Source organism: Pseudopipra pipra, chromosome 4 (assembly GCF_036250125.1).
Source record: "Pseudopipra pipra isolate bDixPip1 chromosome 4, bDixPip1.hap1, whole genome shotgun sequence".
NCBI classification, from domain to species: Eukaryota; Metazoa; Chordata; class Aves; order Passeriformes; family Pipridae; genus Pseudopipra; species Pseudopipra pipra.
This window is the reverse complement of record NC_087552.1, coordinates 9,401,724-9,473,812: the sequence shown is the minus strand read 5'-3', so window position 1 is coordinate 9,473,812 and position 72,089 is coordinate 9,401,724. Positions and strand designations below refer to the sequence as shown.

The following is a 72,089-nucleotide window of genomic DNA, read 5'->3' as shown; positions in this document are numbered from 1 at the left end:
ACCTAGTTCAAAATGATTAGATGAGATAAGCACTATTTGTTCAGGGGTTTATACTACTCAGAATTAATACTTTACACAAATATGGGGATGATCCCTCATCTCTCAGTAGCAAACCAAGAAGGGAATCTTGGGACACTTGTTCCATTGATTTCTCATTTACTTTTTGAGAGAGGCAGGGAAAAACCAACACTTTTGTCAGCAAGTAGTTTTCTTGGAAAAAAGTTGAGGTAGGTGAAAAATCAGATCTACAAAGCACTTAGGTAAGTTTTATGTCTAAAACAACGAATCTGGGCACCTAATGCTGACAGCCCTTGGTAGAAACCCTGATAATTTCTAGACTCTTTGTGTCTACCAGTAAGCTAATAGAGACCATAGAACTCAGTGTACAGAAATGACTTCAACACCTAAAGAGTTAAGATTGGGCAAGATAGTCAAGAACATGTTAAAAAAAAAAAAAAACAACATTTCTCTGAAGATGAGGAGATATTTCTAATTTTTTTTTTTTTTGTATAAGTCAAGAGGAAAAAAAATCAGTTTAAGCCATCCTAACCTTGTGTTCTATTTCCCCAAATGCAGAAAGATACCATTCCTACTGGTGAGCCTAGGATAAAGCCAGTCTTTATCCATCTGGAGGAAGCCATACTGCTATGCAAGAGAGGAACACACCACTTGTAGGGCTAGATATCAAGAGTGGGAGATATATCAGCCTCCAAGTTTAGATCCCTCCCTTAAAAATAAGGATGAAACCTCAAGTTTCCTCAGGCAGACATTGTCCAGACTTCTTTCTGAAATAAATTTCTAACTAGGAATCACATTTTACAAAAAAAAAAAGGGGCCAAATCACTTCCAAAGGGCATGAAATTCGTGCTATTTGCTCAGAAAAAGCACTTAAAATTCTGTAAAACATTCTCGTTTTTTTTCAAAACATGGGAAACCTTATTTTCCTTTTAATTCCAGCCCAAGTAAATTGACAGACTTATGAAAGTCTCAGTTTTTGTTCCAAGTAGCAAGCAGAGCAGGGCAGCTTCTGAACTTGTGTATTAGGTGTACCCTTGTACATACCCATTATCACAATAACATAAAATATCCTCCAAAGAACAAGAAGAGGGTTAATTGGCATACACATAATTGCATCTTCACACTTCAAATGTACATACACAACCCAGTAACATGTTGCAGTGGTGTGAAAATCAGTTTTGTCCTTTTCTGCTAGAATTCATACAATTTACTCTGATCTCTGTGAACTTTCAAAATACATAATGGATGTATTAGCTCTGCTTTTTTAACTATTTCTGCCTTGCATTGAATTTTTAATTTTGTTATACATATAAACACTTTTTTTTTTATTTTATCATCTTTATAATATAGTCCCGTTTATGTTTTCTCACTGAAAGGGTTAAACTTGTTGCTCTTACCTAAGACCACAGTGTACAGTGTTTACGAGAGCTACTTTCTACTTTGAAACTAAGGCTGAGAAAATTACTTCTATCCAATGCTTCCGCTTTAAAATGGATAATGATTTCATCTGGTTAGAGCTGTCTGTACCTACTTAGTTTATTGCAGGGAAGAAACTGCCTGTTCGCTCATGATAAGATAATTTGTCGCCTTGGAAATTAAATTATCCATTCCAGTTTACCTTGAGGAGGAATACTATATAATACCTATTTGTTCCATTATAGCCTTTAAATCTGAAATACGCTTTACTCTACAAATATGTTCCATGTAATCAGAGACACAAGACAAGCTAAAATAGCCCCTGACTGCAACTTAATTAGCCTCCAAAGTTGTCAATTGTGTAGGACTTGAATCCAGTGGAACTAAAAGGATATTGAATAAATAATTTCTTTTAAAGAATAAAACTAAGCCTGCAATACATTTTTAAGATGGCTTTTTATATTTTTTTTCATTTTTAATACTCACAGGGAAATTAACCACAGAAAGCCATATCGGGTACACATCTTCACTCTACCAAACCAGAACAGCATTTCTTGGCATCATTACAAGATGCAACAACAGGCAGGATCAAACCTCATTTTTCACCTAATACTTTAAATTAGATAAAGAATTAGGGATTGTAGGTATGTGGCTAATTTGTTTTTTCCTGTTTCTGTCAGACTGTACTTAAATACATAAATATGGCCGGTTTTTCAGAGGTATTGGTTTGTAAAATTCCCATTTCTCAACCAGTTTTTAAAGTCCAAGCTGAGTGAAGGGGTTTTAATATTTAAAACCTGCTATCACAAACCCATAGTAATTAGGAATGGCCATAGTTCTAGGCCAAGGAGAACACATCAGAAATGCTGGGTAGGGCATGGTAGGACACAGCTCTCAAGGCACTTGTTTGACAATAGGAACCGAAAACAGCTCTGAATCCTCTATAAAGCTCATCTATGGAACTGCATAATCCAAGCGATTCATTAACTTCTTACATACAGAAATTAAAAAAAAAAAAAAAAAAAAGAGTAAGAAAATTAGATTTTTCCATAGCATATTTTTTCAAGCCTTTGAGTGGTGAAGAAGAGAAGCTGGTCTTGTGATGATGATAATGGATTACGAAACAAAGCTTTGCGCTGTTGGCTCTGACACAGGCTCTGAGCGTGACCTTGAATGAATCGTATAATCCCCCTGCTCCTGTTTCTCCTCTTGTGAAACAAGGAAGATAATTTTTACCTACAGTGAGAAACTGTTCGGGGGATTAACTAGATATGTATTGGATGCTTTAGATGTGAAATACGTGAAACCATCCACTTTATTGAGGCTAAGATATATTTATTTTTAATTGAGTTCTAGAGATAGGAGCTTTCCAATGAAATAGTTTTTCTTTCCCCAAAATACTGGTTTGACACAGATGATGCTTTTCATGGAACCAGAATGGCTGAAAACATTTTAATGAGGGAGACTGCTCAGGTTTCTGAGGAGATTTCTTCACCCACGCTAAAAAAAATGGGAAATGTAACTCAATTTTCCCACTGACATGGACGCTTACTAAGCCCATATTACAGCTAGGAAAAAGTATATAATGGCCTTTACCATGGCACTGACACTGAAATATCATGACCTTCCCCACCTTATTTGCAGTCTTGCTATCTCAGTCGCACTCACACATTAACAACTGCTATATCAAGTATATTTTACAATAGTATTTTTCCTTTTGTCTCATCTTGCTAGTGCACACTGCATTATGGAAAAGTTAGAAAGATTTTACATAGTTCAATGGTGGGAAATTATGAACATAGGTGGAATGGGGGCTGGAAAGGTGATTTGATGTAGCAAGAAGATTCTCCTCTATTTCTAGATCCAATTATTCATAGATAATTATATATTAAGTAGAGAAGCATTTACTGGGAGAAAATTCTGCATGTGAATAAAACTTGCTTAGATATTAGTAATTAAAATGGCAAAGCATCTCCATTAAGCTTGAAAAGAGCACTTAAGCAAGCAGGACCAAGCAACAAAATTACAAGAAATCTGAATGATTCCAGCATCAAATGAACTGAACTCATTTCCTTCTGGATGCCATAGTGTGTGCTCTCAGTAAACAAGAAGAATAAATTATTTGATTGAAAAGCAACAATAAAATGAGTAAAATCATCTTTTGACGTAGAAACTCTTGGCCTGATATATTTTGTACTTACCATCTGCTGCATACCAGTGAGCAATAACAGTTGCTCCAGGAGTTGCTCCCAATTTTCACTGGTTCACTAGGAAAGATGAATATTAAAGTCTTACAAAAAAAGCTATGAAACATTTTTGTTTGCCTTTTTTTTTAATGTACATTAGCACAATTGTTTTTAGGGTCATTCTCTTAAATAATGTAGTCTCTAAAGGCAATATTATGAACTCATAGTTGCATTTTTCTTCTTTAAACTGGGAAATGATGCTTTCCCTTGTCTTTTCTGCTAATCCTCCAAAACTAGTGGCATAGCCACTCCAAAACCATCATCCATGGACTTGGACTTATTTAAAAAAAAAAGACAAAAAAAGAAAAAATTACAAAAAAACCACCAGAAACTACAAAAACTAGGACTTAGTTTTATAATTTTAATTCCAGAAAAAGATGCACAGACATAATACAGTAGAATTTCAATCCTGAGTTGTGGTTTTAGCTGTCTGTACTGCTAAGATGCAATGGTTTAAAGTTCATTATTTTTTGTTCTGAAGCCATCCTGCTGTTCTTACGAAAGGAAAAGCAGGACAGAACCAAGCTATGTAATTAGTTGTAAAGGTAGGTAATGCTTAAGCATGCTACTAACAATCGCTTTCTAACTATTTGTAATTTTCCATCAGGGATAGATTGAGAATAAAATTTCAAAACATGTAGAAAATGATAATTCATTAAAAATGGCTGTAAGGAGCAGTAGTATAGTTAATTTTAGTAAAGGAAAAGGCTAATAAAGAATAGATTATAAAATATTAAAATAAGAATACATCTTTGTTATGCCTGAACAGTACTTAAATCCGTATCTGAATTAATGGAATAGAAACAAAGCAAACCAGTAGACTTGGTTGTTAAAAAAGGCCACTGATGAGATCTGAAATGATAGAATCATAGAATCATAGAATGAGGTGGGTTGGAAAGGACCTCCGAGATCATAAAGTCCAACTCTTCATCCACTACTGCTGTGGTTACTAGACCATGGCACTGAGTGCCACCTCCAGTCTCATCTTAAAAACCTCCAGGGATGAAGAATCCACCACTTCCCTGGGCAGACCATTCCAATGCCTGATTACCCTCTCTGGAAAGAATTTCTTCCTAATATCTAACCTAAACCTCCCCTGGCAGAGCTTAAGACCATGCCCTCTTGTCTTACTGAGAGCTGCTTGGGAGAAGAGACCAACTCCCACCTGGCTACAACCTCCTGTCAGGGAGTTGTAGAGAGTGATGAGGTCTCCCCTGAGCCTCCTCTTCTCCAGGCTGAACAACCCCAGCTCCCTCATAGGACTTGTGCTCCAGTCCCTTCACCAGCCTTGTTGCTCTTCTCTGGACCTGCTCCAGCACCTCCACATCCTTCCTGAACTGAGGGGCCCAGAACTGGACACAGCACTCCAGGTGAGGCCTCACCAGTGCTGAGTCCAGGGGAAGAATCCCTTCCCTGGACCTGTTGGCCACACTGTTCCTGATCCAGGCCAGGATGCCATTGGCCCTCTTGGCCACCTGGGCACACTGCTGGCTCATGTTCAGCTTCCCGTTGATCCAAACTCCCAGATCCCTTTCTGCCTGGCTGCTCTCCAGCCACTCTGTGCCCAGCCTGTAGCGCTGCAGGGGGATGTTGTGGCCAAAGTGCAGGACCCGGCACTTGGCCTTGTTGAACCTCATCCCACTGGAATCAGCCCAGCTCTCCAGCCTGTCCAGGTCCCTCTGCAGAGCTCTCCTGCCTTCCAGCTGATTGTCACTCTCCCCCAACTTGGTGTCATCTGCAAATTTGCTGATGGTGGACTCAATCCCCTCACCTAAATTGTCAATAAAGATATTAAACAGAACTGGTCCAACACTGATCCCTGGGGACACCATTATTGACCGGCTGTAGTTTCCCAGGTCCTCCTTCCAGCCCTTTTTGTGGATGGGCGTGACATTCGCCAACTTCCAGTCATCTGGGACCTCCCCAGTGAGCCAGGACTGTTGGTAGATGATGGAGAGTGGCTTGATGGAAGCATACAAAGCAGCTCACCAGCACATGCAATTTCTATTTTCCTGGGTGGTTCAGAGCTTGAACCAGGAGTTTGTATTTCTGAGTCCATCAAAATTCCACATGTGTACAAATTGTAGGCCACTAAATTTTGCATGATTGCTAGCAGAATGAAAGTTGTACTGTTCACATTACTTTTAACTTTCAATAATAGCATAAAATATTAATAGCTCTCTCTCCTGCAACGTCCCTCTTTCAGTATTTCACACAGGCTGTTATACTCAGCAATGTTACTTTTATTTTAGCTGCTGCTCTTAGGTTAAAGTATTTCTAACCTTAAAAACTTTCAGTGGCCCATCTGGAGCAAAGTGGGATGAGAATATGACATCTTTTGGGGAATTGTAAGAGGAAATACTATAACTAGGGGCTCTGCTCATCAGAAAACAGGCTCTTTAGGTGCAGCAACTTCACAAATTTCAACAGTTTGGCTCCCAGAGAAACAAAAGCTTGTGGTTTGAAATATGTTCATTACCAAACCCACCTAAAAAGTTGAGAGCAGCTGCCTCATGTCAAAGTAAGCACCAGTGACTGCCAGGTTTCATCTAACACAAAAGGAAAACCAGCCTTTACAGTGAAGAAGGGAGCTCCCCAATGACTTAAAGAATTTCCCAGTAAACAGAGCTGTGTTTTAATTAAGACAAAAAAATAGTATCAGTGATGCACTATCTGGAATGGTAAAACAGACTTTTTCCTGTTGTTAATGAAAATCAGTTAGCTAGCTGCTGTGCTAAGGAAATTTTCACCGTTTATCTGCTGGGTTAAGAGACTTCCTAATAGGTGGCTCAGTAACCAGTGCTATTAAAGGAAGTACGCAGAACCTTAATTTGAAGCACTAATTAGTCCTAAAACAGTGAAGATTACATTGTAGGAATAGGGATTCAGTGCATAATGGCCTTGTCCATAAGAATCAAGAAGGGACATATCTGCTTGCCAGCAGAACCAAGATCAAAGCCAGATTATGCTCAGTTAGCAAGGTGTTTGCTTCCACTTTTATTATAATACCCCCAAAATAAAGCAGGGAATCTGAGAAAAGATATTTTGACTTAAAAGCCAGTGCTCTGGGATGGAGCCTTCACGAAGATTAAGGGGTAAATCAGACAATGCTTCTAATCTTGTAAGTGAGTAATCAGGAGAATACTAAGGGAACATCTGGGTTATCAAATTCAGCAATTTTGATATTCTGATTATGTATTTAATCTATTGAACTACACAGTTTTGATTTCTTCATGGAATCCCTTTTTGAGTGAAGATACATTGTTCTGTAGAACCCTGCATAAGATTATATTCTGCAACAGGAGAAATAAAATAGCTGTGAAAAACACAGACATTCCAGTCCTAAGTTGTCAGAACATTATAAATTCACTCATAATACATATACCTTTAGAGTATGTCTTCAGCAAGATACCGTTCCTAGGAAGTTAAAGTATAAATGCTACTGTATTTTTATAAACCTGTTTCATGTTACCCTTTGCCTTCGAATCACTTCATTTTATTAATCAACAAGTTATCTCAAATAATAAAAATAACTGAGTTTGTAGATTTAGAAGAAAATTTTGTGTAACTTAGAATAAAATCTGTTTTGTTAAAGTAAGGAGTATTTGTTGGGGAGGTTTTCTTGTTATTATTGTTGGGTTTAAATAACAATTGTGGGTGGCACATGTATCACTTCCTTCTCTGATAAAGGTATGGAACCTTTTAAGCTTTTAAACATGACCAGAATTATCAAAACGGCTTCTCTTTGTCAGGACATTTTGACAAGCATCAAAACATCATGACAGTAGGAGATGATAAGGAACAATGCACCTTTTAATTAGGAACCCATGAGACACAGAATAGTAAACCCAAAAACAATTCTAGAGTGTTACTTTCCAATTTTTACCAACTGACCTTACAGTTTCCTCATTTCTCATTTGATACCCACCCAAACCATTTCTTTGGGGTATGCATTCTTGCTATATTCATGTCTATTTTTGCTTCAACTAGATTATAAATAGGTATATATATAAATATATACATATCTATGCATGTTGGCTCTGGGCATATAAAATAATAAAATACATTTTTGAACATTCCAGACCAGCAGTTCAGACAGCACAAGAATTTTCCAACATCCCCTTTTGAAACTAAACATTAAAAGTGTTCTTAGGAAACATTAGACACCCTTCTGACCACCTGCCTCCCCACAGCTGGCCTCTGATGCTCCAGAGTAAAATTCAAGAACCCTCACAGTGCCCAGTTAAAAGCTCTACTGCCTATAAAAAATAATATTCCTAGCTCCTATCATTGCCTTTTGCCCTGAAGCATGAGAAGTTATATCATTTCTAGATCCCTGATTACTCTTAAAACCCTAGTAACTCAAACTGTTGTTATAATCTATACAAACATCCATTTCCTTTTCTAATCCGACTGAGCTCTTGATTCCAATAATATATTGTGGCAATGACTTTTGTTAGCTTATTGTTGACTGAAAAAATAATTCCTTCTGTCGATTTCAGATTTGCTGTCTCTTGATTCTCTGAATACTGCTTTGCTCCAATATTATGTCAGAAGTTAAGTAGAAAGCCTGCACTAGCTTCTCTGTAAATTCATTTTTACGCACCATCTTTTTCACTTGGTTATTTTTCATGTCCCATCTTGTTCATCTCTCTTCTGAAGTAAACTGCTGCTGTCTTTTCAATCTTACTTCAATGGTAGTTTTTCCACTTCTATAAGCATTCTTATTGTCAATCTCTGAACCCCTTTTATTTTCCTCATATTCTTTTCGGAAATAAAATAAACAGATCTGAAAGCTGTGTTTCAGAGGCAGCCTAGGTTACAAATAGCATTATAATACCATAAATATCAATTCATTAAAAATCCTAACCCTCGATTTCTTTTCTTTGTTAACCATTATTGTTGACTGATGAGAAGAGTTTGCAATTGTTTGAGCTTCTGATTTGGAAGCCACAGGTACAGTACATTTGACTCCAGATTTGTGTAATAGCATCCACAGAACACGTTTTCTAATACCTCCTGAACTCACAGAATACGGTGGATATATTTTTTTTTCCCCCTTCATACGTTATAGCCTGAGAGCAACTGCACACACTGTACATGGAACAACTGTTTTTCCTATTCTCTCTTGGAAGTCTGTGATGCCTCAGGCACTTTTCAAGCAATATCCTTTTATTCGAAATAAAGAGAGCCAATTGATCTCCTGGAGTAAAATCAGGTCTCCAGAGAGCATCCAAGCCCCTCTTTTGACAGTGGGCAGTAAAATGTACTGGTATTGACCACTTTCACGTGACAACTCACAACCTTTGTCGTCTTCTTTTTGTACGGCAGCAGCTGAAGCTGAATGTTGCAAATGTCATGGAAATTGTGCCTGAAGCACAACCTCTCACCAGAGTACTGTACATTGTCATTAGATCTTAGAGAAGATCTTCCACTCGTTTCTGTGTTCATGAGTTCAGTTTTTCCTTCATAAACCAACCATGCTACATTGCCTTCCAGATTAGGGAAGACAAATTTTCATTAAGATCCTTTGCCTGAACACCTAAAGGAGATTTCTGCACCTTCCTGGGTACAATTTGTTATTAAGGGCAAACATCTTGCTTGAAGGATCAAGTAGAATATTTACCCAAGCCTCAGAACTAAAAATATTCGAGACCTGTTACATGTCAATGGCAGACTGCTTTAAAACAGGCTTAATCATTTAATCAAAGGGATTTAGAAAATAAAGCAGGGTCTATTAGAGTTTATTTTATTACAACAATTCAATAGTCACCTTGAGATCATTAATTCTGAAAAAACCCACACGTAGATTACCAGTCCAATACTTTTTCCTCTTTAAACTTCTTGCTATTGTATTACACCATTTTATACATTTCTTTACAATGAATTGCAGATTCCTTCAGAGCAATTCTGTGCAGAACTTGGTGCCTGCCTGCTGCATGTCAGAATCCTTCACAGGGATAGGGGGATGCAGGGGACTAAAAGAGATTGCTTCGTGGAAGTCCATTATTCATTCTCAGAATTTTTGCCTCTGATGTAAGAAGGAAAAACCAACCCCGTCTTGTCTGACTTGTTAGAGCTGAAGCAGGAGTAAAAAGAGTCTGTGACCAAGTAGGAAAGACTATGGTGAGTAATAGATTTGTCATTGGGGGAGAAGAAAAAAGTTCCTGTAAAGTTGAAATTATTGTACTGTTAGACAAGTGGAAAATTCTGTATTCCTCTGTTATAAAAGAGAGAAAGAGGAGCAACAATTATTTTTCTCCAACATTCTCTGGAAACTTTTTAATCTGCAGACATAAAACTGTACATTGAAATCAACTTTGAAGCCCCTCTGGTTTCTCTCGCACGTGAAGGTTCAAAGGTCCAAGTCCCTCCAAGGTCAGCCTCAAGAGAGGAGAGCAGGAGGAGACATATTTGACTTGCATCAGCTCCCCATATAATCCGAATAATGTAGGGGGAAAGTAAATGTCCTGAGATTGCCATTCTCCTTTGATCCAGCTGAGGGGCAGCATAATCCAGGCATGGGAGTGGTAGTTAGTTTCCTAATAATTTTTTTCCTCTAACAGGCTTGTCTATACACAGCTCCAACGGAGATGATTCCTATTCTATTATCCTAAATACAACATAACTTAAAAGGAAAGAACATAATTGCAGCCTATCATTTTTTTGAATGGAAATCAAAAATCTAAATTATAATCTACATGTCAGCTTTGCATTAGGAAGTTAGCATTACCCAAGCACTTCACACTGGATTCTGCCAACAGGCTAGAGCAATGTTAGAGGTATTTTGTGGCACTCCAGTATTTCAAACCAGTTTTGAAAAAAAAATAATTAATCTCCAGTTCTGTTTCATCTACAGCCAACAGTAAAACTCTTTGTTAGGAAAAAATATTTGCTTCAATGTAAAAATTATATAGAACTGTTGCCATGCAGGGATTTTTTGGATTTGGTAAAATTGTAAATGCCACAAGAATCCTATTTCATTCCACTACAGACTATGGAAACTCTTTGACTTTATAACTGGAAAAAGCTTAAATTTGGCTGTGCTTTACATCTATAACTGCTTTCTATTTTTTCTTTTTCCTTCCAGAAGCAGAAAGCCTGTAATATTATAATTGCTATTTTTCATGATAGACAGTTTTTACATAAAAGCCCTCAAGAAAGCACAAAATTCTTTATCTCCTTTTCCTATTGAAAATTACTGAGCAATTTTCACCCAAGTATGCCTGACATTCTGAATATTTATAGCCCTGCAGCTTGTCTGTCAGAGGTTTGAGCCACCTACCATAGACCAGAATGGAAGTCCAGCCTACCACAGTGAATATTAATTCTTTCACAAAGTTTTGTGATGTTCATCACATGATATTAGAGATATTAGAGAAAAGCATCAAGCTCTGTCTTCCTAGTCAGTAACACATACATTAAAGTCACTTTTCAGCCCAGGGCTTCTGGCAGAAAATTTGCCCCTCTCCTTTCTGGCTATTTCTCTTCAGTTGAGGGTTAGTTTTTTTATTTCCCCCCTTGACTTTCACTTTTTCTTATTTCTGAGGGGATGGCTTATTCTAACCCAATTCTTTCCACTGTAAAGCATTTAACAGGAGATAAACTGCTACTGAGGTGTAGCTGAATAGAAAGTAGAAATTTATAAGTGCTATCATGTGCTCAAACAAAAGCTCTATGTCAAGGTAAATGATAGGAAACCCTATAAAGAAGATGCACTTATGGTACCTCTCCATTCCTTTGTATTTTGTGCATCTGAAATTTTACTTCATTTTTAACAAATCTAGAAAAACTTTTGATGATACCAATTTTCATGTAATTATGTGAAAATACATATTCCAAATATGTACCTACACCTATTTGTTGTAGGTATAAAGTTCACATTCATTCTACTGCATGTTATATATGACTACAGGGATTTTTTTCACTCTGCTTTTTCTTCATATATAGAGGGTCTGCTTTATATAGAGGGTCTGATTCTATTTTGTATTAGAAAATATGAGACTGATTCTTCAATGCCTTGCACCATCTGTAGTCATTGTAGTTGTGCAAACTGAATGCAGATTACAGATCTTGCTTTACAGTTTTAAAGGCTCATAGGATCAGATTTTCCAGAATTGCAGTAATTTTTAAATACTAGTATATTTTTATATATTTATATAAAGAAGGCACCACAGATACAGCAAATCTTTGTATGTTAGTAAGCATAGGAGTATTTAAATCCAGTGACAAAGGTCCTATATCTCTCAAAACGTAACAAGAGATGCAATTCACTATGTGAACACAATTAAACAAAATTGAAATCTCACACAGAAAATTGAAACAAATAAACATACACCTTTGATAACTATTTTGCAAAAATCCCAACTCTTAAAAATGGTTTTGACAGATATAAATGATATATTAATATTGAATTAAATAATCTGCCCTGTTCTTACATCCTTCGTTTTCAGAATTCTTACCAAAGCAAGTGCAAGACTGCACAAGTGAGGATACAGTCTGAATTATATGCCTGGACTTATTTTCACTGGAATCAGACAGATAGGTAGTTCTTCAGAAAAACTTCAAAATATTTGGTATATTGCTGAAGAGATATCTCTTGTGGTAAGAGAGAAGAGGTGAATAATTTAGCGGAGAGATAGGCAGGGGACAGGAACAGTTCCTTCAGTGATTAGTAGTTGTGTCCTGTCTAGGATAGAAAAATAATTCACTGCTGTGGATTGCCAGCCTCAGGCTTGCCATGGTCCACACCACACTGTCTGATTTAAATAGATTGTTCTAAAATAATGTGACAGCATCATAAAACAGAGGAGAGATGACCAAGTTTCTAATATGTGTTATCCTTGTGGGCTGGAATTTTCAAGCCCATCTCTAGAAGACACAAGCCATGTCACAGGGAACATGCTAATGCAAAGAGTTGAGCTAGTACTTAAATATATATTTCTGACTCTGCTATGGACGTGCATAGAGACTATGTCCTTGCTTTTCCAACCTGCAAAATTATCATAAAATTATTAAATTGCCTTACTTGGAAATGTGCTCTAGGACCAGTTTAGTAAAATCTAGGCAGTAATATTATTACCTGCAATGCAGGTAGGCAAATCATACAAGCAATACAAATACACCATAAACATATACCATTGAACTGTCAGATGCCTAAAGTGTAAAAATCTGTTGTCATTTTAAATGTCCTGAAGTATCCTCTATGGTTACAGTTTCATGTTCAAAGATCTGAGGCCCTATTTGATACCAGACCATATAGAAGTCACATATGCTGTGGGGAATTTGAAAAGGCACCACATGCTTATGTTTAACTGCCTCCATCCCATCTTATGCAGCCACAGCTACATTTCTTTAAAGATTTTAATGAGAAGCCCCTGTTCATATTTTTTTTTCTAATAAGTCAAGTATTTTTTGAATGGGAAATATTTATCTAAGTGGAATTGAACAATGAATTAAGACAAAGGCAAACTATTACCTTTTCAGTTCATGTCTGTAACTTTCATGGTGTTAGTGGGACCAATCTCTCTGCAGACAGTGTATGCAGAATAGAGCCCCTTCCCAATAAGGAAGAGTGCAACATTATGCATCAGCCAGCAAAGAGACTCCCTTTTGTGTCTTCCAGTACCTAATGGGGCTACAAGAGAACTGCTGAGGGACTTTTACAAGGGCATATAGTGATAGAACAGGGAGGAATGGCTTTGAACTGAAAGAGGAGAGGTTTAGATTAAATATTAGGAAGAAATTCTTCACTCTGAGAGTGGGAAGGCACTGCAACAGTTTACCCAGAAAAGCTGTAGATGCCCTATCCCTGGAAGTTTTCAAGGCCAGGTTGGATGGGGCTTTGAGCAATTTGGTCTAGTGGGAGGTGTCCCTTCCCATGGCAAGAAAGTTGGAACAAGGTGATCTGTAAGGTCCCTTCCAACCCAAACCATTCTCTGATAAATGTCAATCGCATTATATGTTTTGATTATATGCTCCTCTATCTTTATAAGGAATTAATAGTCCAGAAAATGCAACCTGGTCAGAAAATAACCCCTGATAGAGATGCTGCTGTTGCAGTACCTATCACTGCAGGTATGAGAACTTCATTGTCAGTATTTGGTTCTTTTGGTGTAGTTTAACAGAATTCTAATCCAGGAAAACAAAATAGTCCTGACTGTCCTAAAGCACATGCACTGATGAAGTAGCCTGGAGAGACAAACAAATATCCATAGAGTCAAAAGTGGTACAAGAGCGTGTCTGTGTACACATATTTAGGGATGATAATAGATTTCATAATTTGATCATCTAGAAACTTAGTCAAGGAGATTACCCTTAGATTTTCATTTTGTTTGTAATGTAGTAATCATTCACAGATAGTGAAAGACTCCATATTAATATAACCTTGACTTGATGGTTTTTATAAAGTATCATAAGAAAAAGAACAGTGAAAAAATCCCTACTATCTCCATCTCATTATTTTCTCACAAAGACAATTAAGAGGAAGCTTTTAGGAGTTAATTTTGCTTCTCTGCATTAAAGTGTATTTAAATATTCAGAAACAAAATACTGTATTTCTTCAGTCCTGTTTTTCCTGTGATATTTACCACCAATGGAACTTCTGTATATATAATCTAAGAGATGTAAAATCACATATTTGTTTTATGAGTCAGAGCAGTAAGACAGTGGTAAAACTCCATCTGGCAAGCAAGCAGAAGTTCATTTTTGTGTTTCTGTTATCATTAAATGTTATTCAAGATTCTCATTACACTTGTCATCCTAGTGCAAGGTTAATTAGAATTAATAAATGTTGTACTGATCCAAAAGGAAGAAAGGGCAAAGAGAGAAAAACATACTAATTATTACTCATCCAAAATAAAGCAATTTGACATAGGACATGCTGTGCAGATGGACCCATCTTGAGGTGGAGATGGAAAAAATCTGTTAGAAAACTTAATATTTTCTTTTGGTTTTGTTTTTAAAAGGCATAAGCATGGCTCAATGGCCAATTTTAAGGAAAATATCATGCATAATAGCTTTAGTACAGGACACAGGAGCCTTTAATCCATTATTGACCTGTCAACTTTTAACTAGTAAATTCATTTTTATGCTCCTCAATTTACTTGTCTGTGAAACAAAAATTAAGACTTTTATCTACAATTTAAGACCTCCTAAAGTCTCTGGAAATTCCATGAGAACTAGATGCTATTTCTATTCCTGCCCAGCAAAGCATCACAAGAAAACTAGTAATAATTAAAAAAAAAAAAAGTTAAGAGCAAGCAGCACTACTTTGGGATAATTCCAACAAAATTTACTGCTTTGAGGGTGTTTTTTGCTGTCACACTTTGAGGATGTGTGTGTTTTTTGGTTGGTTGGGGTTTTTTAGTGTTTGGTATCCTATTAGGAAGGAATATTAGTCGTATACCTTATGAGCACTTAGCATGTTCAAAATATTCTAGCCATTTTACTACAAGGTTGTCCAAGAACATTTGAGTATCCAAGTAAATACTCAAGAAGTGTTTTACCTGTAGAAAAAAAGAAAGAACAGATATTAAAGGAGTTTTCTTCAAAACTGTAAAGTACATTACAAAGCTAGAAGAATGGGCTTCCTCCACTGCTCACCTTCTTACCCTTAAGGTAGTGCTTTACTTTCCACTTTTAGACTTTACTTTTTCTATATTCAACTTTTTTTGCCTCCAGAACACAAAGAACTTCATCTTTTGTTGTGCTGTCTCACTGGCACAGTTAAAAATTTCTACCTGCTCTGTGTAGGATCAAAATTTAAATAAATAGATTTTAAAAAAGTCAAATACAAAATGAACTCTCATACTTTTTCTAGATACATACACATGTATAATGATAAGAAGTATGGAAGCTTAATGTTTCCAAAGATAAAACTGCTTTTCCTAACTGGCCTTATATAATTTTCCCTTTCCCTTCGTCATGATATCTCACGCATGACTCTCTTGAAAAGTAAACTGAAAACCCAAGGAGCGAGTGAATTAAACACTTCCTAATCCTGCTCTATTTCAGGAAAAGTAAAAGAGCAAAGAGCCATCATGCTATTTCTTAAATATCACTGAAGACCAGTAGAAACAGTCTTCCTTGCTCTATCAACACATTACACTATTGACCTCCTCATTTTTTGTTTTCAAAATTAACACCTGTAAGAGCTACTGGCAATATAAACTTATTAATCCCCTCTGAATAACACATTACCATAGGTACACAGCCATATTTGATATTACTTACCTATGGGACAGCTCTGCATGCTCTGTTCTTTGCAAGTCCCTGATTTAGAGCTATGACACATCAATAATATTCATCTGCCATCAAACATCTTTTCTGTTTTTTTTTTTCTTTTTTAGAAAAAAATGTACTTGATGCTATCTGCCTTGCCTCATAACAGTCGGTGAATGACAAAGATACACTTACACTTTAAGTAATGGTTTGAGACAGTCAGCAAGATGTGGAATTCTGACAGTTTGTGCCTCTGTGACCCTCTTAGGGGAACGTATTTCAACTTGCATAAGTAACTTGAAGTAGAATGTGTTTTATTTATTAGTGCTTGTGAGCTTGTATTTTAGGATAAACAACAGAAAGAAATAAGAAAAGACTGTCATGGTGAGATGCAATTTATGTTTTAATTTGCAATGCTTGCAGTACTCTAAATCACATGCACAAAGACCTGGCATTTCATGAAGCAACATTTCCCCCCCCCCAAGCAATTGGAAATCCAAACATACAGGAAGATTTCAAAAACCATAGGAGCCTGTAACAGTCTCTAGTCTTAATCAGCTGCTCAGCCTCCTACAGAATGCACACCAGAATGAGATGCCTCAGATTACAAGTCACATAGCATTTTACCTTTGCATAAAATATTACTTAGTAATAATTTCTGTCTATTAGTCATAGCAAAAGAGCATATCTTTGTATAAACCCTCTCCTTGGAGGCACCACATACTTCCCCTTTCTATCACATCATACTTTAGGAACTTAGTCTTCTGAGTCAAGTCTATTTGCAGCCAGTCCTTTCCCACACACAGGATTATCTCACACTCACAGATGAGATCACATTAACTTGCCTCATCTCCACAATGCCAGCCTCCCATATCAACTGCTTAAATTTTCTCACATAAATATAAATGCTGACTTCTGTGTTAAACTAGCATGGACAGAATTTCCCTATAAGCATCTTCAAAAAAATTTCTTAACCCGTTTCTTTTTCTGGGATGTCTGCCATTAACTTTACAGCTTCATTTGCTGACCAGCGGTGCCAGTTCTTGTTTCTTCTTTCCTCTAACTATTATCTTCTGTTTTACAGCAGGACCATCCAGCCTTCAAGATGGAAATTGTCTTTTTGTTCAGTATTTTGTCCAGCAGGTAGGTAGCTATTAGGATCATGAATAAGAAATTATTTCTTAAAGTCTGCTGAGCAAGACAAAGATGAGTAAGATGTCAGATTGGAGAGAAACTTGTACAGAGCTGAAATGTGTATGAATCATGTCTGGAATCATAACGTCACTATTTCTGGTTTTTATTCTCTAACTTCAAAAAATGCAAGTTAGTTTCAAATTGTATTTAATCTTTTATATAGCAAAAAATCTCTTTTTCTTTGCAATAAAACACATTTTCAAGTTTTTGGAGTTTTATTCCTTTCCATATATTGAAATGAACTGTTATCTAAGCACTTGCTATTTGCCACATCATGCAGAGAAGCTACCAGATGCACGGAGTTTAATTAAATATCATACAGCAGCCAAAAACTTGGGCTTTATTGGAATTTTGGTAACAAGTTATGAAGCAATTTACTTCAGGTAATTTGGACATACTTGGCTCCAGACTTCTGTCTAAAAGCCACATGGTTGATGTGAAATGAGCTAATCGGTGACTGGAGCCCACTGGCTCGAGTCCCTGTCGTACCAGCCTCTGTGTCTGCTGCCTCAGGATATAGAATAGACGTGAGCAGGAACCAGGTACATTTTAAGCTCTTTCCAGTTGGGTAGAAAAGAGCCAAACAAATTGCTGGATCATGATGGATCCAGCTCAGACCAAGGTCTCCTTCCAAATTTGGAAGTCCTTATCTTCTGAGGTCAGAGATCAGAGGCTATCTAATTTCAAAGAAGAGAGAGCAGTAACCATTTTTCCCAGTGTGCTGACCCTATTTCAAGGAACAGACATGGATGAAACATGTGTCAATAGCCTACACATTATTCTACATAAAATTGTACAGACCGCAGTAATGGCAACTGAATTTTGCTGGGCTGCAAGAAGTCGCAACAGTTAAAGACACAGTAAAGATGAAAATTGTTCAAATAATCCCCATTAAACTCATTTTATTTGGGTCTCTGTCATCGAACTTCAATAACAAATGTCTTTTAATAATACATTTAAACATTCACCTTATTCTAGGATTTCAGTCTCTTCTTGCTGGATTATTTTGACATCTCTCCTTCAGTGACAGGTAAACTTTGTCAGCTGCCTGAAGTCAGAGATATGAGAGAATATGGTGTCTGAAATCCTTATAAAGATACTGTGTAGTCAGTCAAGACCAGTTCAAATGAAAACCCCCAAATTGTGTCCCTAGCATGCTGCAAAACACATATAAATTGTATGGATTGGTGGGTCTTGTAAAGCTTCTGTGTTGCAGTACAATTGCTTTCTCTCCAAACCCCAGCATGTCAGATTCCAGAATTTTCCTTAAAACATCTTGCTTAACTTTAAAGATAATTAATGATCAATTTTAATAGTAACTCTCTAGAAGATGCTTACAGGGCAATACACCACTCTTTCCCTCTTAGGGTGGTCTGCTCTGTCACACAGGTGACTGCAGAAGAGCAGTACCACAGTGGTGCATATGTTTAATAGTTCTTTCATACAAAGATTTCCTCACTTGAAAGTTCTGATTTTAAAAGAGGATCTAAGTCAGCCAAATTAAACATAGAAAGAATCTATCTGTTATCATTCCCTAAATGAAAAATATCAAGTTAACATCCATTTCAAACTTAAAGCTATGACCGGACCCAGCCCACAGGGGAGTCTCCCAGGGACTCAGGTAAGTGACATTACTGGAAAACTCTCCAGTATAGTAAGGCCTTCTGATCACTATCTGTTACTGATTGTTCAAGTTGGGAGTGATGAAGTAACAAAGAGAAGTCCATGGGCAATCAAAACAGACTTCAGGGCCCTGGGATGATTGGTTGAAGGATCAGGAGCACAGGTAGCGATTTCCTTGATCTTTCCAGTAACAAGGAATAATATTGACAGGAATAGGCAGATCCGTCAGGTCAACACATGGCTCTGAGGTTGGTTTAATCAGAAAAATTTGGGAGTTTTTTGACCATGGGATGATCTATTCAACACTTGATCTACTGACACCTGACAGCATGTACCTATCTCAGAGGGGAAAAAGAGTTCTAGCACAGGAGCTTGTGGGGCTCATTGATAGAGCTTAAAACTAGCTTGGAAGGGGGACAGGGACAAAACTAGGCTCACTGGCAATGAGTTATGGGATGGTGTGCCAAAACTTGAGGAAATAAGCACTCATAGGATCCCTCAATCTGCCTCAGCAGATGTTGGCTACACAATGTACCACACCTGAAATGTTTCTACACCAATGCCAGAGCATGAGGAACAAAGAGGAGCTTGAAGCTTTGGCCCATTCCCAGAGATTCGACATCATTGGCATAAGTGAAACCCAGTGGGATGAATCCTGTTCCTGGAGTGCCCTGTTGGATAGTTACAGGCTCTTCAGGAGAGATAGACAGGGTAGAAGAGGCAGAGGCATGGCACTGTATGCAACAGAAGGTTGGAATGTATGGAGCTCACAGTTGGCACTGGCACAGCTGGGAGCATCTGGATGAGAATCAAGGGGCAAACAAATAATGTAGATCATCATGGAAGTCTGGTACAGACCTCCCAGCCAGATCGATGACACCAGTGAATTATTCTCTGAGGTACTAAGGGACACTTCCAAGTCAACTGCCCTTGTCCTTATGGGGGACTACAACTTACCAGAAATTAACTGGGAGCATCACACAGCTGGTACAACCTGGGCCAGACAACTCCTAAAAAACCTTGATGACAACTTTATGGAACAGGTCCTAAGGGAGCAGACTCAAAAAGACACTCTCCTTGATCTGCTGTTTGTCAACAGAGCGGCTCTTGTGAGCAAAGCAGAGGTTATGGGCCCTCTTGGCCACAGCGACCACAAGGCAATCAAGTTTAAAATCTCTATTGACAGGAGGAAAAGTGCCAGCAAAACCTCAGCTCTGGACATGAGGAGAGCAGACTCCAGGCTGCTCAGGGAATTAGTGAGTAAAGTCCACTGGGAAAATGTTTTTGCAGGTGCTGGGGCCCATCAGTGCTGGTCACTTTTCAAACCTCACCTCCTCAGGACACAGGAGCAGCAGTTGCCACATGTTGAAAGTCAAGCAGGTGAGCCTGCTTGTCTGAACAGGAATCTTCTCTTGGAAATAAGGCAAAAAAGGAAGGAGGATGCCCAGTGGAAGCCTGGTCAGGTGACAGGGGAAGAATATAGAGATGCTGCTGCCACTGTAAGGAGAAAATTTGTGCAGCCAAAGCCCAATTGAATCGAAGCTGCCAGAAATGTGGGGATAATAAAAAGAGTTTTTTCAAATACATTTACTGAAAAAGGTAGTGTAGAAATAACAGGATGAGGATGGTCACCTCCCAAACAGGGACAGAGACAAGGCAGAGGTGTTTAATGCATTCTTTGCCTCTGTCTTCAACACTCATGATGGACCAGGGGGTCTCAATACCCTGAGCTGGAGGACCACGACTGTGAGAATTATCAACTTGCTGTCAACCCTGAAGTTATGTGGGATCTGCTGCTCCAGTTGGAATCCTACAAATCTCTGGGGCCTGATGGGATTCATCTCAGAATACTGAAGGACTTCGCTGATATCATCAGAAAGCTCTCTCAAAAATTTTTGAGCAGTGTTGGGAATCCGGAGAGATCCCAGCTTTAAGAAACAAGGAGCCTACAGCACATAAAGTAGAGGCATCAATGTTTAGGAAAAGAAATGAAGAATTTGTTATCTATTTAAGATTGTAGATTGACTATAGAAGGACCAACTATACTTATTTAAACAGGAATTAAGACTGAACTCCAAGGGTAACACATCTACTCATAGGAAAAAATTACAATGTCATTTTTAATCATCATAAATATTAAGAACAACAGGTTTTTGTCTTTGCTGAAAGATGGACAATCACAGAGATGAAACCATAGCTTAGGGGTGTTATAATGAAAGAAGAGGATGAAAGGAACAAAAACAAACCAAAGGAAGCATCTCAGTTAAAAACAATAAATTCAGTCCTAAAAATGTTACAGCATTCAAGGCGTTGCTAGCTTTCATGAGATTCACAAAGGGACACTTTAGCTTTAATTTACATTGGCCTGAGCCAATCCAATAAAAAACATCGGAAATCTAGGTAAAATTTAACTAACAACAATAGCTTGCTTAATATTAAAAGTATGTTCACTCCTTCTCTTTTGTCGCTTCTCCACAAGCCCAAAGTTAAAGCTGAGAAAGAAAAAGAAGACTTCAGAACATGAAAATTTTTAATTGTGTATCTCTCCAAATATTCCTAAAAATCTAAATCCAAAAGGTTCACAAAATGTTATTTTAAGCAAATTGAAAAAAATGCTATTGGTCTCCGTTAGAGTAAGTTTCAGATGAGGATTAAACTGTATGTCTAGCACAGTGATTCTTTAAAAAAAGAAAATCAGAGCATTAGGGCTATGAGGATAGGAGAGAAGAAGTTTTTTTCCTGCTTTTTCACTACCTGGGAAGAGAAGGTGTCAAAGAGTCATTGACTCTCAGCTTTCTCCAAGAATCAGAGTGATTATGACAAACACCACAAGCTGTTCTGTCATATTCAATGACTGTTTCATAGAGAAGGGAAAAAGACACTTTATTTTCTGCATTATTCTTTTGCTTGGAAGTCATTAACACACTTACTTAAACTCACTGATCATCTTAGCTTATAAATTCTTTAGAAATACTATGGGACTGTATAATCCAACAGAACATAGCAGAGTCAGATCCTCCTTTTTTTCTAGAGAGTAACTTTGTTGAATTTTTTCTAAAAATATTTAGGAAAATGTTAAATCATTTTGTAGTACAGGGAGATTCGGGGGAAAAAAAAAAGCGAAAAACAAAGACAAAAAACCAAAATGTCCAGTGCACTTTCTTAAAAATAAAAAAGAAAACATCTCTCCCATTCCTTACTCAAATGACAACATTTGAGACTAAGGGACTGTCCTCTGCTCCCAGACCTCGGTAATTCCCAAACCAGTTACCCAAACGACAGGTACATCACACTTGGCAAATGCAGCATCCACAGACTGGTAAATTGTCCAGAGTAAAGGACTGGAGTAGATCTGGAGATCTCAGTAAACCCTTCAAAACTGATGCAGGGAGGTGAAACACAAGTCAATAGGAGACTTTCACTTTTCAGAGACTGGTGTCAAATAGTGATTTGGGTCTGCCTGCAGGGGGGACGGTCCTCTGACTCACAGGTGGGATGTGTTGGATTTACATCATTTAGCCCCCATATTGCAATCTTTTTATAATTTCTTTTCCACAGTAGCTTATTCTCACAAAAGGATGATGCCAGGTTAGTTTGAGTAGCAGGTGCCAGTTTACTAGGTTATAGGAAGATCCCTGAAGAAATAAAATTCCACATCAGTTCTCTCCTTTCTGTATATGATTACAAAGCAATGCTTCAGACGCCTTAATAAAGTAACCTCAAGAAAGTGCTGCCAGAAAAGGTACTTTCTCCTCTCTCTCCATTCAACTCTAGTATCATCATAGAATTTGAACAAGGAGTATTGAATTCCCAGGACATTCCTTTATACTCCCTGGAAGGTGCAAGTCATGTCTCATTCACTCATGAAAACCCCAGTTTTGTGCTAATGGGCTTTGGTATTGTCAGTTGTTACTGTGTTTTGTATCACAACCCTGCCAGATTTTTGGACAAAACAGAATCAAGGCCTGCTCTGGAAAAGACAACTTTTCTTTTAATCACCATCAGTTCTAGAGGTTTCCCATTGAAATTCACCAATTCACAAACATGCCTGGAATTTTATAAACTGCAAGTATGAAATGATAGCTAAAACAATATCTAAATGAAAACAAAACTTTCAGATGTGACTTGTTTTCATTTTTGAAGATAATGTAGATTTGACAGATACCACAGAAATAAATGGTTACTGGCTTTTTTTCCATGAGCAACTCAACATTCATCTAGTTGTGAAATAAAAGTAAAATAGAGTTGTTTTCTCTCAAAGGACATCATTACTAAATGTGTCATTTTAGAAGTAAGGCAGAAATCAATCAGCTTATCTTCTATGGAGCTAAGCATTCCAGAGCGTGTTGCTTGAAAATGGATCCACCTAAGAAAAAAAATTACTTTTTGGATTGAAATAAGTTTGTTTTTCTCATGCATGCCATTTATCTCATATACGATAATCAACAGGCAGTCTACTTGCATTTTAAACAATATTTACATATTTGAAAGGTGTTTTCATTTTACTACACTACAGTAAGACTTAGGATTATGCTGAAAGTTTCTAAATACTTTAGAAATATGTAGTACTTAAGGTTCTGTCACCACTAATTAGGAAATATATTAATTAAACTGATAACTGAACAAAGTGGTTAACATCAGAAGAAACCAAATAGAATGTGAGAGGCAAAGAAAATTAGCAGTTTCAATGGAATTTCAAATCAGAAGAACATAAAAGAGGAAGAAAAAACTCCTCATTTTCCTCAGTAAACAAAAGAAGGGTTGAATGGAGGAGTGAAGTAAACAAGTACTATAATGAACTGAATTGTTATGAACTATAAGAAACTTCCCAAATTACTGAGTTTAAGGAAATAAACAGGTAAAATTCTTCCACAGAGTTCTCTTCCTTTAAATACTTCTGCATTAAGCATTCAAGAACCTTTTTGCCCTTCATGCAGAACATATTTCCAAGTTTCCTCATGTGCTGGGCATAGATTTATATATTAGTACAGCCTTGTTTCTCCTGCAGTTTTCTGATATATCCCAAAGACATTTATACAGAAACACATCCTCTCTGTCTCTCAGCTTCCCAAGCATCTTCTCTTCTAAATAAAAGACACACTTTAGGCTAGTCACTCTTTCAAATTGCATATTCTCACTTTTTTACATTCTGAGCCAACGTGTGTGTAACACCTTTAACAAAACAGTAAAACTCAAAAATCCTGGTGAGAATTATACAAAATGCACTCTTCAAGATGGAAACAATCAACAATGAGGCCAACTCCTGTCACGTCTCTTCAAGTCAGGCTCTGGGCACTGAAGTCAACCAGACTAAGCAGACTAAGCTCCTACCTGTGCACTCCCTGAGCAGCACCTACAACTGCAAAACAGTCCTGTAATATCACAGAATCACAGAATATTTTGAGTTGGAAAGGACCCACAGGGATCATCATAATAAAGTATTTTAAAGTGAGCTCTTTTGCTTTACGCATGAGTGCTCTTCCCCTGAATAAAGTTTTAGCTAGAATTAGTCTTTCTGAACTAACACAGCAGGATCAAAATCAGGTCATGAGGAAATCTTTTACAGGATAGGCACCAGTAACCAGATCTCCAGCCTTACATAAATTGCTGTTTCTGTAAAGGGATTTTATATGTAATAACAGTAATGATGGCAGTTTAAAAAATCACATTTCTCATCAACATTTTTGAAATATATAATCTGTGATTGTGTTCCATTTCAATTTCTAAACAAAGTCTTTAATCCAAACCCACTTAAATTCCCGTGCAGAACCGTTATTTCCAAGCCTCTGCTTTTGAAATGTGCTAAAGTCATGGCCTTTGTTTCAGTATTGTTCTACTCTTCTGCCCTAGAAAGTAATATTGAATTAGTAATGCTAGAATAGAAGGTTTTTTCTAAAATTACTAAGGTTATATGAAACAAACTCGTGACTCCTCTAATATTTTGAATCTTTCACTAATCATTTGAGACCCACTGGATAAAGAGATTCAACTCATACCATCACATAAGGCATCAGTCAGCTTGGAACCATTTCATCAGGCTTCCTTTTGGTGCCAATCTCCATTATGCAAAGCAGCTCTTTAAACATTCAGCATTTGTTGCCCTGGTTTCTACAGTACCATTATGCTCTGTAACCTGGAATAATGGAAAAGAATGGTATAAGAAATGCAAAATAGCAAAACCTCAGTCTTTTTAAAATCTTGTCCCCTTGTCTACTGACTATTCGATATGCTTAGAAATTATCACAGTGTCTTTCCCAAGCCTAAGCTCTCAAAGCAAGAAGCAAAAAACACTGTTGAGCTTTATTCCTGTGTTGTATCCTTGCAGGGCAAAAAAAAATGAAAGTAGTAGTTTTTACTCTGAGAGCGTCACACAAATGTAGGAGGTCATACATTTAAAAGAAACACAAGTAGATGATGCATGGAAAAGAAGTTTAGTGATGACAGCACTACTTCTCCTTTAAGTCCCTAAGCCAACAGTTTTGAAGGATGCTTTGCAGATACTCTCCTTAATCTTGCTGGTCATCATCAGAAAGACCAGGTTTTGTTTGACCTTATTCTATTTAACTGTAAACATTTATTGACATCAAGAAAATATTTTTTTAATGTCTTTAGGCTGCATATCCCACTAACCCAAAGGCTGCCTGAACAACTGCAAGGCATCTAAGCTGCTGAATATATTTCTACTTATAAATGAATTTATTTCAAGATGGTTAGGGTTTGTATTACATTAAAAATATAGCATGATGTCAAACTAAAATTTGCTTCTGTCAAAAAGCCACTGCTAGAAAAATAATCTTAATGTATTGGTAGCAGATATTTTATTTGGGCTACTACATATGTATTCTGAATATTTATCTCCTTGCATTATATCATCTTCATCTATACATTATACTGGATACTCTGGTTCTATCTATGATACATAAACATGTTTCACAACATTTATGTAAAATGCAAACTACAATTATACTTGACAATTTTTATTAGTTTTTTTCCCCAGACAAAATTGTATCAGGCATAAGTGTTACTAGAATGATAAATTGATTTTTAACACTTAGGCGACTATAAGTACCAAACAAACTAACCCCTCATTTGTCTAACACCACCTACACTGGGTAAGGAAGGGAACTCGTCCCCAGAGTTCAGTGTTTGCTTCACTTTCAGCACATGAAACTTAGAAAAAGCAGACATGGGGATGGGAGACAAAATGGTGATGAAAGAAAATTAACCAAGAAACATAACTGTCAATTTATGAAAAAAGCAATTTTTTTAACATTGATATATTCCAAGTGTTCATTTTACCATAATACCACTACTTGCAGATTGTGGAACAGATTTTTAGTCTTGTATTAATGCAAATAATAGTCTTTAAATCAGGTTTTCTTCCATCTAACTGATACAGAGCACCACTTGCTAAAGTATTTTTAACACTTCCTTCTGTTCTCCCAATTTCTACTTCAATTTGTCCATTAATTTGCAATCTATAATAATTGACATGATATATTATAGCAAGGATACAGCTTTTGACCTTAAAATTATAGTAATTATTCCAGATAATGATTTATGGTTACAGTTTAGATAGACAGACACAGAGAGTTTAATTTTGGAGCACTTCCTAATTCTTCCTATTAAATCCGAGCTACACAATGAAAAAACATACGTATATACTGAAAATTATTTTATTTAGAGAAGGCAAGAGTTTTAATGGAGATCATTCTGACTATAATCAATGTATACAGAAATAACACAGATGGACTAATAAGAATTATTCACTAGGAGAAAAATTGCATTCCAATCTTTTGTTTACCTTTATCATCTCTACAGATTCTTCTGAAATCATTTTAACATCCAGATATATTACATATGCCCAATTAGCAAATATCTAGCATGAGATATACATATTAAGAAGTAAGAGATAATGAAAGTAGATATGAAGAGATAAGTCAAATCACTCATCTGATTGCAAAATTTCTTTTTCTGAAAGACTGCCACAAGGATAACTTTTTTCTGTTGTCATTGCCTGAATTAAAATAACCATTTTGATTTATTTAAATGTGTAATGCCATTAAGAAAATTGTTTTTTAAGCATCCCAATTCTTCGGATTGAAATAATTATCATTTTTATTGTGATGCAAAGTAACTCTGTAATTAGACCTGACACCAGAAAGCTGAGTATAGAGTAATGTCTTAATTTATTTGAAATATGGACAGATAAATATGGACTGATACAGGTCCTTCTTTTCTATTTATGGAACTCTTCTGTGAAAATACTGGTGTCACTCCTTTTTTACAGGGACTTACTGTAAATTCAGTCTTCTGGCAATTATGTGACACGTGTTAACTGAGGAGCAGAGCTGCATGGTCTACATAGTGACTGGGTACCATTTCCTTCAGGAAGAGAGGTTTCTCATTATACATATGGAAGATGTAAAAGGGCACCCTGTCCTGTGCTGTCCTTACAAGAGCAGCATGTCTGGTTGGTAGCTGCACAGAAGCTCAGTGTTTTGGGAATGGCAGGGAAAACGAGTCTATTTCTGATGCTGAAGATGGATCTGAGTAACGGATAGCTGAGTAAGTAAAGGTAAAATAGCGAAGTCTTCCCTTCTCAGAAATGTGATGGAATCTCCTAATGTTAGCAAGAGAGCAGGGCAAATAAACACTGACATTACAGAAAGCAAACACAAAAGGCAGCACTGATAGAATTCAGACATCTTTTCACACTTCCATATCCGACCTTTCTGAAAGAACCATTACCTATATCTTATTGAAAAGTTTTACTCTACCTCATTTATTACTATTCAGCAAACAAAAGTAGCCTACACCAAGCCTAAGGATAAGCTTCCTGTAGAAATAATTCTTTCTCCTGATATAGTGAGAACTATGAAATATGCTTAAGGTCTCCACAGCTTATTAATTTTGCTGAGAAGAATTTTTAAAAGACGAGGAAATACTGGAGGAAATTATCTTGAAAGCATTAGTGAGATCAAAATTGGGGTTTATTGTTTATCATTTGGAATATATATTGAACGTTTTGAAATTAGCAGTGAAGTCCAGTGCAAAAGCACACCTACTCTCAGTATCACACTGATCAGTGACTCCAACCTCCTTTCCTTTGACTAGGATAGAACTTTCAGGAAGACCAGTAAGCAAGTCTGCTGTTGTGTATCAGCAAATCAATACTGATTTTACAGCAGTTAAGGAATTTCCACCCCGTTTCTCTCCAAGATGTCATTTTCACTCTATACAAACTAACATACACAATCACCAGTGCACACCCTCACATCCTCCAGAGGATGTTGTTAATGTAGCATGGGGGAAAGACAACCAGAGATGATTAACTTCATCTAATACCATCTAATACATGAAGTAATCTTCACTCTTTCAACTACTCCAAGGCAGGAAAGAAGCACATTTGAGTTACTCCCAGACTCAGGAGTGCCATCAGCTCAGTACCTGCACAACTCAAATATTTTCCCCTCAGAAGTATTTCTCTAATGGTACCCATTAAAAAAATCACACAGATTAGCAGGTCTGCAGTGTTGTTTGATTCAAACTAGGATTCAGTTCTCACTGAATGAAATTGCCAGCTAATTATCCACCATCAAATATTTATCTAATGGACCTTACAGAGGAAGAAGGATCTGGAAAAGAAGAACTACTTTCATATCTAAGATCCAAAAAATAGATGACTGAAACACTTAAAATATAGTATTAAATAGAAAAAAGGAATCAAAACTCTGACATAGCATCTTCAGATTAAATAGCAGAATGCATACCCAGGATTGTTACTCAGGACTGGGGGAGGAATGATGGCAAAGAGGAAGAGGTGACAAGTTACTGCATTAAAGTAGCTTGGATTGCCGCAAGAAGCACCTGGTGAAGATCTTTAGAGCAGCAATAGAAGAAAAACTGCACTTTTCTCCTTCTTTGCCCTCCAGGTGCCAAGGGTCCTTTGGAGATCTCAGCAGGCTTTTGTCTCTCAAGTATTCCTGAGAAGAAAAGGTTGGGAGGTGAGGACTTCCAGATCCAGAAAGTCCACGACACTGACATGAACAGAATATTTGTCAATAGTCCTATTTAAGGTAAAAAAATCAGGCACTTCTTTTGTTTGCCACTGGAGATTAAGTTGACACTTTTATCAAGGAGAGGTTGTCTGGTGGGCCCAGTTAAAAGACAAAAATTAAAGGTAAGACTGGGCAGCAGGTGTCTGCAGTGGACAAGCACATCAGTGGGGTTCAGCAGGATGTTATCCTAACCCTGGACTCTTCAACCTATTCAGAGATCATAAAGAAAAGAGATCAGTAACATCACAAAGTCTGTTGATGATAAGTAGACTTGATACTACATCGAACCAAAACTGCTTACAAGAGTTTACAGAAGACCGCCAGGATGTTGAATTCCTGAGGAACAAGTCCATGCTTTCAGTAAACACTGAAACATGAAGGTGTCACTATTCTGTGAGAAGAATATCACTGTGTGCTTAATGTACAAATACTTTTCCCCCAGGAACTCACTAGTGGTTGTTGTCAGCTCCGAAATGGAGGGTCTTTGGGTTGACTCTGTACATGCACTTCTATGTTCAGTTGCAGTCACAATAATCTACCAGAAATCTTCTCCCTTCAGGACAGCTGTATGATGAGAAATTTTTTGCACTCTGTCCAGAGTCTTCTCCTCCTTAAAATATTATTTCTATGGGAAAATAGTTCTTTGCTGAATACAAACACACTTTCTGATCCAAAGCTTTTCACACAAGCGGCGCTACCTCACAGCTGTAGAAAGCTTTTTTCTCCCCTCCTGTCTCAGCAATGAACTATCTTTAGTAGCTTTGACACTGATACATGGAAGTCTGACCTTACTTGACAAAGATATTAAGTTTAATTCAGTGAAAGCTTAATTAAGAGGGCAGTTAGATCAGTAAGATCATAGGAGCCTGACTTTTTTTTAATTTTAAGATGGCAAGATGGCAGTAAAAAGAATGAGAAATTCCTTTGTGTATAGGCTAACTTAGACAATTTCACATAAAGAATCAGTAAAGGCATTGAACAGGGCACTAAATGTATTTAATTTCAGTCCTCTATTAGCAAGAGCCATTCTGTTGATTACAATAAACCCCTAACATACACACACTCAATATGAGATAATGCAAACCACCAGTGATTATTTTTAAGGTGACTGCAACTTTCAATTTAGGACTTAAGCAGTGCCCATTTACGCACATGTATGAGAATCACTACTCACTTGCATAAGTAGTCAAAGAAAAAGTTACTATTTTTTCAAATGAAATGCCTATATAAAAGCAAATTTTGAAGGTTTTATTTCCCCATCCCCACTCTGGAAAAAATCAGCAGAGATCTTGCAGTTCCTGTTTTATGAAATATCTTCAAGGCTTTTAGAGTGGTATTTTAAGTTATTTTACCTAACACAAAGTGTAAAATCAAGAATTTAGTTTCATAGCAAACAAGGGAACTTTCTAATTCATGATCTCTCGTGACTCACTGTTTTCAATCCATCCAAATCAGTGATCATTGGAGTAATACTTCTATTGTGAGACTTTTCTATAGTCTAACATAACTCAGTCCCAAGAAGGTTTTATTTGTTATTTAATCTACCTTTTCCCTTAAGTCTCATTTTATTACTTAGGTCAATTCAAGCAATGCCTCATAATTCTTTCCCCTGCAGAACACTAGTTGGTTTTGTTTCCCTGCATGGCACCTCTCTTACCTTTCTGGAGATTCTGTGGAAGACCTCCACTTGATAGGCATTGCCACAATCCAACTGATTTTAGCAGAGGTCTAACAGTTTGTATCAGTGGAATATCTGACAGAACATCATCATCATCATGGCCAGTCTTCGCGAATGAAGATTTGGGAAAGGTCTTTTACCCTTCGAGCCTGTGCGGTGGATATTTTAGGTGGGACACGGTGTGCACTGAACTGAGCCCACCCTTTAATCCTGAGGTTCATCTGCCGGGGCTGAGCGAGCTCGGACAGTGGCAGCGAGGTCCTCAGGACGTAGGTTTGTTTAGAGTGACCTTCTCTTAGATGGATGACCTCACAGGGCTGACGAGCTCCATCTGCCCGGAGGAGTTCCCTGACTGGGAATCGAACCCGGGCCGTGGCAGTGAGAGCGCCGCATCCTAACCACTAGACCACCAGGGGTACTTGTGACAGAACATATACCATCTGTTTATGACCATCACTGAAGTCAAACACTGAAAAAGTGATTTAGGGATAACATGAAACTACATCCAGTCCTAAGTTTCTCCAAGTACTTAGTCCTGACCTATCTACTTTGAATTCTATATTTTAACTAATTTTTTTTAAAGGATGGAAGTGAATAAAATTAGAATTTTCTTTGCAGCCCACCATAATACAGCACCAAATGCACTTAACATTAACAAACTGTTTTAACCCTTGTGCTGAATCATTAATCTTCAACTGGATCCAAGAAGCATCCTCATTACATGAATAATGTAGTTTTATACCCAAATTAAAACTAAGGATAACTGAAAGCAGAGTAAAGAAGAGATAGGAACGGCGGCATTCAAAAACCATCATAAATGCCTTTACAAATAATAAATAAATTCAGAGAGTGTTAGGGACTAAAGACTAAGCTTTAAACAAACTTTTCCTGCCTGTGTAATTTATCCACCCTTTCTTTCCCTACTCTTGCAAAGTCTGAATAGCGAAGTCAGAACAAATTAAGCGTATTCTCACTTAATTAAGCAAAGAGCATTTCAAGCTAATTCATTTTATAAGAGTATGGCCTTTATGGAAGCCAAGTAAAATATAGTTTTAATGATGTCCATTTTGTCTACTTTCCACTGAAAAGAAAAATTATTAAGTAGACAAACTCACTTATGGTGACCAATATGGTGTCTGAATAGGAGAATTTTATGAAAGCATCATCGTGATGCCATTGATTTTTGACAGCACCTTAACTGGGTCTTTGGGGTGCTTGGACCATTCCATATTTTGTATTCTGTAATGAGAGTTACAATAAATAAAGACACACTGCAGTTCCAAATTTGTGTCCTTTTTGGAGCTGTGACTTCAGTAGTCCTCAATAAAAGCTAGAAGAAACACCCATGCTGGTGAAAAAACCAATTGGGTTCTGCTGCTAAGCTGAAAGGGTAAGATCGGATCAAACAAGGCAAAACAAGTTATGAGTGTGTTGTAAGAGATGAAGCATACAGGCATTGTGCTGGAACATGAGCTGATGTTGACTACAAGGAATTCTACTTTAAAACACATGAATCAGAAATAGTTTCAAAATAAGAAAGCGCAACAAATCCTTTCAATTTAGCCAATTCCCTTTACCATCTATTAAATTAATTGGTCATATTCTTTCAATATAAAAACTGTATTGAAAGACTTTATATTTTAAAGATGAAATTCTCAAGTGGAACAGCATATTAATACTCCAAAGAGACATCAGGGTTTGTTTTATGAGGCCATTAAAGACTGTCTTGGGCAGCTGAAGGCAGTTGGCAGGACCTACGGAGTAGGTATTAGCAGCTCATAAACCACACCCCGGCCTGCCTGATGGCTTTGGGAATTTGAGATAAAAAAGTTATCACCAGATGAGATCATGCAAAGTTCTGCCTCACTCCTTTATGGACGCACACATTAATTCTGAGAGTGCGTGTGAAAACGGAGGAAGAAAACACTAGGAAAATAGTGGGTGTTTTTTGTTCTGGGGTTTTGCTTTGGTTCTTTGTTTGTTTGGAGTTTTTTAATTGAACAAATGGATTAAAAAAAAAACCAAAATACTCTTACACATCAAATTACACATGCCACCTTCACCGACAGCAACGCCATACAGAGGGCCTGCCTGCATTAACGATTCCTGGCAGTGTGATAGACTGAAAACAAGGGCAGAAGGAATAAGAAGAGTTGTTGCTCTTAATCTAATTTTTTAAAAAAAAAATTATACAAGATGACCTGAGGGCATTTCACTTCTCTTTCAGCTTGTGTCCCTGCCTTTATGGCAGCCCCCCTTGCCCCCACAAGAGACCATCTCTTTGTTCAGTTCGGGGGACTCCTATGAGCTGGTGCGGAGGGGGTTCTTTTCACTACCCCAAACCAAAACATGTTCTTGTCAGAACTGCTAAACCTTAGGCAATGAAATGTCCATGGAAAAGTTGCTCGGGGCATCACTTTCATTCAGACTAAATCTGCCTTCCAAGTAAGGCAGCCAAAAGAGAAACCAAGCATTGACATTCTGCTCCAGATGATTGTCAAAATAGCTCCCCTTCCTCACACAATTCATTTTAGTGGTGGGTTTCCCTTTGCAGCATAGCATGCTGCAGAAATGATTGTTGGACACTTAAAAACAAACAAAAAAAAATACCCCAAAATTGCTAGTCAGCTCCTTTCTGTTTAGGAAAATAATAGAAAATACATTCCTTTTTTTCCACATTTTATGGTTGCCATTTTTCAGGCTTCTAGAAGTATATTCTCTGCTTGGTCCCTGATTGTATAAAAGTGATTCAAAAATAAATCTGTATTTCTGGTATCTTTATAACCGATGTGCTAACATGCTTTATACCAGATGTCACTCTCAGGTATTCCTTTCTTTTTTCCCCTTCAGTATTATATGCTTTAATATAAAAACATAACATCATAAAACTGTGATCCAGTCTTGTCTCTGTAATGCAATTGGAGAGTGTGTAATCATCTCTAGCTGCAGATGGAAAAGTCTATTTTTGTTGTTGTTGTCAAGGTTATTTGATTGTCTGGTAGCACCAAAGAGTCCAAATTAATAGAAAGGCTAGGGAATGATTTAATCTGAGAGCAGATGCGTCCTATAATGCAAGTTGCCTATAACAATTTCTCAAGACAGCATTCTGAGTAGGAAGGTAATGTTTGATGATCAGTACTCTCACATTCAAAGGCTAGGATGTGGAAACCTAATGCAGATGTATTTGTCCATTAATTGATGTCACTGCAACAATAAAAGCTTTCACAACACCTTAGCACTAATTTAAAGAGGTGCTCCTTCAAACTTAGTGCTAGCTGAAAATTTTCCTCTAAATGTACCTTGGAAAATTAAAGTTAGACAACAGAAGAAAGTTTCTGAAGTTTTAGACACTTACTCTTGGTTTGAAAAAATAGTGTCTTGCTCATGTTATTTCTATTGGTTTGAGTTTTGGTGTATTCTTATCAAAGGAGTTAAAAGGTTGCCAAAAACAACTTGTCCCATTTCTGCCTTCTGCACTCTCACTAGATAAAACACGGGGTCAAAAGTACAAGCTCTGACTGTCCAACAATGGTGGTTCTGCTCTTACAGGTTTTGGAAGCACTCGGCTTTGTTGAAGGGAGAACATTTCTTTCTCATTTTATGTTTGGCTCTGGCGATTGACTGGAGAACAAGAAATCACAGCATGTCTTGTGCTGGTAGTCCGTGAGGAACAGACGGGAAGGGAAGAACCCCAGCTCTTAACCCCCCACTCCTTCTTCCACTACCACCATACCCCTGTTGAACTGCTCTTTCCAGGTGTTACTTCCACTCAACACATTGCAATTTGTTCCCGATAACAAAGGTGACGATGCACAGCCACCTGACCTAAGTGAAATAACTACTGTGGCAACAAGCAAAAGGGACGTGAGGGTTCCCAAACATTGGAAATAAATCTGGTTTTAGCTAGCTGTTCTTGCATTTGGGTAAATAATCACTGTGATTTTGTTCTGAAATGCTTCATCTCACAGTCACTATTACCAATTTTCTTTTCCCAAGTGTTACAGATTTTTAAGGAACATATTATGTTCTGTGTTTGTTTTACGTGTATGCAAGAATGGATGTTGCATTTAAGACCATTGATGTGTCTGGTGAAGCCTTTAAATCACAAAGCATTTTTTTTAAATCTAGTCAAATTCCACTCTTCCAAAAGGAGTTGTAGTATTTCAAATACTCTTCATTACATCAGCGTTAATGAGATTGAGAACGACTGAGGGGCAAGAGAGGGGAAAAAAAGTGAGACTAATAGACAATAACACTTAACAAGGATCATCCTAGAAATAACTGTGTTACCAAGCACAGCAATGTCTGGAAAGCTTCACAGTATCAAAAGAAAGGTAAACATATGAAACACATCAGAAACCTATTTACAGGGGTTTCACATAAACAGACACTGGAGAGAAAACAGAGCGGCAGCAGCAGCAGAAATGTCTCTGCAGCAGGTTTGCAGTCCTGAGCCATGTTTCAAGGGAGGAAGGAAACAGAAGACGTGATTTTTAGGTCCTTGTCAGTTTGCAATGTGCTACTTTTTCCTGAGCCACAGGACAGATGATCTGCATGCAGCCTTCCCATGCTATAGCTGATAATCACCAACATCTCAGTTATCTGGGGGAAGGAGGGGAAGATACATGGCTGGGAAACACCTAATTGTCCACTCAGATATGTAAAACGAATTAAGTATATAAACTTCCATTCTAGTGTCATATTATCTGTTACATTTGTTAAAGAAATTTAGAAATTATTTACCTTTTCTGTTTCTTTAAGGCATTTGTGCAAAACATGGCTCTAAACAAAGCTAAAAACCTAAAAGAATTTTGAATTAATTATTAATAAGCATGCAAAATGTAAGGCAGTGTGACAGTCCAAGCAAGACTGCATGTAAAGCCATGCTAAGCAAGCACAAAGATTTCAGCCAGACAATTTCAGGTCTCTTGACTTTAAGTTTGCTCTCCATTAGAATTCAGAATAAACAGAACAACAAAAGTAGAAAAACATGTTAAATAGATGTGCAACATGCATGACAGATGACTCTGATGTGGTAAATAAAATATAATATCCTCAATTGCTACAGATTACTCATTCCATGAATATATGAAATACAAAATAAGAGCAGTGAATAAAACAGTAAAAAAAATCTTTTTTCAGAATGATATGCCCTTTCTAAAATAACAATTAATGATGTGGGCAGGAAGGAAGAGGTGTATGTTACAACAGTGGTCCCTAAAGAAGAGGAAGTCCAACTCGTGATGGCTCTGAACAGATCATTTTACCACTGTATCTTGTCTTGCATAGCAGCCAGTTCAGTGCAATCCTAGAATTGTTCAGTCTGAGAGGGACTTGTGGGGCAGATCTCCCAACCCAAGGTAGGCATGGGCCAGAGTAGGTTGCTCAGGCTCTGCTCAACCACATCTTGAATGCCTCCGAGGATGGAGAGTCCACAGTTTTGCTGGGCAGCCTGGGCATTGGTTACAAGGAAGACGAAGGGGTAGGGGGGAAGAGGGAAAAAGAAAGAAAGGAAGAGAAAGGGAATGAAAAAGAATCCAGACAATTTCTAAAGGTTAAGGAGTGGTTTGTTTTATGCAGTTGTAAACTGATGACTTCTGTTGCTCAGACTTCACACAGGCTTTGCCTCTGACAAACCAACTCGCACAGACTGACGTACAGTTTTCTTTGCTTCTGTATTCCTTTTCTATAAAGTTTGCAATATCTTACATTTACCTTAACCTACTTGTGCTACAATTCATTTTGCAGCTGACAAACCACCTGGCACTTTGTTTCCTTGGTGATTTTTGAAATTGAGGCATTGGAACAGCCTTACACCTCTCAGCACTTTGTACTAGGGCCAACAGGGTGATCCTTCACCGTGGCTGACGAACCACTCAGGGAGCTCTGTACTTGTGGAGGCAGCAGGTATTGAAGAAAACATCTCCCAGAGATTAAAAATAGCAAAGTAGATTCCCTATCATTGAAGTGGCCCAGAAGAAACCTTCCACCATAATGACTTCCTAACCTCCTCTTTACATGAAATCAGCAAAATAATGCAAAGACAAAGTAAGAATTACAAAAACATAAGGATTTGAAAGCAAGGACAATGAAAGTGACCATAACTAGGATGATAAACAAAGGAAAAATAAATCAATGAGGGAAAGAAAGTAAAGCTGCAGAGAAAGTGGAGAAGGTACATTGTAGTTCAATCTGCAGTCTCTCAGCATCTCCAGCACACGCAGCTAAGGCAGCAAACTGAAATGCACACCAGTTCTGTCTTAGCACCAGACATTAAAGCAAACATGCTAAGGAAATAAAAACATACCAACTCACCACATGTAGTCTTTTTCAACCTAAACTGGCAACAGACAGAAACTGAAATGAAATCCAATGTCTTGGTTTCTGCCATCAAGGTTTATAATGGACACAGGCTCCAGGAAAAAATCATACAAAGCAGCAGAATGAACACTGTGATAATCAGTTAACATATTCCAGCACTGTGATTTTCTCTACAATAAAGCCAAAGTTTATCTTTTGGCAAAGATATAAATCTGGGAAGACTGGAGGCCAAATCCATGGAATAAACTCCCTCAGCAAATGAGAAGACCATTCTCCACAAAATACTCCTTCTAGGCTATGTTTTCTCTAACAAATATAAGCAAAGAGACGCAAATGAGTTCAAAAGTCTAAACCAAGATACTTTGCTGCACACACTTTCTCTCTGGGAAAAGAATAAGAAGGTAAGAAATGCCAGATGTTAGACACACTTGGAAAGTCCTCAGATACTGTGGTGATGAATGACTGTAACCACCTCTTTAGGACACAGCGGACTCTTTATTGCCTGAAGCACAAGATACCATTCCCTTTTGGTAATGCTTGTGTACTGTACTATCATACCAATGAAGTTACAATAGGACTATTGTTTAAAAAATAATTTTAAAAAAGCTGTGAGATAAAAGATCATTCGTCATACCACCGAGGGCATTATTTTGCATAGTTTATAAAATGCATAACTGTGCTAACATACCTAATTGTCAAGCTACTCTTTTGGCAAGCTAACCTGTGAGTGCGTGCCAAACAGCAGGGAATACAAAATGGAGTGGGAAAACAGTTGAGATTTGATGGTGTTCTGCCTCCATGAAAATATATAATATACATATGTGCACTAAGACACTGAGAAGCATTCATAAATCTCATTTTAATATTGTCTCATTTTTTCTGAAGTTACTGTCGGAAAAAAAAGTAGGATAGCAGGATTTGGTTTACCATGTTGCATTATATTGAGCCAGATTTAGGATCCAAAAACACTGTCAGAGATGATCTTCTAGGTAGTCATCTAAGACTGTCACTATCTTAATTCTGTTTTACAATACATATATATGCATGTTTAGTGTTATGCCTTTATTCTTGCAGATACAGTGGTTAGTGACAGAGGAAAAAATCTCTGCCTTTGTCAGAAGCAAAGCCAAGCCATCTGGATAGTCATATGTTATGGCAGCATATTATTTTAAAAGGAGTTGTCTATGCTTCACTGGAAACATCAGGTCAGGTTTCTTGTCCTACTGCTTTTTAGGTTTGTTCATTTTTAGCCCAGTAACCTGTCAAACTCCTCTCCTGCTCTTTCTAGTCTTTTCCCCTCTGGCTCTTTCCATTACATCTACACTGGTAAACTGACCCCCAACACCCATAAAACAACCCTAGGAATTACCTGGGAGAGCACCAGCTCCCACCTGACAGAACTACACTAAGAACTATGCTAATCTTTAGATAGTGGGACTGGTCACAGGTTGGTTCAAACCTATTAAGATGGATTTTGATGCCAAGGCTCTTGACCTCCAGTCAAAACATAACTGATAGTCTGAAATCCCACACAAATTTTGCATATGTTTAGCAAAAAAATAACTGGCATACACATCAGTTGCTATAGGTACATATGTACATATGTCTGTGTGCGCTTATATATAGGCATAAAGCACCAGAAGCACAAAGATTTTGGAGAAAGCAAGTATGACTCATCAGTCACATATGCCAGAACCTCTGGGCTATGTAAATCTCTGGTAGCACAAAAACTGAGACACAGATAGAAGAGAGCAAGCAAACTTGTGCGTTTCCAGTCCCCGCCTCTCCCATCAGAGATCATGGCACTCAAACAGACATTTTCAAATCTAGTTGATTCAGCAAAGGCTAAAAGTTTTCTCCATGTGCTGTGTGTGCAGCATATCCTTGTGTGTCCGCACCTGTGGGTGAGGGCAGATACAAGGAGTGAGGACAAGGGAGCAGCTCTTCTGCATTTGTCCTCTGCAGGCACTTTTCTCATCCCCAAGTGCAATCTCCACTGCAGCAGCATGACTATAAAACCCTACCCCCAGCCAAATTCTTCAAATAGCCCAAATTTTCTGTTTCTGTGCCAAAGATGCCTCAGCCAGGGAAACAGCTCCCACCTATTTCAGCATTCTGCTTCCACAAAAATGCCAGTTCACCCATTTTCAAAATGCACAATCCATTACTTCCAAAACGCCTTGTCTTTTATTATTATATTGCCACCAATAGAGTGATATTTTTATACTTTTGGAAAAAGAAGATAAAAAAGTCTTTCCCCTTATTTCTTTCACCTTCCATAAGTCTAGTATTTTTCCCTATCTTCCTGCTCAAATCTCTGCTAAAACATACACAGGCAAGCAGGAATACATATGTTTCACTTTTCTAACCTTTCAGTTCTCCTGGTGCTCCTGTAGTCATGCCAGGCTTACTCAAGTATAATCCTTAACAGGTTTGAAGCATATGTATGTTCATCACTTAAGTAATATGTTTAGAAATTATTATTTTGAAATTAAATTATAGCTACATTACCAGAAGCTTTAGTTTTGAACAAGATAACAAATTCCTGAAAATAGAAAAACAACCTCCCTCCAATCCAGCTAACAGCAAAATGAACATATTCTGTTATAAAATATTTTACTTCCATTTATAACTCTTGTAAAGAAGTGGAGCCAATCGTAATGCAGGACTGATTTGTCCAGAAGGATCTCTTAATTTTAACGAGCCTATCAACCATGCCATGAGAAATAAACAATCATACCAAATGTTGCACTGGCAACCTGTGTGAATACATCTTAACAGCCAGTTACTACAGAACCGCTCGGTTTGATCTCCTACAGCCAAGCTCATACAGCACCTCAGTAACTGACTCGCTCTCCTAGAAAGTAATCCCGAGTCCTGAATAATCACCTCTGAGCCCTGTCTAGTGGAAGGGTTGAGTTAAGCACAGCTTCAATTGCAAGCTCAAAAGGAAATCCCCAGAAAAGCTTCTAAGCCGGCAGTTGGGCCCTCCAGGCAGAGAAAAGCGTTACGTACCCACTCCAGTGCCTGGATGAGCACTCTCACAACTGGAGTATTACACAAAAGAAAACCACTGCTCAACTCGACTCCCTTTTAGTGGAAAGAAAAAGCTGCCAGTGCATGTTGGGATTGGGTTTAATCTCACCAGAATGCCATGGGTATGCCCCGAGAGCCCCTTCCCAGACCCAGCAATCCTTAAGAGAGGTTTAGATGGAAACACATCTTTCGGAGGGATTATAATTCAAGCAGACACAATGACCAGAGAGACTCTAAAAAGAAGGTGGCTGCTCCAGAAGTTTAGGAGCCTGAAGACTGAGGTAACAGATAAGCAAGGTTGTGCTGTCCTAACTTACCTACTTTTTACCAGTCCTTTCTTTCTATTTCTCCAGTCATTTTTAAAGACTTGGCTTTGACTATTTACAAGTTTAAAATGAACACATGCTTCTAACACATTAGCAAAAAAGTTGTTTCCATCATCATCAAGAAAATATAATTTCCATGGTGCAATTTAGCAGCTGACTACAATTTTTGTGTTTACTATCACTGAATTGCAGAAAAAAGGCTTTTTCACACTTGAAGAATAAAACTTGTACGAGAATACTTCTTCACCCCTCAAATCCTTACCACCACAGATACAACAGGTGTTACTTTTATTATAGTGAGTATACTTATTAAAAGAAGTAATACACCTACCTTCAAAGAGTGCCTTTGTATTTTGGGCACTTTTTATTTCCTTTAAATCAATACTCCTCAGGCTCTTATTGCACAAAGAAATATGCTCTTTTCATAGATTTATTTAGTTCAAAAATTCTAATTGTTCATAGTACCCAAAAATAATTGGTATCATACAAAACTGTACTCTAGTAGTCCTTAATTATTTCAAGCCAAATTCACACTCACACTTCACTATAGCAAACGTATAAATCTGCTTTAGCTACAAGAGTTAAAAATACCCTATGCTAGAAGGATTGTACTGGAGGGCTTTAACAATCAAACCACTGGCATCCTCTGGCTCAGATGACCTCTGGAGATCTCTCCATGTTGGTACTGTGAGGAGAGTCTGGCCAACTCTTTAGGAATAAAACTTCCATTGGCAGCAGCATAGCTACACTCTAGATACTTCTTTCTGAGAATCATTAGTAGTTGTATTATAATGAAGAATATCACAAGATGCTCGAGCAAAAGCAGTTCCTGACCTTTAACTTAAATCATAATTAGGAGAGAACAAAAAGAAGATGGGCTAAATGCTTCGAAGAGGATTTAAATAATTATATTTGTTGATTTTTTAGAAAACTTAAAATTTCACTAAGGAGAGGGCCCCCTCTGAAGAACGGTTGGAAAGTACAACCCCTGAAAGGCAAGAATGAAAAATGAACCCAGCAAGTCATCTGAATACAGAGGGAGAGAAGAAAATTCAAATTTAATCTCGGACTCAGATCAGTCACCTTCTCTCCACATGAATATTTCATAACTATTTGGAAATCCTTTTTGTAAAATAATACTTTTATTTGCTTTAAAACTTCACCTGGTTAAAACTGATTTTGAAGCAAGAGGTTGACATAAATGGGTCTCCATTCAGTGGTATGAGGACAACACAATTAACACCCTCAGCTCTTTCCTTGGTCTGCACTATCCACTGCAGTTCAATGCCTTAGCAAATGCCTGTCCTATAACACACTACTCTGAAGTTACATGAAGGTAATAAGGGATGCCTCCATTAAAACACAGAAAACACCTCTGCTTCCATGAACAGTAATAGCCAGAAAAACCCTGTAGCAGGAGCAGATAACACCTGCATCCCAGGAGCGCTGACAAAAATAATATGTGTACTTATAGGGGATATTTTTTCTTTTAACCAAATAAGTCTTACATTCTTCAGAACTTTGTTTTTCAAAACACCAGCTTTCCCCTCCCCCTGAGCAGGAAACAATTTTTCATCATTTTACAGCACCTTCTTCTTAGGAAAGCAAGAGCTCAGTTCAGTGCTGAATCACACTGAACACGACACCTTTGAAAGTTGTTTGACTATGCATGATTCCTGATGAATCACTTGCTTTCATGCTGAGCTGAAAGCCAGGCTTTTGAACTGAGTTTCTACTGCTTGCACACTCTCAGGTTCCAAAATTGCACAATTTTGCTGCTTTTGGCTTACAAATGGAACAGCAACAGCAAGGCAGACACCTCCATCGCAGGGTCATCTGTCACTCTGCATACTACACTAACTCCTTTTGGTATCAAGTTAGGAGTGTGAGGGGACTCTATAAATAAAGTCTGACAAGTGGGGGCGGGAGGGGAAAGTCCACCCAATTTGTATTGACAGTTTCTGCTCATTTCCTCTTTTCGTCAGCAAGTTTTATAATATACAGTCTCACAGAAGACAAAGAAATTTTGTTGATGAAGGCAATACATCCAATCAATATGCTTTAAATGGATATTATCAACTTACTGATTTGGCCATTTAAAATTTCATCATATTTCTCAAGTTAAAAATTGGGACCTATGACAGATAGTAAAAATGGATTACAGGCTTTGTAAGAGATGCTCCTGTGGCACTGAGAAAAACAGGATGGCCTTTGGAAACAAAAACCAGAATTCTACATTTGAGATCCGAAAACCTTTGAGGAAATCAAAACTTGTCTTTCCCACTCCCATGTTTTGTTTTGGGGTTTTTTGTGGGTTTTGTTTAGTTGGTTGGTTGGGGGTTTTTTTGTTGGTTTTTTTTGTTGTTGTTTGTTTGTTTGTTTGTTTTTTGTTTGGTTTGGTTTTTTGGTTTTTTTGGTTGGTTGTTGGTTAGGTTGGGTTTTTTGCCTATCCTTCTGTATTTATAATATTTAGCATGTGCTAAACATTTATCACAATCATGATAAAAATTTTTTTGTACCTATCTTTTGTAATTCAATACTTAGTTAAAAAAAAAGGTAGAGGGTAAGAAAAAAAAGGAAAAAATATAAATCATCTTTGCTCAATTCGCTTGGTAAGCTTTGTATCTCATATGTACCCTATACACTTTTACAATTTAAAATAAAAGATTTTTTTTTAAAACTCCCTGCAGGAAAACAAATAATTTTTCTCTGTGAGAATACATAAGCCATATGTAAAATCATGCCTCCTGTATGCAACAGAAATGACTGACATAGCATCAGAACAAACCAATATATAGATGAAAAAAAGCTTCCTCTGGAGATCAACCAGAGGCAAGTACATTAAAAACCTACTTTTTTTTTTTCTCTTCAAACAAAGTCTTTTTTATTTCAGTGGTTGCTTAATATTAAAATGCAAAAGAATTTCACTTATTTGGAACCAGAAATACTGACTACTTTCCATCTGGCCATGTTAATCTTTCATTTTCTTCTACTCAGTAGCAGAGCAAGAGAGGAAAATCCCTTTTTTTTGCCCTATGGACTGATGATTATTGGTACACTGCTAGGATATGCACATTTAAACACTCAGTTTTAAGCCAGGTCTCCTCTTCCAGTCAAAGTCCTTTAACTCCTGGGCTGTTTCGAGTAGGTTAGGTCCCCCAACCATGGCTTCACAACAAAATTGCATAAGAAATTGAGTTATCAGTTTGTGATGGCCAAACTCTGAACACAGTCACCAGCTCCATAGGAGATCCAGGTGTTATCCTGCCCATTTCTAAATCTACCTTGAAGTCATAAATGCATATGCAAAACTGTGGAGATGTCTCTTGCAATCATGAATTTAGGCATTTAGAGTCATCACTGTTATTTTCTGAAGGTAGGTTTTGGAGCATTTCTGTTTGATTGGGTGGGGTGTTGATTCTGGTTGGGGGTGGTGGCAGCGAGGTTTTTGTATATTATTGTCATCCCTATTCTTTTCTCATCTGGAAATCTACCTATATTTCTTTTGTTTCTCAGACTTTTCCAGCTTATTTGGAAGCACTTTCTGAAGTTGAAATCTTGATTCCTTTTCTAAGACTTCATCAGCTTTGGTATATGCAGTGGGTTGACCCTGGCCCAATATCAGGTACCCACTAAAGCCACTCTCTCACTCTCCCTCTGCAACTGGACAGAGAAAAGAGGAAAAAAAACAGCTAAGGACCATGAGCTGAGATAACAGCTGGGAGAGGTCAGTGGCTGATTACCTTCATGGGCAAAACAGACTCAAAGTGGGAATCGTACTTAAATTTATTACTACCAGGATAAGTGCCAAAGAGTGAGAAATAAAACAGTACACTTTCCTCCCACCCCTCCTTCCTTCCACGTTCTCCCTCCTCACCCCCAGCAGTGCAGGGGGATGGGGAACAGGAGTTGTGGTCACTTGTTGTTCTGTTGCTGCTCAGGGAGAGGAGTCCTTCCCCTGCTCTCGTGGGGTCCCTCCCATGGGAGACAGTCCTTGATGGACCTCTCCAGCATGAGTCCATCCCTCAGGCAGCACTTCTTCCTAAACTGCTGTCCCGTGGGTCACTTCTCCATGGGGTGCAGTCCTTCACAAATTAGCTGTACCGGGGTGGGTCCCTCACAGGGGCCACAAGTCCTACCCGGGAAAAACCTGCTCCAGCAGGTCTCAGGCAGGACCCTGTTCCATCTTGGGCCTCCCATGGGGTCACAGCCTCCTTCATGCATCCACCTGCTCAGCATGGGCTCCTCCATGGGTGCAGGTGGGTCTCTGTGCCCTGATGGTCCCCCATGGGCTGCAGGGGCACAGCTGCTCCACCATGGTCTGCACCGTGGGGTTCAGGGGCCTCAGCTCCAGCGCCTGGAGCACCTCCTGTCCCTCCTTCTGCACTGACCTTGGTGGCTACGTTGTTCCCATGTTCTCACTCTGCTCTTCCCTGGCTGGAATTCTTTTTGCACAACAATCTTCTGTTCTTGAATATGTTATCACAGAGGCATTACTGTCACTCCTGATTGGCTTGGCCTTGGCCAGTGGCAGGAAGCCCATCCTGGAGCCGGCTGGCATTGGCTCCACGGAACAGGGTAAGCTTCTAGCAGTTTCTAACAGAAGCCACCCCTGTAGCCCCCCCGCTACCAAACCCAGCCACAGAAACCCACTACATTATACTACAGAAATCCTCAGCAGCACAGACTTAAATAAGAGTAGTAACAGTACACAGAGCACCAGGTATAGACAGATTACACACACCCCTCAACATACATATTTACCAGTTACTCTAAAAGAAATAACAATACTAAAGAAATACTTGAGCTGATAATTTTAGTGAAAGGTTTAGAAAGTAACAAACTAATAATTTGGGAAAGGTTATCTGTGAAAAAATCCCCACCCTACTTCCAAGCCTATCAGCACTGGGTACGGAACTACTGTGATGCAGAGGGCAGATTGGACACACACTCCCTCCAGAAATACTTTTTCAATGGCTGAAACACATGGAACACAGTCAGAAGTCAGAGCCCAAACTACAGCCATTTATTAAAACCTCAGAGCTGTAATCCACCTCCCAGATCTTGCATCTCTCCACCCCATCCTTATTTTGCTCAGGCATGCTCATGGCACTTGGAAACAGGAGGGAGACTTGCTTTCCATAAACCCATCTCATCTTTTCTGATCTCCCCTAAGTTTACTATTTGTTATATAGTGCAAAATTGTATATTGTGAGAAATGTCTATTAATTATATTCACAGTACATTAAAAAACTTGGTGAAAGTCACACCTACACACAGCATGGCATATTTAAAAGAAGATGAAGAGGACTCAGCTTCACAAACATTTAATGAAGGTTTTCTGACAGCTTGGTGGAAGACTTCCAAAGCAGCTTTTGTGCAGAGTGCTTTCACCTCGCACTCAAGTCATGAGGACTTAAAGACCCCTCATAATAGAGCCAAAATCAACACACCAGGAAGCATGTAATCATTTCTTTTCCAGGGATAATTACTAGAAGGAACTGGAGTTTAGTGTTTCTCTGCACAGTCTTCTCAATACAAACTTTGATGTCAACTTTTCTTCTTGCTAAATAATGTCACTGCCAAGCAGACATAGCCTTTGCTACAGCATTAGGAAATATCTGGATCTAGATATCATTTCAAGAAGGCTACAGAATTTTGATAACAACAGACACTTACTAATATATTAAATTTGATAAATTTTCTATGACTTAAAACAAATAGATTAAATTTAGACTGATTTTATAGAAAAAATTTGTATGAGATTCACTATGCTTAATACAAATAAAAAGGAATAAAAGCAAGAAAAGGCAACAGAAGTCATGCCCAATGACAACATCCTTCAACAAATATGTTTGGAAATACACAGAGCTAAATCACCAAATTAATAGAATTTAAAACATGACAAAAATGAGAATTCCTAAGAAACTCTGGATTATTTTTTTATACACTAACATAGAGCGTATCCATTCTTCAAAATGCCCACCTGCAAATGTCCCATCAGATTCTACTTGCAGAATAACAAATTCCATAAGTTCTTCATGTTTCCAAGGGTAAAAGTCAGTTATCAGGAAGTCTAACGGATAATTCTTAACCAGAGATAGATAAACAAAACTTTTGAATTATTCAGAAGGGGTTAGAGAAGAAAGACTGCAAGTTTTTATTTCCTCTACAAGGCATCCCTTTCCTTACTAAGATCTCTCTAACAAAAAAAAAAAAAAAAAGACTAACAAAATCCATACTCAAGATTTAAATCAGTGCCTGGAACTCATCTATGACTTTTTAGTATAGTTTATGCAGTTTTAATGAGATCACATATAGGTAACTGATTAAAAAGTAAACAGGAGGAAGTAATCTTAGGTACTTTCAGTATTGTAATGTGGTTAAAAAGTCTTGAGGTAGATCCTTGCAGCAGGGGCTTTGGAGATAGCTCCTTTAATCATCCTCCTGATAGGTTTAGGTGGGTTGCCATGGGGAGGTGATGCAAAAAAACACATCCTCACCCTCATTGAAATAGTAATTAGCCAACTTTAAAACACTTAATTGCTCTGGTAAAAATACTAGTACTTTGCAATTACATCAAATCTTTCATCAAAAAGGCCCTGGGCAAGTAAATGAACACATAACGTTCGCCTCATTAGACAGTGAAATTTTTTCTGGGAATGCTTATACAAACCAAACCAAAGACTGTGTTGAGCATTAAGTACCATATTTCCTGGTACCTTCAATGCTTTGTAATCATTTAATGTGCTCCAAGAACTGGTCATGCATTGGACACCCCAAATAACTCATACTGCACGTGCCTAAGTAACCAATACCTGAATTAGTTCAGTTACATAGGTCTGCAAGAGCCCAAAAGAAAGCAGAGCTATTTGTAAATGTGTTTGCACGTGAAAGATGGACATTTCATGTATTTTCCTTATAATTTTTTAATACCTTCTAGAGTAATGAAGTCCAGAATTTACAGGAACAAAACTTACTTAAGATTTTCTTTTTAAAATTTATTAAAGTTTCACTAAGATACGTGGGAGGGGAAAAAAAAACCAAACCAACAAAACAGAAAAAAGTCACAGAAGTGCTTGCTTTCTTTTTCAAATATTTTTTATAAAATAAGCTGTAACATATGCTAGGCACTTAAATAGCCAAAAAATCCAAAATGCTTCTCACTTATCTTTCTAAAAATGCTGGTGGCTACTTAGGTCTTCATTTCCATTTGTGCAAGAAGTCTGAGTGCCAGTATAAAAAGTAATACCATATGTCAAAATAAAGCTTTAGAGATAAAGGGAGTGGAGAGGATATCCTTCATTAATTTTAATTGTGCAAAGACTTTTCTTACATCTACTTGGTTAATTATGAACATACTTGTAATTGGCCAACAAGAAGAAGAAGAAACTTCTCAGAATTTTCCAGAATTTCAAACAGTGTATCCAAAAAGAAGTGGAGCACAAAGGGATGCTTACCTTTTCAGAATAAAATGCAAAGTTGAATATTCTTTTTTTCCCCCTGAAGATGCAGGCTACAAGAGACAATAATATTTTCAAAATAATGTAGCTGTTTCAAACAAAGTCAGGTATATGCTTTTCAGTATCCCATTTTATGGAATTCAATACCCTTCTAACTGCTGAATATTTTGTTTATTCTCGCTGAACATATTTTTAAAATATCATCCAGTTAAAAAAAAACAGGGGGGAGAGGGCAGGAGTTCACTCAACACATTTTATTTCCCGGAATTTGAGAGTCTAAGACAATATTGCAACACCCGTAGTAAAACAGCAAATCCCAGTGAACCACTTGATAAGAATAGAAGGGTATTTCTTGTTTGAAAGCAAAACTGATGTCACACAACTGATTCTTATGCCCAAATTCTCCCAAGCATGAGGAGGCATATCCCCATCTGGCCTGGCTGGAAGCCAGGTGCCCAGATGATCATTCCCAAGCAGCCCACACAGATCCATCCCTTGGATGATGAGGAACACAAAGGTGCTGACACCCAGTCCTTGTTACTACCAACACCTGCAGGTCTAGGGGAGTCCCTCTGTACCCTGTTGGAGCCACTGGAATATCTCTTCTTCCTAAGGCCAAGGATTTCCTTGCTTTCTCCCTCCTGGGTGTCCAGAAAAGCAGCACGAGGCATATGCAGTGCTCAGGACTTACAGACCAGCTCACACTGTGCCGATAGCTCCGGTCACTCCAACAGCCCTTCCCCAGGGTCTGCTCCTCCTGTGACTTCCACACCTGCCCTGGCACTCCTGTCAGAACTGTCTGTAAGAGGCTCTTGAAATAATCTAATGTAAACTGAAGGGTAGGCATTGATGCCCATTTTACCCGCCCTGTTATCCTACTAATGCCTGCCATCATCTGGAAACAGCTCCATCTATAGATAAATAGCTTTGATCGAATTGGTACATCTGTTCCCATTTTACTTGCAAGCACAAATGTGCACTTATAAAAGTGTATTTAAATATCACATTCCAGCTCTTCATTTCCTTTTGGAAGCACACTAAGCTCCTTTTCTTTATTTACCCAGTTTCAACAACTGCTGGTTTTTTTCCCATTTACTTTACATACACACCCACCGCCCTAAAGGACTGGCAGTGGCTGTAGTTTAACAATCTTCTGAGCCAGCTTTACATTTAGAATATGTACTGATAAGCTTTTGTTTCCTTCCAGATGTAGGTTACAATAGATAAAAGAGCAATATCTTTCATAAAAATCAAAACAAGTTACGACTTCAGAACGTGCTGCATGGCCAACAGGGATAGATATCTATGCTGCAGAGCATTCCCAAGCCCCAGCACGTGTGTTGGCCTTTTCTCAGCTTGTTATCAGAACGCATCTTGGACATGAAGAACACCAGCTCTCCTTTTCTGGAAGGGCAACCACATGTGAATGATGGAAAGGAACCACAAAATGCTCAGAATGACCAGTGTATGACGACACAGTGCTCTGTGGCACACATTTGCCCTAAAACCTTGGTGCCTTGGACCCTCCAAGACAACATTCCTCATGTTGTATAACTGCTGCATTGGGCACACAACCGATCCAGCAAAAACTGACAAACAAGATGCACAGTTCAACTCAGTTAAGCTTCTGCATAGGTGATTATTTTTGTTTCTGTATTAAGTATCACTATATTAAGTTTAAGCCTAGAATAATATATTCTTATTTCATATTGCAAACTTATCAGCATCTCTAAATTTCCGTGATGCCTAAGGAAACCAAATAGTTGCAGGAATGACATGTTCCTAAAGGATAATTTATATCTTCTAAAATAGTTTATGTTGTCTCTTTACCTTAGTTGTTCTGTGCCTATCAAAACCACCTGAAATCAGTCTTAATGGCTATTCCATCCTTCTCAGGCATAGCAAGGATTCAAGATGTTTGTATTTCTACAAGTGTTCAACTAGGATACGTCTACGTGCAAGAACAATGTGTTGGGAAAAAATTTGTTTCTTCCATTTTACCTTCTAATGCACACTCATCACATAAGTTCTCAGATTTTATTTCTTTTGAACAAGAAGTATACACCTTTACATGTTTTTTTTATTTTTACCTGCTCACTGTTTTGGTACCAATAGTAAATAATTGCATCATTCATCTTCTCCTGCTTCTCTTTATATTTACAGAATCAATAGACTAGAAAGACCAGTAGCATCCACATCTCTAAAAAATGAATGTGTACAATGGTATATAGAGAATGTCTCATCTGTTTAACTTTACTGTTCTACTGTTTATTCTCAAATGTTGACAGCTTTATTTAGTTCTAACCATTTATGTTTACAAAGGGATCAGATGAATAATATCTTCCAGAGGAACAAGAATTCAGCAGGCAAGTACCTGAGGCATTTTTGTTTTCCCCCACTTGTACTCAAATTACACAGCCAAAATTTCTTGAGAGTTAGGACTCTGGCTTTATTTGGAGGCTGCTTGGCATTTTTTTTTATTTGCTAAAAGTGTCAGCTTGAAAGTAGGGCAGTGGGTCTGCCCAGAGGATCCCTTCTCAAGAGATAGCACACTTGTGCTGTTGCCCTGTGAAAGTTGATCAGAATAGTCAGCTTAACCAAAAAGCATCTTTTAAATATGAATTTTGTGAAGGCAGCGCCTCTGTTTTCTAAGTTACTTAATTCAAAGTTAATGCCTTTTCCTGAACTGTTAATTAAGTAAGAGATTGTGGCTTTCTGACTTGTTCTATAATGATGCAAAAAGACCAGTGTTCAAAATTCTAGGCAACTTTTCCACAGCATTATTGAAAAGTAAGTTTGAAACACAGATGCAGTGTAGCTTATTTACATTTACAAGCAGCACCAAATGAATATTTATCCAATGATCCTGCAGCTCTCCAGTTAAGGGGTTCATGAGCTTCCACAGTAAGTTTTTTCTGCTAAAAAATCTTAATGATACTGACATATTTGTCTCTTACTATCACTTCAGCCTTTTTCTTCTGCCAAAGATAGTTTCTCTCTGCAATCCTTCAGCAATTAATTTGAAAGCTTTGCTACATAACATTCCCCTTGCCATATCCTCTTAAAAAGCTGCAACTGTAAAATTCCTTGAGGGATGGTTTCCTGTTGGTTTTCTCTTTGTCCGTGTTCCTGTTGAAAGATTGACACTTGTATTTTTCTCTAATTCCCTACTGCTTTTGGTCCTCCATTTTCTCAGATTTACAACCCTCTACTGTTCTGTTCAGCCCATGTTTCCTTCCAGCTTCCCATTCTTAAACCATTTTTTTTTCAAGTGACATAGAAGCATACTTACATGTCTCCACTACTGATTGCTTCCCACTTCTGCAACAACTGGCATATTGGGTATGATCTCAGAACTTGGTGGATTGCATAAGCTGCTCTACTTCTTAGGGAAAACATATTGAGATAATTAAAACAGCACTTTAAAAAGAAAATAAAAGTGAGGGCTAACGTGTGGTGCTGCTGGAAACACCTGTGTTGGCCTCTAATGCATCTTAAGAAGTATTTGTGTCTAATTCGAAGATATTTTCCATGATACAGTAAAGTCTCCATAACCTAATTTATTAACACAGTGGTTTTGAAGCAACTGGTAAAAATAATGCTGATAAAGTGATTTTTTTTCACTTACTCTGGTACTAAGAATCTCATTCATGTTTCTATTTTGTTAGAAATTATATCAGCCTGCTATTGCCTTACTTAGAAGACAGGCAAAAAGTACTAAATTTCACAGTATATCAGTGTTTCTGAATAAGAGAGAACACACAGTAATAACAAGTGGGTAGGATACAAAAAAAATATCTGTTAATATACTGAGGTAAGCATTCTTTTCTGAAAATACTTCAGTAATTTTGCTTCCTAGTGACATTAGTCTTATAGGCTTTTCTAGTATGATACTTTTTTTTTCTCTTAAAACACATTTTCTTGTTTCAGGAGAGTTCATAAAATATTTTCATATGCTTGCAATCACTAAGGAAATTTAAATACCGTGCAATGTCTGGTAGCCCATAAATTTCCCTCTCTGCCCCAAGCATCACATGTCCTCAACAAAGAGCTCTTTGAAAAATACTTAAAATTTATACAATTCTGCCAGCATCAAGAAACAGTTTTGGAAAGTCTGCAATTGCTTAGAGAAATGTCAACAGTTTTGCCTTATGGGAGGTGATTGTTTAGGACTAAGCACTGAAAAACAAAAGGCAAAAGACACTGAAGGAACTGTATAAAACATACAATAAATTCATTAGAATAAACCAAGGCAAGGTTTCAGTTTGGCAAGTTCTACTTCATTTATGTATTAGTGGAAAAACAAAGTCTAGCAATTGTCAGAAATGCATTTGATTGAATTTTGTGCATATTACTTAACTATAGTTCTGAAGAAACTCAAATGATACTAGTCTCCTTTACACATAGGCATAAACACAAATGAACGAAACCCAGCAAAATGTCATACAAATTGCAAAGAATGATCTTCCAGTTCATAACAGGAAATATTTGTAGAAATATAATGGAGGAGAAAGATTTCACATCAGTAATAGTGGATTTACCACACTGGTACTTTTTAGCCTGGCAACAAAACAGTTATTAAATATTTTAGCTAAAAAATTATAATTCTTTATAAACAATCCTTGACTTCTGCCAACACATATGTTCAGGGGTGTGTTTGTGTGTTCTCACATGTATTCAGCTATACAGAGTTGTAAATTGCTTTGATATTTGCCAGCTTAGTTTCTGACTGCAGCTGATATTTTAGAATATTAATTGTTTTAGTGTAACTTCACAAACAGTCACTCTACCAAATCAGGTCCGTCTGCTTTATTCACAAGTCATTTTAGTGATTATTCAGTAAATATGTCACTGCTCAAAAACCAAAAGTCAACAAGGAACCAGGAGTGATCACAATATGAAGTAGATGTGCCAAGTGACAGACACATTTTGAAGAGCAGGTTGTCTCAGTGTCTCCCACTTTTGATTTTCAACCAACCCTATTCTTCCTGATTACTCAGTGCCAGCTGTCAACTGTCGCTTGCCCGGGTGGCAAACAACTTACTGTGTAATTGATGGAAGTTGTCTGTTCAATTGCAGTGAAGATCTGACTTGAAATACTGGCAGGAAATGCTGAGCTTTAAGATGTTCTGGGAGGATTTCTTCTTGTTAGTGCACTGATTTGATGACATAACCAAGCCACATCCAGGGAACAAAGGTCCCAGGGGGCAGTTGGTATCTTGAGCAAGGTGAGACAACCCACTGCCAGGTGTTAGGTTATCCCAAACACACACTTCAACCCCCTTGCCTTCAAGGAGGAGTAGGAGCTCAGGTTTGCAGATAGCACAAATCCATGTAGCAACACAGATTTTAATTGACTGATGATTTAGCCTGAATTTCTGTGAAAGACCACTTTTTCCAAACCATTATTAATATAGACTGTTTTCTGCTGTTTGCAAAGTATTTTTCACTGAAGAACTTCAGGAATACAGTAAAGGATATTTTGGTCAGTTCTGATGTGATTTCATAATTGAGAAATATTTCAAATATGAAAAGAAGACTTGAAGCAGTAGCTAAAATGTAAGTTTAGTAGGTATTTCCTCTCTCTTCCTTGACTAAAAATAAAATTGTGTTAGAAAACTGTATTCTGGGTATCATTCCTCTCCTGAGCACCTGTTCAAGAAGACAGATAAATCCACACCAGCGGGTTGTGTCTGGTGTGAACTAGACTAGTTTAGCTGCCATTTTCCATTATTTGCATTTTTTAAGCCTTTCTGGTTTGGTACAGAACATGCTTCTTCCTGAGAGTATAGTATGAAAAGCTAATTAGAAGGTAACACCCATAAAAAAGAAGAGATGAATTCCTAGAGCATTTTGTGTGAGTGTTGGCATGTTTCATTTGTGTTTGATGATCAGTTACACATACATAGATGGGAACAACTTTGCCATGAATCAACCCTAAGCAGCAGTTTGTACATGAGCACATTCAAAATTCGCATGCCTCAGCATTTCAAACACAGAGTTCATTTGCTAATACAGGGATTACAGTCTCTGGAATGTAATTACATGTGTCTACTTGGAGAACAACACAAACTATTTTTCCTTGCCTTCATTTTACTATACCAGAGTAAATTAGACACTGAGATGTTTCAAACACATCAATTACATTCGCCTCATTAGGTCTGGGGAAACTATCTGCTGGGCATGCAAAGGTTTGAAAGGAAGGGAGATGCCAGAAGTAGCATGGGCAACACATGAAGCAAAAAGATGACAAAACTGAGAAGCACATGAATAGATGCCTTTAATGGCTACAGGTAACATCAAGCAGCTGTATATAGCTTGGCATTTCTCTACAGATAGACCAAAGATAGAAAGAAAAATTCATTGGTCTTTTATTTGAAGAGTTGTGCAATATAGCAATGCTCTTGCTGTACCACCAACACATTTGAGGAGAAAGAGGAAGAAAGAGAACACCAGGTCCATAATAGAAACAGCATGAGAGGGGGGAATGGTAAAGTTTTCTTCACACTCACATCAGTCAGGAACTAGAAGGACTCAGAATAGGAGTGTAGGACAAACCACTATAAATTTTGAGCCAACAGGCACACTGTTACTGGAAATTAGCATTACTTCTATAGGAGTTCAAAAGAGCTTTGGAGGAAAGTAATGAAATAGAAGAAAAGGCAGAGGCTCAGTTATTTCTTTCATATAATATTGTTAAATTACTCTATCACTAAAACCGTCATCATGTGTAAGATATCACAAACAGAAAGACAGAACATCCAATTAGATGAATTAATGACATTTAGGAGTAGATAAACTCTCTTCTCCCATTACTGTAAGTGTAATTTTACACCACTGTTATATCAGGTTTTTCATTTCTTTTCTTTCCTCTCAATCGATTTCAAACATGTCATTTAAAAGTGTGTAAATCTTTTTACAGAAACAAATTTGGTCCCACTCATGCCCTGCTTAAGTTGCTCGTTTGCATAGATGCCATTTCAAATGTGATTTATTAGTAAAATACATGCTTTAATGACTTGCCTTGTTTCTTAATTTTTAAGCCTGGGTTGATGAAGGCTTTTCTGTGTTAATGTTTTCAGGATCTTATTGCCTTGTATGTGCAGAACAGTGGCCATTAATCAATGCGGTTCACTTAGTTAAACTAACAACTCCCAATTGTCCCAGCATTTGGGCAGGCAGCAGCTTTTTAGGATCAGCCTTAACTGCCTGCTGCAGAACTGCACCCAAGTTGAGCTGGGACTGGTGTCACCCTCATCTCCCATTCGGAGTGAATCACATGATAAGGCAGCACAATAAGGATGGACACACAAGACTGAAAGGCATAGAAGAGGGGAAGAGGCAGCAGACCCTGTTCTCCATGCTCCAGGGGGGTTGCTCTCACTCTGTAATTCTAATTTAAACCATGCCTTTTCATCTTCAATCCAGGGCTGCGAAAGCAGCAGGAAAAGCTCCCCCCCATCACCCCCATCTCATATGCTGGGACTATCTTAATATTAAACCTACTTCTACTGCACTGTCAGAACAGCTGTCTGAACCATATCAGCATTTTGCACGCATTGTAAACTCAGGGAAAAGAAAAATAAGTTAATTGAAAATGTGCTGCAGTTTGTGCCAGTCTTGTTCATGTCATCCTGAAAGAATTCCCACCCATGACACATACTTCTTCAAGTATTTACAATTTATCCGTGACACTCAAGATTTCAATTACACAAAAAGTGTTGTTTCTTTACAATTGCATGGAAACCCAAGCTTTCCCAGTTATTTTGTTACTGCAACAGGTTTGAAAACCAAGGAAGACGGGTATGAAGTAAAATTTAGATTAAGTTAATTAAGATTAGTTTGCAATCTTGTGCAGAGGGGTAGAACCAGGAGAACGTTATTGAGTACAACAGCAAGAACAACATTTTTGCTTTAAAGTCTGCAATTCAACCATTTTCTTAGTCAAAGCAAAGCTGCAGAGTTTCATTGCTGGACTAGTATTACAGTGGTTACTGTAATAACCAACACTAACAGAGGGTCTATTGCACAAGGTGTGGTACACTACAGAAGGCTTTTTGAAAACTGAAGAACTGCGACTCAGACATCTAACCCATGTTACAGAAAATATAAACAGTGAAATGCAATCAGATAAGCCCCTCCGACATCAACCATAAGACTGCCCAGGGGACTGGGATAACTCACGTGACCCCAAACAGCTTTAAGTTTCCCCAGCAGTCATTACATCGCCAGATACTAACCTGTCAGCAAGGGATCATTAAAATTCTGCCAACCTTCCTCTTTTCCCCACTCCTAAGCGCCAAACAAACCCTTTAACGGGTTTTGCTTTTCAGAACTTCCCATTCCTTAAAATAAACCAAGCAACCAATGATGGCAACAACAGTGTAATTGAATTCAAAAGATTCCTTGTTGTTAAAGGAATGAAGTCATTCATGCCAAAACCTGTCAGCAAACTATGAATGATTTTACAGTTATGGTTCTTAGAACTTGCAATATGTTTTTTCATGTTCCTCCTAGCCATTTTGGAACATGAAAATATTGAAATATAAAAATAAAGAATATTACTATTAAGTTTTTCTAATGAGTCCCAAAACAGAAAGATGTCCAGAAAAATAAAATTTAAAAAAAAAAATCAAATGATTGGTTTGGAGGATAAAAGATTTAGAATTCAAAAATAGACCAGTGGTTATCATCAGCATTTATAGTCTTCCAATAATTGATAGGAAAGAATTCACTGCTGGAGCCACAAAAGACTACATTATTCTAATCATTACAGAGTAATTACCTCATGTAAGTATATAACCAAACTTTGCTCATTTACAAACTGGAGAGCAGCAGAGAAAGATGAATGGTGGGCTTGCTTCTGCTTATTAGAGACTTTTTTGTGTCAATGTGTCAAAGGCGAAGAAACTAAAATCCAGTAGACATAAGTCTCCAGAGAGCACAACAAGTCAGGGATTTTCTGATGAAAGTTTTTTCCATAAAAATTGGATTGCCTGAAGGAATGTATGAACCAGTTTAGATGAGAAGAACATTTCTGATTCAAAGAGGGAAAAGGGGAGAAAAAAGCCCCTTTTCCCTTATCTCTAAATAAGTAAAATCTGTAAAAATTAGAGCACATAACTGGAACACAGAACAACTCACCGAACTTCATCCCAGAAACCTGTCCTAGTCACTACTAAGCTGCCAAGTAAATTTGATCGTTTTTCTGGGGAAACAGAATTAAAATAAAGAGCAGAGAAGAAAGTAAGAGACATCTAAGGAAACCAGCTGACTGCTGGTCACTGTGGTCACCTTAGATGTGAAAAATTAAGTGCCAGTACACCTAATCAAGATAGAGTCAGTCCTTTAAAGTTCAAGCAGGTACCCTGCCAGCTTGGGTAATGACAAAAATAAGAACTGGCCTCTCGCCTTTCATGAAAAAGTTTGAGATTTCCTCAGTGTATAATGACATAACAATAACAACGGAGTCTTGAAAAGCACCAGCAGGCAGGAGCACCTAAAGACTCGGTTTTCCACGATCATTGATACGCATACTCAGTGTGAGGTCAGTCATACAAGAGACTGCACAAATCCTACAGAAAGTTTGTATTGGAGTGGCAATTTGGCTACAGACTGTAAGGCTGATTTTGTGCAAGGCTGTTCTGGTTTAAGACAAAACTACTGTTCCTGTCATTTTGCTTTGCCAGAAGGCAGAAGAAAAAGGGGCTGAGACACCAAGACAAGTATCTGCTTCTCAGAGCACCCCTCCACACACAGCCCCACTGGTGTCCCCAGCTTAAGCCAAGGTCCACATAAAGAAAAAATAATCCCCTTATTTCACTGCTCCCAGATGCCTGTTTGCTTTTCTTTCACTCAGTGCAAAATACCAACACATGGAGATGCTTTAAAACCTTGCAGCCTCGATTTCATTCTTCCCACATGTATTGGGCCAAACCACTGAAAGCCAAGCCATGACTTCCTCCACATTGGAGTAAACAGAGCAGCATCAGAGTAGTGAGTAGAGATGCTCTAAATTCAAACAGACTGAGCTGAAGTAAGACTATCATGCTTAACTAGTCTAATTAGAGTATAGGACTCAATTTGGAAAGTACATTTTTAATAAACATATGCTAAGGTCCATTAGAGTCTTCTTGAAAAAGCTTCAGATGTATGATTATGCTTTACAGATCTACGAAACAAGAACAGATATGCCTTGTCTTTAGAATGGTGATATGTAAAGCTTCTTTCTTCTCTAGACTAGCACAACCAAGATTAAAAGCATTTCTGAAATGATCCAGGATATGTAAGATGCTGTCATTTCTACACCCAGTATTATGTTAAACCTCACCCAGCAAAACAATTAGCCTGGGCTTTGTGTGTGTATGTGTAGTATTGGTTGTGGGTCTTTTTTAAAGCACTTCAATATTGATCAGTTGAGTTTAGGAAGAACATAAGATATCAATAATGTTAGAGTAGCCTCTCTGAATCATACCAAATAAAAGGAGCTCAGGCCCAAGTAGCTTGCAATTGTTAAGAGATTTCAATGCCTGATAATTCAGAAATAATTGCAATTTGGTGATGGACATACATGACATGCCCCAAGTACTGCATTAACACCAGTAGAGTAAAACTTTTCACTTGTTGTAGCCTATAAACGAGATTTACTGTCACACATACAAAAATCTTCAGAAAAAACATCTGGCTGAGCAGATTTTAATTTAGCAGGCAAATACAGTGTTTTGTACAAATATTCCTCTCTTCTGACACTACCCCCAACAGCTCAATCAACCAGAAGACTAAAGCACCAAAAGTTCCCTTTATTAGACTGCTCACTGACATGAACTAAATTGTCAAATTAATGACAATATCCATAGGGAACCAAAATCACTACATGGGAGCAATCCCTGTGCAAAGAAGCTTTAGCTGAAGACCAAAGCAGTTCACATTACTTATTAAGCTATTAATGTTACAATTTTTAAAATATGTCACCACAATGGTACATTATATATATTTCCTTGCAAGAATTTCGTCAAGCTGAGTTTCTCTGATACTTGAACAGTGCTTTGTCAATATATACTTCCTTTAAACAGACGATAAACAGTAGCAAAGTGGAGCATTTTAACATCCAGAGTCTTCAATTTTAAAGAGGTTCATCAGATTAAAGTTGGAACTGAAACACACAATGAGCTTACTTACTTTAAGTCATCACATTCTAATAACAATATTTAAAAATTCTCAGCAATTGTTGGGTGTGGGGGCCATTAATTCGGGGAAAAAAGCAAAGCTTAGATGTGTTGCATTGCAGAGTTTCTCATATTCCTCAGGAGTGGATGTGTAAAATACACTCAACAACAGGTTGAATATTGAGAAATTGAGGGAGGATGTAGTAACATTCACATAAATGGAGTCAAAATTTTATCTTTTTTACTCATTTTTTTTAATTATAATCCTTTAAAAACCAAACAAACAAAACCCCCAACTTAACAACTTCTCCTCTCCTGTTTTTCTGTCTTACCTTGAAACAATCTGATTCATTAATATTTCCAACTCTAGGTAAAATCCTTGTTAAACACTGAAGAAAATCATGAAATTACTCATTTTAAAATGTCCTTTTCACATTTTAAATTCTCTTGTCATTTACAAGCATATAAAGTGTTCTTCATTATCCACTGTACAATAGGGGGAAGCTACCAAGATGATAATTTTGATGAAATGTACTAGGTTAAACTGAAGATGAGCATTTTGAAAGAGAATTTTGGTTTTGTACTTTTACGGGTAAAGCAGATGCGCAAGTAGCAGGACTAAGGGAAGCCTTTGATCTCACCTACCTTTCATGTATAATTGACAGTTGTAATTTGGACTTGGGGATGACAGAGAGGCAGCTGAGAAATTCTGTGAGATGCCTGTGTACAGAGAAACAACATATGCTTGATACAAGCTGAGAGGAAAATACAAAGGCAGAGGAATCAGCACAGCTGAGCACGAGCGCTGCACAGCACAGTGGTCAAACACAAAAGGCCAGGGCAGCCCACGCAGATCTCACCACTGTCCTGTAGCCAGGCTCTAGGTCACTCCTTTTGCCCACACAAGGGAAAAGTAATATATTAGGCCAAGAAACACCTGGAAAGAGAAGAACACGATGGGTGTCTTGACAGGAAGCAGGGATAAAGCACAGAAAGTGCAAGACTGTATCCAGGGAAACACCAGCTGAATACACTAACATTTGTTCTCGGTTGTGAGTTTTTCAAAGGGTAAGGAGAAATGAGAGAAATTTTAATCATGGACGTTTTTCCAAGGTAGTTCCACTTGATTCACTCCTGGCTGTCACGACAAGCAGTGAGAGTTCTGTTGGTCATCCAAGCAAAGGGCTGGAGAACAAGGTGTGTGAGATGGTGGCAAGGGAAGGATTTTCTGCTTCCACCCCCTTTGGTAGCACCAGTCCCCACCTGGTCTTACCGCCCCTCCAACAGACCTCTGATACACCAGGAAATAGGCTGTAGTGAGAGTAGTATGGGAGGCAAAGCTTTAGGGTCAAGTGAGATGTGATCACAGAATCATTTAGTTTGGAAAAGACCTCTAAGATCATAACCTCCAATCATTACCCCAACAGTGTCAAATCCACCACTAAACCATGTCCTTAAAGTGCTACATCTACATGTCCTTTAAAATACCTCCAGTTATTCAATGCAGGGATCAGAACTCAAGTACTTCCCTGGGCAGCCTGTTCCAATGCTTGACCACCCTTTCTGTGAAGAATCTTCCCTAATATCCAATCTAAATATCCCCTGGCACAACTTGAGGTGGTTTTCTCTCATCCTCCCACTTGTTGCTTGGGAGAAGAGATCAACCCCCACCTTGCTACAATCTCCTTTCAGGGAGCTGTAGAGAGCAATAAATACCAAACCTCCTTTTCTCCAGGCTAAACAATCCCAGTTCCCTCAGTCACTCCTCATAATTTACAGAATAGAGCTAATATTCATTCTCTGACAAGAATTAAAAAAAAAAAAAAATTAAATAGGTGGTGTTGATCATTTAAGGAAGGAGCTGGAACAACACCAGCACTTTGACATTCTCGTGAAATGGGATAAAACTCAACTCTCATGTGCTTCTGAATAAAAAGTCATCTAAATAGAAATGAGGAAAAGAGTTAAAAATTTATCTATGTGTAGGCAAGTTAACATTGTAATTAAGATTTAGAGTGAGCACAGACACAACATTCCCACAATGGGATCACTTCAATACATCAAAGACAGCACAAATCAAGACTTCACAACACAGATGGGTCCAATTTGCTGCTTTTCTCAATTTGCATAGTTTTTTTGGTCTCACAATACAAATCTTTAATGCAAGACTTATTTCTATCATGATTAATTTCTGTTAATCCACACTGGTGATCTGTACTGTTTTTCAAGTATCACCTTGGGAGAACAGATATTATTATTACAGGTAGGAGGAAAAAAAAAACAACACAGGATTTTCATCTCCTGTTAAGTACTGGCAAAATCCACTCAGGAACAAAGAAGTGTCTAAATCCTGAAATTACTTGCAAAGAAACAGGTAAACACTTCAATGCATAAAAGGATAGGGGAAAGCTGTCCTCCCAGTCAGGGTCCTGTGTGCCTCATCCTGAGGGAGTAGCAAGCATAAGGCCTAAAGTCCTGGATATCTCTGAATTTTCTTGATGTTTCTACAACAAAAGCATTTTCTCGTCATTTCAAAGGCTTCAGTGGATTAAATTTTTTTTGCTGCACTCCATTTTATGGTAATGTTTCCACATTGTTTAATTTGCTATTACAGCTTCCTTCTGTTGGGGTGTTTATCCCCAGGCACACACCAACAAACCTATGGTTTGTAGACAGATATTAAAACTGTTTTGGGTAAGCTCAATTCACGTTATGGGAGATGGGCTCTGAGCCTTTGCACAATAAACTCAAATAGCAAACCAGCAGACTCCTGCTTCTACCCCAGAATGTTGATTTGCCCTCACTGGGGAAGATTACCCTCACTCTTTTGCCCAGGCTATGCTCTGGGGAAAATTACTTGGGGTCAGAGCAGAATTTAATTTGTATTGCAGTATTCTGCATACACAGAAAACAGTGAGCAATAGGAAAGGCAGAGAGGTATGTATTTGGGGGGGGGGGGGGGGAAGGTTAAAAATGAGAACTTTGTTGAAAGAGGGCCAGTAAAAAAGTGTTTTAAGGCTAAATAAGGAGAAGATGCGTTAAAAGTGTCAGATGCAGGTAACAGTTGCAAACGGTCTCTCTTCTCTGTGCTGCTAAAATAGGCACATCAGAATGGCATTGAGTGTTACCACATTCCTGGCTCAGTTTACTGACCATCAGTGTGACATCAGCCCAGACAGTATTTTGTGAAGTGCTGTAAGCAGGTCCATGAAACTTTTCTTATCCTCAGGTGTTGGGATATGCACAGCAGAGGGATTTGTTCTAGCTCCAAAGCAATTTTAAATCGCAAAATCCACAATATATACAATAAATCTGTAAGACAGATGGCCATAAATCCCTAATGAAGCACTGCCAATGTAAATATTGTAAAAAGGATAAATAGCACTTAATTACACCATTGGCAAGCAAGTTGGGTTTTTCCTCATCTTCATTGTGCTGTTTCACCAATCTCCCAGGCTCTCTCAAGCATACAGTGCGCACAGCACGGATTAGTGGTGGCTCCACACTCTTCCACTGCATGGCACTTACCCTCCCATGCCTTTGCTTCTCCTTTTTTTTTCCCTTCTTTTTGTTGTTTTTCTGTTTGTTTGTTTTTGGGGGTTTTTTTTGTTAGTTTGGGATTTTTGGTTTTGTTTGTTTGTTGGTTTAAAAGACCAAAACACAGCACTACTGATTTGAGCATACGTAGAAGGCATACTTTTACTTATAGAAGTAGACAGAAAAGATGAAAAACTAAAAAGGAAAGGAAAAAAAAACAAACCAGAAACAAAACCAGCTACTGAGGTTAAAAGACGTGAGATAGCCAAGTTCAGTGTCAGGGGTGTGGAATGACCCTCTTTAAAAACCTTTCAGTTCTTTTCCATGCTGAATGACCCTCTTTAAAAACCTTTCAGCTCTTTTCCATGCTGTTCTTATGCTCTGCTGCTAAAGGCAACAGGAATATGTTACCTTTCACTTGAGCTAGGCTGTCATGTTTGGTCCTGGCTCAGAGTTACAGCACTTTAACTCACACCTCTTAACTACTCTGCTATTATTTAACTGGCTAACTAGCCAAATAGGAAATAGAACTGAAAGCTTTTTCCATCTCTTTTTGGGCAAGGGGGACCCTAAAAACATTACAGAATCAGTAAAAGATTCGTTTCTCAAAAAAATAAAAAAAAAGAAAGCTTATTTAAAAAGGATTCAACAAAAAAAACAAACAAAACAAACAAACCCAAACAACCCCACCCAAACAAACAAAAAACCAAAACCAACCAAATAAAAACAAACAAAAAAACCAAACCAAAACAAACCACACCACCATTTCATACATTCAATTACTGGGTTTTCCATTTATCTCTCACTCTTGCAGTGCAGACAGGCTGAACCTTTACCTATGAACTGGAAAATCTCCCTTATAATCTCAAGAAACCAGAGATACTACCTTGCCCAATATGTAGGTAATTTCCAAATTCTCAGTCAAGTGACAAGTCCACAACTTCAATCAAGTAAATTGCCCTTCAGCATCACCTGGTAGCACATCCAGATTGCAGCATTTAGTTGTACTGAATTTTTTCCTCTTGCCATGTAGTATAAAACTGTTGTTTCTTATCCTTTAAAATGTGCAATTTATTTTAATACACATACCTATCATAGCAAGCTTCCTTTATTCTTACAGATGCTTTAAAAAGTTGCTTTTTTAAAAAGAATAAAGCTTGCAATACTTCGTAGCAGAAAGGATGATTTTTTTTCTGCTTTTAAACTATATTTTAACCCACCCTACAGCTATTGTAAATTATTATAAAACACCAGACACCTTGTGAATGCAGTATTAAGCAGCTTGCTCATGTACAGTGGACATACAACTTAATATTTTTCATATAGCATTATGCATTGCCTTCAGTGATTTCATATAAATGTGAATATTGGTTTAGTTATGGTTGCCATATGTGAACGAGCAATGTTGGCATTCCTACACCTTTGAATGAAAATTTCAATTCACTTGATTAAACCAAGAGAATTGTGTTTTGAGGACTAGGCACAGCTGTAAGATCTTAATTCACAGCAGACTCAAACAGATGTAGACAATCCTCACACTTTTTAACTTTCCCTCTGGAGTTTTCAACAGTCTGAACTGGAAAACGGGTAAAAAACATATGAAAATAATACAACAAAAGGAAGGCTGGTGATCTTGCTGAGCCTACAGTCATTTGCTTGGACTTTTGCTTGGCTCTAAATATTCAGGGAACTAATGAATTCGTTTAGCTGGTAGACATATTTTCACTGTTGCTAAATGAAACCATGAAAACATGAGTGACAAAGCTGACTCTCAGAGCATTCAAGGCTCAAAGTACAAATATGCATATTTAACTGTGGAATTACTCTCTCTGCTTGTATGAGAAAGCAAAAAGAATAAGGGAGTGGTTTTTTCTCCTCAGGGGATTGTTATATTCTAGACCTGGCAGTCACAAAGGTATGTTATAAATAAAGCAAAAATGACCTCCAGATTACTTTGCATTAGTGCCATAATAAACAAGCGGAGTTATTGAATCCCCTCATTCAGGGTGCCCTGTAACATCTCAAGTCTGTTCTGCTTCCCCACTCTACAGAATAGCTTAAAGACACAAAGAGCTCTGAAAACATTAAAATCAATTAACACAAACTTCAAAGCCACCTGATTTGTTTGTAATTCATTTAGTCATTAAAGATTTCATGCACTTTGTTGCATGTGCCAGAATGGAAGAACAGGGACATATTAGACTGGATATTAGGGAAAAATTCCTCATCAAAGTGGTTGTCAGGGATCAGAACAGGTTGCCCAGTGAAGTGGTGCAGTCACCATCCCTGGAGGTATTTAAGACATTTGGATGTCATACCTAGGGACAGTGGTGAACACAATAGTGCTGGATTAACAGTTGGACTCGATCTTTAATATTGGAAAAGATCTCTAAGGTTGTAAACCACAGCCACTAAAAGAAAAAAAAAACCTAACAAATGGAATACATTGTTAAAAGATTAAAAGGCACGATATCTCTGATGTGGAAACAATGTCATTGAAAGAGAAGCAAGCAGAAAAGAGTGAAAAAGAAACAGCGAAATTCAGAAAATTAGTCTCACTGAAAGGTGATTTACTTCTCATGGCTGTAATGACACCAAATTCTGTTTCAGATACATTAAATATAAAAGGCTGTTACTGTTAGTCATCAGGAATGAAAGGAGTGACATTACTACTTATTAATCTTGATAGATTTCAAGCTCTGGAAGTGGTGATTAAACTTCTTCGCAGAGCATGGCAGGAGACTGCTGAAAACTTCTTCCCAGGAATACTTTCAGTCCCATAAGTTTTGTACTTTTTCTATTTTTTTTTTTTTTTTTTTTTTTTTTACCAACAGGAGAAAGCAGTGAGTAAGTTTATCTGCCATTTTAAGTAGTAAAATGTCTCCCAGCAGAGCAATGCTTTCATCATGTGGCAGTCATGTCCTTAATGAACACACAGTCAATATTGCCACAATTCTCCGGTGAACACCTTTATGGTTTGTTAGATCTGGTAGCTATTAGTCCCGCTGTCCTCTAGCTATATTTCTCTCTGATCTCCCAAGTTAAGCATGTGTAAGTTGGGTGCGAGTTTTAAAGAAAGTGTTCCTAATTGCCTCCAGTTGCTTCTGGGCTTGGCCTTAGTGATTCAGACTCTTTTTAAAAAGTTGTCTTCAGTAGAAGATAAATTCCCCATTTTCACCTTGGGATAACAGAGATGTAAGATAAATCAAGGAAAGGTAAAAAGAGCACATTGTGACGGAAAGAGCCATCTAACAAAAAAGGCTTCAATCATACCTTCAGATAAATTAGATGAGGTCAGCTTTATACCTTGCTCCCCCACTGGGAGGGGTTTTTGTTTCCCGATTTTTCTAGATGTAAAACTAAAGCCTCTTATCTTCTTTGTACACTTACTTCGCCTTAGGAAAGATAGCATATGCTAGTCATCTTAAAATTAAAGAAAAGGTTATGGGGCAGATTTTTTTCTTTTTCCCTTTTTTTTTTTTTTAACAAGTAAGGACTATAAGCTAATAGGGAAGCAATACCATCTGCAATACAAGGAGATTTTTGATGCTGAAATTATCCTTAATACTGAAAACATCCTTTGATTAAAGACACCTGAAATCTGACAAGATGATACCTCAGCAATTCTCCCAAATATCCACAATGCTAAGTACAGGGCATAGAATAGATCCCCCTACAAAAAACCCCAAACTTATCACTATTAAAAATTGTCAGGATTGAATGGCATTCCACCTATTCTATCTAAACCTTCATAGTATTAACTGGTATTACTAGCCTCTAATAAATTAGTGGCTATTATTTTATTGCCTAGATTTGACCATAAATAATTACTTTCTTCTTGTACAAGTAAGAAAACCAAAATTCCAACAGCAATTACCCCATAGGGCCAGTTCAGACACCCTTCTCTGCTGCAGTCTTTTCCACTGTGCCTTCCCTTTTACCTTTCTCCCCTCTACAGTCTTAAAGAAGGAGGAGGCTTAGCCACTCATATGTAGTTTGCCAAAGGGTAGAGATGCAGAAGAAGAAGGACACTGGAACAGAGTCCAGGTTTCCACTCCCCTGCACTACTGCCATGATCTGCTAAACACCTTCCTTTTAACATTAATGTATCGTAGGATGGTTTGGGTTGGAAGGGATCTAAAAGATCATCTACTTCCAACCTCCCTATCATGGGTAGGGACACCATCCACTACATTCACATCTTAGTACTCATCCTTACATCATAAATTGTCATTAAATGAGTATACTCACATAAAATTTGTCTTATAACTTCAAGTATGAAGTTGGATAAAATGAGAAGTAAGATCACACATCTGCAGGTTTAAAAGAAAACAAACAAACAAAAAAACAAAAAGAAAAACCTAAACAAACAAAAAACTCCACAACCAAAAACCAACACAAATTACATCCTTCCTTCACCTTCTCCATGAAAAGCTTATTTTGTTCCACGTTATCAAGTGAATCTGAATTTAGTAGAGAAAAGTCTAACACCTACATTATATTTGTTTCCATTTTGTACCTGCTATGCCTTGCATACCATAATTTGTAATACGTATAAAAATACAAACACATGAGGTTGTTTGTAATTAAAAACAAGACTGCTGACAGGAATAGTCACTAATTAAGATGTGTTTTAAAAAGTGATTAAGCTATAAACTGTCTTTTCACACTTTAAATGGACATCCTAACTCTAATCACTTGCAATTAAATCAATCAATCAGAAAGTATTTTTGGAAACCACCACCATGGATACAATCAATCCGATCGCTCAGTTTCCCTGAGAAGTTGCAGTGATCCCACAGGCACAGGTGAGCAAGAGCAACACAAGAATTTAACAATGCATTTGTACAACTCTTCATTAAACTGGTTTTAAAACTGTGTAGAGTTTGGTCAGCCTATGAAACAGCAAGAACCAAATCACAGTCCTGCCGGAAATCCCCAAAACTTTTTTGGCGTGTCTTCTCTGGTTAGTGGAATCATCAGAGTGGAGAGGAAATCATGGGGAGAATCACTGCTCTCCTGGCAGGAGACAAGTTGCATGAGGAAAGAGGAATCTCACCTAATTTTTTTTTTTTTTTAACAGCTTTGAAGAGAGAGCTTTTGAGAGTTTTTCTTTTTTAATAGAAACTTTCATTTATTGTCCATAGCGTGAGAAATGGAAAGAAAGGAGAGATGTTCCATTCCAATGAGGACAAGCTGAAAGAAGGGGGTTCAGCCAAAGAGAAGAGAAGGGTCTGGAGAGATCTTAAGTACTTAAGGGGGCCTATAAGAAAGACAGGGACAAACATTTTAGCAGGGCCTGTAGAGATAAGTCTTAAACTGAAGGAGCACTGACTTAAGATTACATATAAGGAAGAAGTTTTTTTTAAAACAAAGGTGGCAAAGCACTGGTGCAGGTTGCCCAGAGAGGGATTTCTGCCCCTGGAAAAATTCAAGATCAAGTTGGACAAAGCTCTAAAAAGCCTGATCTAGTTGATCTAGTCCCTGCTCATTGCAGGGGTGTTGGACCATTAAAGGCCCCTTCCAAACCAAACCACTCCATGATTGTGTGAAGTTTGTTTTAGATTAACTTCAAGCCATATCAATATTTCATTATTTAGTTTTAACTGCTTAGTTAGTTTTGTGCTTTTTTCACATCAGGAAATTCACACGACCTGTTCTACTTCTGCAATGAAAAGTTACTTAACTAATATATATATAATTTACTTAACTAAGATACTTAACTAATCATACCTTGCTGTCTATTCAAATAAATTTGTCTTTTTTGACAATTATATATGTATATATTCTGGAAGATAAATGCAGATTGAAGTGATACTGTTACTAACATCAAAGTCATTTTCATGGTTTCTCATAGACAAACTTTGTGCATGCCAAAAATAACTACAGCATGTAGCTGAAAGACAGACAGTTAATTTTTCTCCAGTATAACTTAGGTTTACAAACCAAGAACACAGCCCACTGTTCCATGACTTGAATTTGACTATGCCTATGACTGAAGGAATTCAACTTCTTATTCTCTAAAACAACTACTACCATATCATCTCAATAGTTAAACACCACCCCTAGGCTACAGAATAAAGACACTGACTGAGAAAGACAGAAACAATTTACAGGTATTTCACATAATAATTTTTCCAGGCTTTCCACAGGCTCATACAGAAAGTCAGTTGCATTTTGCAGGTATTCTAAGGGCTCCAGTAATGAAACAAATGACAATAATGTACTTGGAAAAACTTCCTCAATGCATACTCTTGAAAAAATAACATTGTTTTATGCAACTGTCTGACCTTTCCTGTGCCAATAATGAATCCATCTCGCTGGAGTTAAGGTTTCCATACATAAGAGAAGAGTCATATTCAATGTGCATTATGATAATGCTGTACAACACACAACAGGAGGCTGGAAGGCACAAGCAGAGGTGACAACGGATGTAATAGTTTTCTTCCTTCAGCAAATTTCATATTTCAGTTCTTCAGCAAGAAAATAAATATCAGACATAACAAAGGTTTACCTGACTAAACCAAAAGCTTTATGCAGTGTTTAAGAAAAATAGTTTGCTGGAAACCTAGCCAGGGAAATATATTTTGTGGATAAAGAGTAAAATATCAGTATTCTTAGTGCACAAGCAAAAAGAGAACACTGGAGGTGATGAAGTGAGTATTGCTTTCAGGCACTGGGCAGTTTCTTCAGTGAAGTGGTGTGAATTTACATTACATTTCCACAACCAATGGCTCATTTCAACTCAGGCTTTCTTCCCCAAGCTTGACCTAAAATGTCACCAACCATGAGACACAAGAAATGCGAGACAGAGGAGAGGAGAGAGACCCCCTGATGCAAAGGTTTAGGTCAGCTGCAGTTTGTTTAATTTATACAGCTGGAGAACCAAGCTGTTTCTTGAAATTTTTTTTATTTTATGAAGGGATTGGATTTGCGGTGTATAAATCATAACCACCAACCACAAGTAAACAAAATACAGGATTTTGCAAGCTAGTTAACACTTCTTTGCATGTGAAAATATTAAATATTGATTGTATATGAAATAAAGATGTATTCAAATTGAAACACAGAAATTGGGAATGGTAATAAGCTTTGATAGTTTTACCTTAGCAGGGCTTAGTAAAGACACTGCATGTTTACTACAGATTCCCAAAGAGAATTAAGTCTATGAAGAATGGGAAACATTGAAATGCTTCAGAGAATTAGAGAAGGCACAAATATCTCGGTATGCAACAGCAGTCATTTGGCTCCAAAAGCTGAATTTGATTACATCCCATCCAGTGTATTTGCTGAATACAAAATTAGTAGCTTATTCTACAGTAAAATTAATATATATATATAGAATTTGTCTTCCACCTGCTTCAGGCACACACAAAAAAAAAGAGAAACAGAAGAATCAGTTTTGAGCTGTGCACTGCATAAACTCTCACTCTGCTTAAAATTCCAAATTGTATACCCAGTGACTCTGTAAATTAATTACATTTATAGGTTTCTTAGTTCTTAGTCCAACAAATGAGTATTTTTGCTATCTGCACAAGAAAGTTCACTTGCCATCTCAATTATAAAATTGAAAAATGCCTTAACAGCATTTTAAAGTAGTTCTACATAGAAGGTTTATGGAACTAGTAATCAAAGTATATGAAGAGTCTTATTCAAATAAGTTATGTACCTACCAGCAGAACCAAAGTTCAACATAGTATTGAATGCCTGGGTTCAGTTTTATCTTCCTAAAAAATGGCAAGGCAGAACTGTTTGCTTTTGAAATAGAAGAGGGCATTATGGGAGAGGGTCAGAAGAGTAAATCTGGATAAACAAATGTGTTATTTAGCTCAGTTAAGTACAGAGTAATTTAGTTATACTCTGGAGATGGCAGTTAATTGTAATTCAGTACAGCCTATGAGGTTTTATGAAAAGACTAGAAACTAACACAGTTAAGTATTTCTACATATTCCAGCTAAAAGGTCATTGACTACCAAAGATCTTGGTCCATAGGTGATGTGCTGATTACTATTCACTCTCTTACACATTAGATACCTTTATTGCTGTGGAGATGCTTAAAGTGCTTTTTATGGCTGCATTTGATGTTGCAGGTAATGCTATATAATTGCATTTAATATAGTCATAAACCACAGGATATTCAATTTATACTTTCTCGCTTATTAAAAAGGTTTAAACTAATTTTTTTATTTTCTGTTTTTATTGGGTTCCTATGGAACATTACGGAAAGAATACTCAGTAGTATAACTATCCTGTACAGACCCAGCGCAGATTTATTTCTCCCTAAGGCCCAGCTTCCTGAGCCAGAACATCCTCACCCTCACCTGCTTTCTCTACTTTTCTACCAAGGCTGCAGCAGAACTGCATGTTTCTCAGCCACCCAAATTCAGAGATAGGTGCCCTAACCCAGGTCAGTTTGCTCAAATGCCTCATCATAGCTCCAATGAACTGAGCTATTATTAGGTAAACAGATAGTGAGGGCAACTAATTTGGCTGAACTGTCCTATACTCAGTTGGGGAGGCACATCTGGACTGCTGGCACCAGTGCTGGGCACCCCAGTACAAGAGAGACATGCACATACTGCAGAGGAACCAACAAGATGGGCCATTAAGACAATTAAAGGCTTGTAGTATCTGATACAGAACAGGCTGAGAGAGATAGAACTGTTTTTCCTGGGGAAGAGTAAGCTTTGGAGAAATCTTATCTTAGTGCATAAATACTTACGGGTCTGAGCAAAGACAACAGAGACGGACTTCTCAGCAGGGCACAGTGACAGTGCACAAGGCAAAAACTGAATTATAGGAATATAAGTCCTGCTTTAACTCATTAATTTTTAATTAGTTTTATTATGATGTTCACTTGCCTTTTTTTTTTTTTTTAACCGTTGGGGTAGTCAAATGCTGGACTACATTACTCAAAGAGGTTGCAGAGTCTCAGTCTGTGGAGAGATCCAAAATACATCAGGACAGCTCTGAACAACTTGCTCTAGATGCTTCTGCACTGAGCAAGGCATGAAACCAGATGATCTCCAGAGACATCTTCCAACCTCAACCATGTTGTGAAAGATGAAATCAAGTGTGCTAAGGAGATATGATCTAATACACCGGGACAGACAAAAAGGCTCATATCCTAGAACACACTGGTACAGAGGAGAAAGGAAAGAAAAGGCACTAGGCATTTGGTAACCAGCCACTCATCTTCTAAGGTGCTGGTTCCTAGGATATGCTTGAAACTGTTAGTCAGTAGCTACCTGGAGTCAGAAGTGGACTCGAATGCTTAGATATCCATTAATCATTGATATTTTGTTCTACTTGGGGTTTTTTGTTTCTTTTTTTCCAATCAAACAGCTACACTAAGCATTTGCTTTCTCCAGCTCACGGACCTCTACTTCAAACTGAGGGTGAGGAGCAAGTGAAAGATCCTACCATTCAACAGATTTTGGGATGCACAAGAAGATGGGAGATGAGCTACAGAACACTTGGGAGATTTTGGCAGGTGGTGGCAGGCTGAGCAAGCAGGGCTTAGTCACACTGCTCGGGAGGAACCCAGAGAGCACCTAGATAAAGGAACATGCAACATGTTGAATGGTGGAGTTAACCAGGGAAAACATAAGGAAAGGAATCACACACATTGACTGGAAACACCTAACAATGAGATGGATGGATTTGCATCATCCTGAGAAGGGATGAGCTTCTCTGAGGTGCATTAGTATAAAGAACAAAACATTTAGAAAGTGTGTTGGGAGACAGCAGTTCAACGAATTCAACCAAAGCTTGGACTGCTAA

At 37.8% G+C, this 72,089-nt stretch overlaps 3 long non-coding RNA genes across 3 annotated transcripts in view; all 3 read right to left on the bottom strand.

Annotated features, from left to right (window-relative positions):
* Positions 1 to 16,210: 16,210 nt before the first annotated feature.
* LOC135413816 (uncharacterized) lies at positions 16,211 to 28,841 on the bottom strand. The gene is made up of 4 exons (XR_010430399.1): positions 28,555 to 28,841; positions 24,716 to 24,852; positions 18,065 to 18,144; positions 16,211 to 17,053 (listed from the first exon to the last, which is right to left on the bottom strand). It is a non-coding gene; the product is annotated as an uncharacterized LOC135413816 (long non-coding RNA).
* An 18,758-nt stretch (positions 28,842 to 47,599) lies between these two features.
* Positions 47,600 to 51,203, bottom strand: LOC135413815 (uncharacterized). Its single transcript, XR_010430398.1, has 3 exons — positions 50,893 to 51,203; positions 49,435 to 49,555; positions 47,600 to 47,657 (listed from the first exon to the last, which is right to left on the bottom strand). It is a non-coding gene; the product is annotated as an uncharacterized LOC135413815 (long non-coding RNA).
* An 18,355-nt stretch (positions 51,204 to 69,558) lies between these two features.
* The window catches only part of LOC135413814 (uncharacterized), a 5,182-nt gene continuing 2,651 nt past the window's right edge, over positions 69,559 to 72,089 (bottom strand). The window contains exon 3 of the long non-coding RNA XR_010430397.1: positions 69,559 to 72,089. This exon is cut by the window's right edge and continues 557 nt beyond it. This is a non-coding gene — a long non-coding RNA (uncharacterized LOC135413814).